At 37.1% G+C, this 72,089-nt stretch overlaps 1 protein-coding gene across 5 annotated transcripts; it reads left to right on the top strand.

The window, feature by feature from the left end:
• Nucleotides 1-21,519: 21,519 nt before the first annotated feature.
• On the top strand, nucleotides 21,520-50,268 carry LOC121411803 (inhibitor of nuclear factor kappa-B kinase subunit epsilon-like). 5 transcript variants are annotated; one of them, XM_041604670.1, is made up of 20 exons: nucleotides 21,520-22,152; nucleotides 35,318-35,452; nucleotides 36,485-36,625; nucleotides 36,744-36,873; nucleotides 37,424-37,605; nucleotides 38,186-38,343; nucleotides 38,835-38,948; nucleotides 39,617-39,796; nucleotides 40,662-40,864; nucleotides 42,244-42,302; nucleotides 42,845-42,936; nucleotides 43,637-43,835; nucleotides 44,414-44,538; nucleotides 44,906-45,022; nucleotides 46,057-46,155; nucleotides 46,500-46,596; nucleotides 46,941-47,027; nucleotides 47,339-47,661; nucleotides 48,136-48,282; nucleotides 48,890-50,268. In XM_041604670.1, the coding sequence occupies exons 2-20, from the start codon at nucleotides 35,321-35,323 to the stop codon at nucleotides 49,131-49,133; spliced, it is 2,829 nt and encodes a 942-aa protein (XP_041460604.1). In that variant the 5' UTR covers nucleotides 21,520-22,152; nucleotides 35,318-35,320; the 3' UTR covers nucleotides 49,134-50,268. The 5 variants fall into 5 exon arrangements, with proteins under 5 accessions (XP_041460604.1, XP_041460602.1, XP_041460603.1 ...); XM_041604668.1 differs by lacking the exon at nucleotides 21,520-22,152 and adding an exon at nucleotides 29,505-29,584; XM_041604669.1 differs by lacking the exon at nucleotides 21,520-22,152 and adding an exon at nucleotides 30,085-30,164.
• The last annotated feature ends 21,821 nt before the right edge of the window (nucleotides 50,269-72,089 follow it).

The following is a 72,089-nucleotide window of genomic DNA, read 5'->3' as shown; positions in this document are numbered from 1 at the left end:
AAAAATTCCCCTCACGAACGTATAATGTACCCCTTTAAATCCGTTTTAGGTGTTACAAAGTGCCCTTTCTCGTATGAGGAGGAGCCGTTTTAGGTTAGGTGGTACCAAATGTCCTTTCTCGTATATAGTGCCAATTTTTAAACAATGCCCCTTCTCGAGCGTGTTCTGTGCCCCTTTCACATGAGAAGGACCCATTTTATGCCGTTAGCAAATGCCCCTCTACCGTCTTATAGGTGACCTTTCTCAGTGACCCTTTATACCTAAGAAATGTTTCCCTCACAAACGTGCTCCGTGACCCTTTCACCTGAGAAGGACCCGTTTCATGCGTTAACGAATGCCCCTTTGATACAAGAAAACAATATTCCCATTTCTATATGTTATACTTATGAAGGATGAAGGGAAAAAATAAGAGTAATCCTAATCTATCACAAAGTTGGATTTTCATTATAAAAGTCTTCTTATGAAGTAATGCGACATATCTAGCCCCATCAACATTTTTTGGCCCTTTACGCCCCAGATTTTTTTTCTTTGCTTTATGGCAGTGCCCTTTTCGAAAGAAAAGTGCCATTTTTTCCTTGCCCCCCCCCACTTCGCTCCGCCATCCCTGAAGAGACATCTGCAGGATTTTTTTGTTTGTTGTCATTTTTGTTAGCTATATTGATGACCCTTGAACATAATGTAAGAACTTCCTGAAGGAAACATACATTCGGTTGGATGAAATATGTTGATGTATGAAGAATGAACAAGAGTGGATTTTGTCCTTTTTGCATGTAAACTCTTATATGGATTAAGAGTTTGAAACGTTATCAATAGTAATCATTATATCATAAGATTAATATCACCGTTCCTATTGATTTTAAGTTGAATTTTGCGTTGATTCTCAAAAGTCCCCAAAAGTACAACAGATGTTCTGAACATTTTCTCACCTTCGGGAATTCGGGGGCCAAATGCGGTCTGCTCTGTTAAAGACTAGCTCCCCATAAAGTAAGTTTCATCTTTTAAAATGGTAATGATTTTTTTTGGGACATATCACAGACTGTCCAATTTCTTCCAGCTCTGTCAAAGAAATCCCAAATGATCTTACTCGGTTGTGAAACTATTCTTGCCAGTTTGGTTTTCTTTAGCTCTGTTAGAGAACTAAACCAGACAATCGAACAGGGACACAGCACAGATTCCATGGATCGCATTCTAATAGAAACGAACAAGGGTTTGACTTCTCATATTACAAAAAAAGCTTCCTAAAGAAATACAGGAATTTGCTGTCCTAAGCATGACTTTGTCTTGTGTTTTCATCCCATTTGAGTTTGTCATCTACCGTTCCAAGATACTTATACTCAGACACCTGTTCAAGACCATCACCATGAACATTTTATAGGCATGACAGGTCGATGTAGATATTCTCCCATACCCTTACGAAAGTCGAAAATCACTTATTTTGTTTTCTTGGTAACGATGTCTGTTCTGTCAAAGTCACAAACTTTCCGATACAGAGTCTATATGATCTCTGACCAATCCTATATAATAATTATGTATCATCTGCATGCAGTGATATGGCAAGATGAGGCTTGTGAGGGAGGCCGGGTAACGAAAACTCTGTGTGCCGTTCAAAATAGTAACGAGAAACGGGGACAACACACACCCTTGCGGAGCCCCTACATTTAATATTTTCTAACCTGACAGGGCTACTGAACAGTTATTGATCTGTTTGTCATAAAAATAATCCATCGAAAGAGATAGATGAGGATTAACATGCAAAATATTATGCATTAGTGGATTTGTGAGATATGTCTGCTCTCCATGAATACGGATCAGTCCTTAAAATGTCCCTTTTTTCTGATGTGAATATCAAAAACTTCAGCTCGCGCTTCGCGCTCGCATCCCTTGATTAGTGAAATACGTATGGTCTTCGTGAATTCCTACAAACAAGCCTTAAAATTCCCCTCTTCAGGTCTGAATTATCTAATTTTTCAGCTGGCGCTTCGCGCTCGCAATGTTTGAATAGTGAGATGCGTATGATATTCATGATTACAATGACTACAAGTGCTTAATGTGTTTAGATGTAATTCTAACAAAATCAGCAAGCGCTTGGCACTCGCATTAGATGACTATGGTTGGATATGTATACTCTTAATGGATTCCTTAAAATAGTCCTTTAGATCTTCTTGTTTTGGGTCAATATATACAAAAATTTCAGCTCGCGCGCGCTCGCATTGTTTAGCGAGACAGGTACGTATCATGATTACAAAAATTTGATTATAATGTCCCTTATTAGGTCTGAATATTAAAATGTTTAGCTCGCGCATTATTTCATTAGATATATATCCGTTTAATGGATTGTCTTTAAAGTGTTTACCTGGCAACTGAGCGCTTTCGCGCGCTCACGAAGTGACTCAGAAAATTTTCTGGTGCCCCCCCCCCATGCCGTGACCCACGGTACGCCACTGCCGGCGACGATTGCTCGGGCTATATTTTGTCTAATTTATCATATAGGATACGTTAAATATAGTTGCAGTAGGGTTTGATGTTAGGTTTAGGATAGGGTATAGTGTTAAATCCAGGGTTGAAGTTGATCGTTCCATTAGAGTGTTGAATTCACAGCGGAGCAATTGTCGATGAAGTTTATTTCTCCGGGTTAAGTTATAGTTTATTTACGTTTACCATTCATTTAAGGAATCCATATTATTTTGAAGCTGATATGAATATCTTGTTGAGACGCACTATGAACAAAAGAGGGGTTATCGTCTGCGTGGTTATATAGTAATACTACAATGTTGAAGAGCTTGAACCGAATAATCTATAAATATCAAGAACAGGAGCGGTCCAAGAACGGACACTTGCGGTATTCCTAACGTAACAGATTGCTCATCTGAGAGAGTGGCTCATACCGAGACTCTTAACGTTCTTTTATTAGATAAGAATTAAAGCACATAAACCATTTATCTGAACGGCCAATGCAACGTAACAATGCTTTGGATCAACGTAAACACACCTATAATTCCCCATGCCTCCCCCCCCATGTATTAACCATACTCTTATCCTTGATGGGCACCAACATGACGCGACTCAGATGTGTGGGTGCCCATTTGATCTTAAAGTTAGGGACGCCCTATTGATTCTCATTCTTTTTTCAAGTTCTAAGGGGTAATATATTAGGGCTGTCATTATTTTGTTTAGTGAGAAATGCAAAGATTCATCATTACCAAAATGTCTCGTTTTCAGATCTTAATCTCCTAAAATTTTCGCTCATGCTAAATGCTCACATAATTTTTGATAAACTTACATACTTATTATCTTCATGATATTCGTATAATTATGTCAAACCGTGTTTAAGGCGGTATTTCTGAAAAAAAATCAGCTTGCGCTTCATGCTCGCCTTATTTATTTAATTTAGTGAGATACGGATCCTATACATGATTGGAAAAGTAATTGAAATGACCAATTTTTAGGTCTTTGTTGAAAAATAATCAACTCGTTCTTTGCACCCGTATTCACTGATTGATGAGATCACACATCCTCTTCATTGCTTCCTACATTTTCTTAATGTCCACATTTCAGGTCTGCATATCCATTTCGCGCTTCGCGCTCGCGTTAATCATTTAGTGAGATCCGCATCCTGTTGATGATTACAGTCAAATCCTAAGAATCTGTCCATCCAGGTATAAATAGATAAAGTATTTAAAAATCAGGTCGTGCTTCACGCCCGCATCATTCCTTACGAAATATCTAATCTTACTGTGAGAATAAAACAAGAACATGCACCTAAACTATAGTCTTTAGGACTACCCCCTCCCCCTCGGGCAGCCGATTGGAGACGATGCTGAATCCTCCCCTAAAACACTATTCATTTATTTCATTGCATGGTTTTATTTCAAGTAAAACAATCATATACATATACTTCAGCTTAAAAATTAAAATGTACACATTTACAAAGGTATAACCGTTTCACAATACATGCAGCATAAAACAATCATGTAATAATGATAAAACTAATGGTAAATCAATAAAAATGCAGTATACAAATATGAAATTATGGTGAAAATATGCAGTTCAGCAGTTATTTAGAAGATTGATAAAATACGGTATTGCACTATGTTAAAACGGGAAGTCCTGCATTTGCATTGCATATTATTTAATGCGTAAAGTCATGCCAATTACATTTCTATCCGGTAACCAGTTTTTACAATGTGGAATTTTGCTAACAGATACTGCAAAATCATAACAATTGTTCACGTCTATCTTTTATCCAGTTTACATCGTTTTAAAGCATCTTCATAATTTGAATAACTTTTGCCTAAGATAATTTTACAAACTCTTTTCAGGATTCTTTCTATTATTTTGTACATGGTCTAAAGTTAAACTTCCGTTAAACACAGGCACACAATATTCTAAGACAGGACGGATATATCCGATTTACAGTATATCTGAATTAAGTCAGAAATTGGTAATTTATATTTTTTCACTAATCTAAATATATAGAGCTTTTTATTGCACTTTTAAAACATTTCATTTATATGAAACTCCCATTTTGAATTATGTTGGATATAAACTCCTAAAGTCTTTAAGTATTAATGTAAGGCAATTCTGATTCGCCAATATGCAAAAACTCGCAAAAGGGTGCATAAATGTTGTGTTCATTGCTAAACACTTACTAGAATTTTGTTTCATAATTATTGTCGGTCTATTTTAATAAATCATCGAATACATATCTTAATATTGATTTTTTTTCCAAGTAAAGTAGGTCATCAACGTATTTAAAATGTTCATTAGTTTTGACAAGCATCGTTGAACATAATAAAAAATAAAATTGGTCCTAATTTCGTACCTTGGGGCACTCCGGCATGGGTGGTTACATATTCTGAAAATTTGTTCAGGTATTTTACACACTTATATCCTATTTAAAAAAAAAACTAATAATCCAATCAATAATAAATGGCATAACTGTAATATTAATCATTTTTTAAATTAAAATATTGTGGTCCAATTTGTCAAACGCGTTGGAAAAATCAATACATAATAATTGTTGCATCAATATATATTGACAAGCAAAACAAAAAGAAGAAATTTAGGTCCGTTGCCCCCCCCCCCCCCAACACCGGATCTTCCCCAGCAGGCCTGTTGATAACACAATTCCAAGATTAAATGGTTGCTGTTATATACGACCGGTGCAGGTTATGCTCTGACTCCTCTCGTCTTGCCGAACTTCCACAAGTGAAGTAGCGCCATCACATGTTTTCATCAAAGCAGATTATCTGTAAGAAACAGGGAAATGGTTAGATAAATTTACCTAAATGAAGCTTATCTACGTTTGAAGAATTATGAATAGTTTACTTCCTTCATCAAGTTTGTTGAGCATATTGATTTGATGCAAAGTCAGATTTTTCATAATCATCTAAGTTATTTTGTCTTCTTCTTGATTTGACTATATCATTCTGTTCCTGATAATAATCCATAAAATCATTTGTATTCCCCCCCAAACATTCAAACTGATCACATTTGGTTGTTTCGTTGAGTTCGTTCTTTTTTTTATTGAGGAAAGTTGATGTGAATAATCCCGTAAACAATTGGAACTCATATTCACATTCATACATGATTGCTGCAACCTGCGCATTGTCATCATTTTATCGGGATAAGCCCGTCAGTCATAAGGACCATAAGTCATAATACTAACTGGTCATAAGGACCGCTAGTCATAACGTGTAAAATCCTATACCCAAAAGCTCGCTAGTCATAATAGGCAAAAGGGGTCGCTAGTCATAAGGTCATAAGGACCATGGGTCATAAGGTCCGATTTCATAATGCAAGATAAGGGTTGCTATTCATAATGGACCATAAGGGTAATTGATCATAAGGATCGCCAGTCATAATCAACAATGAGGGTCGGAATTCATAATACTAGATGAGGGTCGCTAGTCATAAAAAGGAAGAGGCTACATTGATCATAAGGGTCGCCAGTCATAATAGGGGATGAGGGTCGCCAGTCATAATGGTAGAAGGGGTTCGCCAGTCATAATAATGGCTGAGGGTCGCCAGTCATAATAATGGATGAGGGTCGCCAGTCATAATAGGAGAAGGGGTTCGCCAGTCATAATGATAGATGAGGGTCGCCAGTCATAATAGTAGAAGGGGTTCGCTAGTCATAATGGTAGATAAGGGTCGCTATTCATAATAGTAGAAAGGGTTCGCCAGTCATAATGATAGATGAGGGTCGCCAGTCATAATAGTGGATGAGGGTCGCTATTCATAATAGTAGAAGGGGTTCGCCAGTCATAATAATGGATGAGGGTCGCTAGTCATAATAATAGATGAGGTTCGCCAGTCATAATAGTGGATGAGGTTCGCCAGTCATAATAGTAGCAGGGGTTCGCCAGTCATAATGATAGATGAGGGTCGCCAGTCATAATAGTAGAAGGGGTTCGCCAGTCATAATGGTAGATGAGGGTCCCTATTCATAATAGTAGAAAGGGTTCGCCAGTCATAATGATAGATGAGGGTCGCCAGTCATAATAGTAGAAGGGGTTCGCCAGTCATAATAATGGATGAGGGTCGCCAGTCATAATAGTAGATGGGGTTCGCCAGTCATAATACTGGATGAGGGTCGCCAGTCATAATAGTAGAAGGGGTTCGCCAGTCATAATAATGGGTAAGGGTCGCTATTCATAATAATGGATGAGGGTCGCCAGTCATAATAGTGGAAGAGGGTCGCCAGTCATAATAGTAGAAGGGGTTCGCCAGTCATAATAATGGATGAGGGTCGTCAGTCATAATAATGGATGAGGGTCGCCAGTCATAACAATGGATGAGGGTCGCCAGTCATAATGGTAGAAGGGGTTCGCCAGTCATAATAGTGGATGAAGGTCGCTATTCATAATAGAACAAAGGGTTCGCCAGTCATAATAATGGATGAGGGTCGCCAGTCATAATAGTAGAAGGGGTTCGCCAGTCATAATGGTAGATAAGGGTCGCTATTCATAATAGTAGAAAGGGTTCGCCAGTCATAATGATAGATGAGGGTCGCCAGTCATAATAGTGGATGAGGGTCGCTATTCATAATAGTAGAAGGGGTTCGCCAGTCATAATAATGGATGAGGGTCGCTAGTCATAATAATAGATGAGGGTCGCCAGTCATAATAGTAGAAGGGGTTCACCAGTCATAATGGTAGATAAGGGTCGCTATTCATAATAGTAGAAAGGGTTCGCCAGTCATAATGATAGATGAGGGTCGCCAGTCATAATAGCAGAAGGGGTTCGCCAGTCATAATGGTAGATGAGGGTCGCTATTCATAATAGTAGAAAGGGTTCGCCAGTCATAATGATAGATGAGGGTCGCCAGTCATAATAGTGGATGAGGGTCGCCAGTCATAATAGTAGAAGGGGTCGCCAGTCATAATAGTAGAAGGGGTTCACCAGTCATAATGGTAGATAAGGGTCGCTATTCATAATAGTAGAAAGGGTTCGCCAGTCATAATGATAGATGAGGGTCGCCAGTCATAATAGCAGAAGGGGTTCGCCAGTCATAATGGTAGATGAGGGTCGCTATTCATAATAGTAGAAAGGGTTCGCCAGTCATAATGATAGATGAGGGTCGCCAGTCATAATAGTGGATGAGGGTCGCCAGTCATAATAGGAGAAGGGTTCGCCAGTCATAATGATAGATGAGGGTCGCCAGTCATAATAGTAGAAGGGGTTCGCTAGTCATAATGGTAGATAAGGGTCGCCAGTCATAATAGTAGATGGGGTTCGCCAGTCATAATACTGGATGAGGGTCGCCAGTCATAATAGTAGAAGGGGTTCGCCAGTCATAATGATAGATGAGGGTCGCCAGTCATAATAGTAGAAGGGGTTCGCCAGTCATAATAATGGATGAGGGTCGCCAGTCATAATAGTAGATGGGGTTCGCCAGTCATAATACTGGATGAGGGTCGCCAGTCATAATAGTAGAAGGGGTTCGCCAGTCATAACAATGGATGAGGGTCGCCAGTCATAATGGTAGAAGGGGTTCGCCAGTCATAATAGTGGATGAAGGTCGCTATTCATAATAGAACAAAGGGTTCGCCAGTCATAATAATGGATGAGGGTCGCCAGTCATAATAGTAGAAGGGGTTCGCCAGTCATAATGGTAGATAAGGGTCGCTATTCATAATAGTAGAAAGGGTTCGCCAGTCATAATGATAGATGAGGGTCGCCAGTCATAATAGCAGAAGGGGTTCGCCAGTCATAATGGTAGATGAGGGTCGCTATTCATAATAGTAGAAAGGGTTCGCCAGTCATAATGATAGATGAGGGTCGCCAGTCATAATAGTGGATGAGGGTCGCTATTCATAATAGTAGAAGGGGTTCGCCAGTCATAATAATGGATGAGGGTCGCTAGTCATAATAATAGATGAGGTTCGCCAGTCATAATAGTGGATGAGGGTCGCTATTCATAATAGTAGAAAGGGTTCGCCAGTCATAATGATAGATGAGGGTCGCCAGTCATAATAGTGGATGAGGGTCGCTATTCATAATAGTAGAAGGGGTTCGCCAGTCATAATAATGGATGAGGGTCGCTAGTCATAATAATAGATGAGGGTCGCCAGTCATAATAGTAGAAGGGGTTCACCAGTCATAATGGTAGATAAGGGTCGCTATTCATAATAGCAGAAAGGGTTCGCCAGTCATAATGATAGATGAGGGTCGCCAGTCATAATAGCAGAAGGGGTTCGCCAGTCATAATGGTAGATGAGGGTCGCTATTCATAATAGTAGAAAGGGTTCGCCAGTCATAATGATAGATGAGGGTCGCCAGTCATAATAGTGGATGAGGGTCGCTATTCATAATAGTAGAAGGGTTCGCCAGTCATAATGGTAGATAAGGGTCGCTATTCATAATAGTAGAAAGGGTTCGCCAGTCATAATGATAGATGAGGGTCGCCAGTCATAATAGCAGAAGGGGTTCGCCAGTCATAATGGTAGATGAGGGTCGCTATTCATAATACTAGAAATGGTTCGCCAGTCATAATGATAGATGAGGGTCGCCAGTCATAATAGTGGATGAGGGTCGCTATTCATAATAGTAGAAGGGGTTCGCCAGTCATAATAATGGATGAGGGTCGCTAGTCATAATAATAGATGAGGGTCGCCAGTCATAATAGTAGAAGGGGTTCGCCAGTCATAATGGTAGATAAGGGTCGCTATTCATAATAGTAGAAAGGGTTCGCCAGTCATAATGATAGATGAGGGTCGCCAGTCATAATAGCAGAAGGGGTTCGCCAGTCATAATGGTAGATGAGGGTCGCTATTCATAATAGTAGAAAGGGTTCGCCAGTCATAATGATAGATGAGGGTCGCCAGTCATAATAGTGGATGAGGGTCGCTATTCATAATAGTAGAAGGGGTTCGCCAGTCATAATAATGGATGAGGGTCGCTAGTCATAATAATAGATGAGGTTCGCCAGTCATAATAGTGGATGAGGGTCGCTATTCATAATAGTAGCAGGGGTTCGCCAGTCATAATGATAGATGAGGATCGCCAGTCATAATAGTAGAAGGGGTTCGCCAGTCATAATGGTAGATGAGGGTCCCTATTCATAATAGTAGAAAGGGTTCGCCAGTCATAATGATAGATGAGGGTCGCCAGTCATAATAGTAGAAGGGGTTCGCCAGTCATAATAATGGATGAGGGTCGCCAGTCATAATAGTAGAAGGGGTTCGCCAGTCATAATAATGGGTGAGGGTCGCTATTCATAATAATGGATGAGGGTCGCCAGTCATAATAGTGGAAGAGGGTCGCCAGTCATAATAGTAGAAGGGGTTTGCCAGTCATAATAATGGATGAGGGTCGTCAGTCATAATAATGGATGAGGGTCGCCTGTCATAACAATGGATGAGGGTCGCCAGTCATAATGGTAGAAGGGGTTCGCCAGTCATAATAATGGATGAGGGTCGCTAGTCATAATAATAGATGAGGTTCGCCAGTCATAATAGTGGATGAGGGTCGCTATTCATAATAGTAGCAGGGGTTCGCCAGTCATAATGGTAGATAAGGGTCGCTATTCATAATAGTAGAAAGGGTTCGCCAGTCATAATAATAGATGAGGGTTGCAAGTCATAATAATGGATGAGGGTCGCCAGATATAATACGATTTATTTATTGAAACATTTCTTAATAACTTTGGCGCAATCTCAAAATGTATCACTGCAAGGAAAAGACTCCCTGCAGATTATTCAAATCCAAACGTTAACATATATATATCTCAATTAATTATGATATCAAATTATTTGGGATAAGATGAGATAGGCCTATCCAGCCATAATGATTATGCATTCTCCTTTGGCGACTTGCTGTTTTGAAATTGACTGCGGTATGGTTTCGAATTGGGAGGGGGGGGGACTCGGGTTAGGTAAGTTCGAAATGTTTGTTTGTGTGTGTTTGTGGGGGGGGGGTTAACATTGTACTGGTTTATTGAAAAGGACGGCAAGGGGAGGGATTGAGCCTCTCATGGTCCCGGTTTCCTGGGCCAGTCAGAATATCAAGGAAAAGTAATATTACATTTCAAGATATTGAAGGTCAAGTCGCAAGAAAAATGTTGACTTAACGTTAAAAATTTCTTATAGATTTATTTATTTAATCATTTATTAAAACATCTTTATACAGGATAAAATGTTCAAATAAAACACTGTTTTTCAACACGGTCCTGTTATATCAAGAATATAAATAACAATAAAAATGCATACAAACTTAATTAAGTTAAAATACTGAATATGCTTAATTTAAAATAAAAGTTGCAAAAAATAGAGAGAGCAGGAAGAGAAATAGTGTGGTTTAGTATATGGCAGAAGTAGAGAGAGAGAGAGAAAGAGAGAGAGAGAGGGGAAAGAAAGGAGTACAACAGCATAATACAGAATTAACTAGACAGTTAAGTATACAATAAAATATGGATAAAAGGTCAGTCTACTGTTAATTTAAAAATACTTGTTTTTGTACGACCTCTTGAAATGTAGGAGGTTAGAAATATTCTGGAGTTCATTTGACAAGGAGTTCCATGTCTTTATTGCACTAAATTTAAAGGATTGCTTGAAACTTTCATATATTGGCTTATAGGTAATACAGCATTCAGTGAATCAGCATTACGTGTATCCATGTCTATCAGTAAATAGTTCAATATCATTACAGAGTCTAATAGGGGCAAGTCCATATATACATTGGTAGAAGCTAAAATACATAAAAAAAATCCCTCCTTGTATCAAAAGATTGTCACAATTTCAGTTAAATCTGTACAACTAATAGAAAATCATATTCTTTCATTACAATACGTGCCGCTCGCCTTTGCAGTCTATTAAGTTCCCTGTTTTTCAATGAACAATTACCCCAAACGGAACGAGCATGATCTATACATGACTGATTATTTTTTTCAATAAAGTATTATGTAAGTCTGGTTTAAGAGTTTTACTTAAATGTCGTAAAGCATTTAACTTATTGATCTACATAGATGTTTGACATGAACATTTCATATGAGATTATTATTAACTTCAACACCTAAATATCTTACAGAATTAACTTGTTTGAGTTGCCATTAAGCTTTATATAAAATTTTCCTTTGTTTTTTTAATAACGAGTTGAAATAAGCATAATACTTATTCTAGTAACATTGATCTTTAAACAATTGTTTATATACCACTTATCAATTTCATGTAAACATACCTGTAAATCGCATTGAATTGTTATGTAGTATTTTATGTAGTATGTATTTAAGTTCCTGTTATCCTTTCAGTCATTCACATTCACTTGTTTACAAACTCCCCCAATGTCATCTAAGAATCCAAAAACCCCAATGCCATTTAAATCCTAAACCTTGACCATTAATGACCAACCTCCAGTGATGTCAGCTAACTTCAAGGAAGAAGTAGGACTCACACTTCCAGCCCGAGTCACTTGCACAGAGCATCACCACACCCCTTATACCAGAGAAAGTTTGATAGACAGTTACCTATAGACCAATCAGAACAAGTTAACATCCCCCACCTTGAATTGTTACACCCCAAAACTAATGATATAAATAAGACTGCTTGATTATTGAAGAATAGAATACAGAAGAATACTAGACCCACGCTCATCCAGATAGAGAATCGGAAATGTACACAATTACATAATCAGCAAAAATATTACAAACATGCAGCAGCACTGGCGTAAATCCCGGGGGATGGGGATATACCCCCCCCCTTCAAGGAGGGGGAGATGGCCCGAACAACACCCCCCACACGCACACACACATACACACACTTTCTACGAAAGAAATGAAAAAAGTATCACAAGAGATAATTGTTCTATTGGTGAAAATTCTTCCTAAAATACCGCTAAACAAATAAAACAATATTATTTAATCATAAAATGCAAATAAAGAGCCAGTTCACCATTTCCAAACGAAATACTTATGTCATTGAAGAGAAACCCCGGTTTCTTCAAATTCATCAATGTTGGGTCTTTGGGAAGGGATTAAGATGGAATGTCAAAAAAATTGAAACATATAATAAATCCATTAAACCATCATCATGATGGGATAAAAAAAAGATAATATTGGAGGGGGTTGCCGTATGGACACACAGTGGCGTAACTAAGGGGGGCATGGGGGGCAGGCCCCCCCCTCCAATCAGCTGAACAAAAAAACAAACGGGGAAAATGAGAAAAGAGGGAGAATGGAAGAGAAACGTAGCGGTGAAGAGGAAAATATTATTCATTATAATGTTATATTATATGATAATTGTTACATTACATAAGAAACATTGTAATCATACCTTTATGAAACATAATTTGCCCAGGGCCTACGTCTTCATTGTTCCTGGTGCTCGCATTGTCTGTTTCACGAGATATATAATCCTGTTGTACTAAAACATCCCGTTTTCAAGTCAATATAAACCAAATATATTTCCTAGCACTTGAGTTATCACTGTTTTATTTAGTGACATAGCTTCTTTTTCATGACTCAAAAAGTGATTGCCCCATGTTAAGGTCTTCGTATCTATGAAACATTTCCTTCCATTATTACGTTCGTTTAAGTGGATTGGTGAGATATGACAGCTCTTCATGAATTTCTAAAATCTGTCTTTAAAATATCCCTTCTCCTAATCTGAATAACAAAAAAATTCAGCTCTCGCTCGCATGATTTGGTTAATGAAATACGTATATGGTCCTAGTTAATTCCTACAAAGAAACCTTAGAATGCCCCACTATAGGTCTATATTATTTAAATTTTCAGCTCGCGCTTCGCGCTCGCAATATTTGTCAGATGCGTTTGATAATCAAAATTGCAATGACTGCAAAAAGTGTTTCATGTGTTCAGATGTAATTCTAATAAAATCAGCAAGCGCTTAGCACTTGCATAAGATGACTATGGTGAGATATGCATACTCTAAGTGGATTCCTAAAATATATTTCTTAAAATCTCGCTGTTTGTGGTCTAATTGTGGTCAGTATAACCATGATAACTGGCAATCACTCAGTGATTCAAATATTTTGCTGGCGCCCCCCCCCCCCCATGCCGTGACCCACGGTACGCCACTGTGAAAGTTATCAAACCATTGTCCTCATCCACTATTATGACTGGCGACCCTCATCCATTATTATGACTGGCGAACCCTTTCTACTATTATGACTGGCGACCCTCATCCATTATTATGACTGGCGAACCCCTTCTACTATTATGACTGGCGACCCTCATCCATTACTATGAATAGCGACCCTCATCCATTATTATGACTGGCGAACCCCTTCTACTATTATGACTGGCGACCCTCATCCATTATTATGACTGGCGAACCCCTTCTACTATTATGACTGGCGACCCTCATCCACTATTATGACTGGCGATCCCCATCCATTATTATGAATAGCGACCCTCATCCATTATTATGACTGGTGACCCTCATCCATTATTATGAATAGCGACCCTCATCCATTATTATGACTGGCGAACCCCTTCTACTATTATGACTGGCGACCCTCATCCACTATTATGACTGGCGATCCCCATCCATTATTATCCCTCATCCTTATTATAGCGACCCTCATCCGTTATTATGACTGGCGACCCTTATCCATTATTATGAATAGCGACCCTCATCTATTATTATGACTGGCGAACCCCTTCTACTATTATGACTGGCGACCCTCATCCATTATTATGACTGGCGAACCCCTTCTACTATTATGACTGGTGACCCTCATCCACTATTATGACTGGCGAACCCCTTCTACTATTATGACTGGCGACCCTCATCCACTATTATGACTGGCGATCCCCTTCTACTATTATGACTGGCGACCCTCATCCATTATTATGACTGGCGATCCCCATCCATTATTATGAATAGCGACCCTCATCCATTATTATGACTGGCGAACCTTCTACTATTATGACTGGCGACCCTCATCCATTACTATGAATAGCGACCCTCATCCATTATTATGACTGGCGAACCCCTTCTACTATTATGACTGGCGACCCTCATCCATTATTATGACTGGCGAACCCCTTCTACTATTATGACTGGCGACCCTCATCCATTATTATGACTGGCGAACCCCTTCTACTATTATGACTGGCGATCCCCATCCATTATTATGAATAGCGACCCTCATCCATTATTATTACTGGCGACCCTCATCCATTATTATGAATAGCGACCCTCATCCATTATTATGAATAGCGACCCTCATCCATTATTATGACCGGCGAACCCTTTCTACTATTATGACTGGCGACCCTCATCCACTATTATGACTGGCGACCCTCATCCATTATTATGACTGGCGAACCCTTCTACTTTTATGACTGGCGACCCTCATCCATTATTATGACTGGCGAACCCCTTCTACTATTATGACTGGCGACCCTCATCCATTATTATGACTGGCGAACCCCTTCTACTATTATGACTGGCGACCCTCATCCATTATTATGACTGGCGAACCCCTTCTACTATTATGACTGGCGACCCTCATCCATTATTATGACTGGCGAACCCCTTCTACTATTATGACTGGCGACCCTCATCCATTATTATGACTGGCCCCCTTCTACTATTATGACTGGCGACCCTCATCCATTATTATGACTGGCGAACCCCTTCTACTATCATGACTGGCGACCCTCATCCATTATTATGACTGGCGAACCCCTTCTACTATTATGACTGGCGACCCTCATCCACTATTATGACTGGCGATCCCCATCCATTATTATGAATAGCGACCCTCATCCGTTATTATGACTGGCGACCCTTATCCATTATTATGAATAGCGACCCTCATCTATTATTATGACTGGCGAACCCCTTCTACTATTATGACTGGCGACCCTCATCCACTATTATGGCTGACGCCTCCCATCCATTATTATGAATAGCGACCCTCATCCCATTATTATGACTGGCGACCCTCATCCATTATTATGAATAGCGACCCTCATCCATTATTATGACTGGCGAACCCCTTCTACTATTATGACTGGCGACCCTCATCCACTATTATGACTGGCGATCCCCATCCATTATTATGAATAGCGACCCTCATCCATTATTATGACTGGCGACCCTCATCCACTATTATGACTGGCGATCCCCATCCATTATTATGAATAGCGACCCTCATCCATTATTATGACTGGCGACCCTCATCCATTATTATGAATAGCGACCCTCATCCATTATTATGACTGGCGAACCCCTTCTACTAATTATGACTGGCGACCCTCATCCACTATTATGACTGGCGATCCCCATCCATTATTATGAATAGCGACCCTCATCCATTATTATGACTGGCGACCCTCATCCATTATTATGAATAGCGACCCTCATCCATTATTTTGACTGGCGAACCCCTTCTACTATTATGACTGGCGACCCTCATCCACTATTATGACTGGCGATCCCTATCCATTATTATGAATAGCGACCCTCATCCATTATTATGAATAGCAACCCTCATTCATTGTTATGAATAGCGACCCTCATCCATTATTATGACTGGCGAACCCTTTTTACTATTATGACTGGCGACCCTCATCCACTATTATGACTGGCGACCCTCATCCATTATTATGACTGGCGACCCTCATCCACTATTATGACTGGCGACCCTCATCCATTATTATGACTGGCGACCCTCATCCATTATTATGACTGGCGAACCCCTTCTACTATTATGACTGGCGACCCTCATCCATTATTATGACTGGCGAACCCCTTCTACTATTATGACTGGCGACCCTCATCCACTATTATGAATGGCGACCCTTATGATCAACGAACCTTTTTCCTCCTTATGACTGGCGACCCTCTTCCTTTATTATGACTAGCGACCCTCATGTTTGATTATGAATGGCGACCCCATCGTTGATTATGACTAGCGACCTCTATGAACAAAGCCCCTTATGAATAGCGACCCTTATGACTATTATGACTAGCGGTCCTTATAACTAGCGGGTATTATGACCAGTGGTCCTTATGACTGGCGGGTGGACCCCATTTTATCAAATACAAATTGAGATTGCACAGTCAATATTTGCTCTCAAATTATAGCGATGTCACTAAACATGCTAAATAACATATTTGGCATGAATATATGCATTTTATTCATAGATCAATAATAAAATTAACATCTCAGGCTATATTATAAAAAGGATATAAATGAATCCGGTTTAAATGTGATGATCAAATAAAACTGACAAAGACTGATAATGATATATTATACGTATAAAGCATGTGAAATAATGTGTAGGGTAAAATACAGGTGACTGCTAATATAAGCAGAAAGCTGTTAGAAGCAGTAGCATTAATATGTATTCTTTTTAAATCATGAATTAAGATTTAAATCTTAATCACGAGTGCCCGCCGGAGTGCCATAGGTCACTAATCACAATTGGTCAGATTTTGATTTAAATCCATGAAATGAAATTTACAGTCAAAGTACTTTGGCTGTTAAATAAGTCACCAAACTGTTAACTATATTTTTGAAGGAACTTTGCTATTGTCAATTTGCTGCTTGAAGGTGCAAAGAAATGAATCTTACAAAATAGATGAATAAGTGTATTAAGTTAAGCTAAAAAAGTAAACAAGAATTTTTAAAAATGTATATCATGGAATAACCAGCGATTATGGATATGTAAACAAGAAAAATTGACTTGAATACCAAAACTTGTTCTATGAGCCGACATGACCTAAAGAACATAATCATTAAAATGATAATTGGATTATATAACATTTTTCGTAAAAGTGCATGGAAAATGCATGTCACCCTATGAAGAATGCTCTGGAAAGTTTTAAAGTTTTTTTTCTCATGTTTCTTCGTTTTTGAATAATAAAGAGGGAAATTTGGACTTTGGAACCGTCTTTGATAAAAATGTCAGCGTGAACATGCGTCACAATGGAAAGGTTCAATCATTGAATAAATAAAGGTAAATCCATATATATATATAATGCAGTCTAGGGCTAAAAAATGATAAACTCGACGGGTTGATTACCATTTTTCACTTTTGCATTTTGTGAAACAAAGATTGATTAAAAGCCTATATACATTGTCATTTCAATTACATGGACCACATCCAATAGAAGAAGATAAAATCAATTTAAGTAAGTAACGTTATCATATTCTTGAAAGTGAAATGCACACGTCTATCGCTTTCAGTATAACCTAATTACATGTACTTATCTCTGACATGTTTCGATATATCATGGTTTATACACTACATTTTGGCTAACAGGTTACGCAAACCGCAAAAGAGGGTTCACACTGTGTTATATTTATAAAATAAAATCCCCCAAAATAAATATGTCGTATAGAAGTCGAACATAATGTATCGGTGTTCTGCTCGTATTGGGTGTATTTCTTTATGTAATCACCGGCCCCTGATTGGGTAACTGTATGGACATTTAAATTCATTCTGCCACTACAATTTTAATTAGGAATTTCTGAATAACATTATTGTATAAACAAGTAGTGAGAAGGGTTTTTGTTCACATATATACATTTGGGGGGGGGGTGTCGGAGGGGGCACACGCATAAAACTTAATTTGACCTATTTAATTTCCGTTGTTGTTCTTGCTTTTGTGATCCCACTTTTTTTTTACGATTCATGAGGGGTGACGGACCGATACTCGTTGATTTCTCTTTTTTTTAAGAGGTGCCGTGGCCGTGGCCGAGTGGTCTAAGGCGCCTGGTTATACATGGAAAGTCCGGAGTTCGATCCCCGGCCGCGGCTCCTATGCCCGTGAGCGAGGCATTTAATGTACAATGCTCTTTTATCCTGCTTTCAAATAAATGGAAATGCTATTTGCATTATTGGTAACTAGGTGTCCACTTGTTTTTTTGTTTTTTTTAAAGAGATCAGGGGCCCGTAACACACCGCTTAGCAATCGCTGCAGAACATTTTTTAGTTATTGAGGAAAAAGGCAAAAAGGAAAGTGATAAAGGTGAAAATGTGGTATCATTTTCTTAATATTGTGTAAAAATCTATTACACATAGGATTTTTGTAATCAAACTGTCAAATTTTTTGCTCGCTCGCTCCTAACTTTTTAAAAAGATTTTACGCGATGTGCCACTTGGAGCCCCCTCAGCATTTTTTGTATTGGCTCATTACGCCACTGACCCACACCAGAGATATAATTATCCACAAACGCCAACAAAACCGACTCCGGATAGATGAAAACTATTTGATAATATGTCTACAGCGGTCGGTTTGGAGTCGGTTTCGTTGGAATGACGCAACGTAAAGCATAATTACCATGATACACCCACTGTGTTTGGTTTTGATTGTTTATCATTGTGCACACCCACTAACCATGCTAACCTTTTATCAACGATTTTCCAACTGTGATAAAAGCTCAAAGTCAAAGTTGACGTAATAATATACATATAGGTTCACTTCATGATGACGACAGAAGTATATTTTGCACATAGAGATATATACTAATAACTAATTAGTATACATCTCTATTATTTGCATTGCTACTGTGTATTTTATATTATTGTATTGTGTATTATACCCATGATCTGGAATTATAAGTGATTAATTGGACTAAATACTGATCACTGAACATAAGAAAGGGCGTTGTCATGGTCGTTTAGAGCTCAACTCCTTTCAGAAAGGAGGTTCATCTGAATCTGAATGCAGACCCACCCAAGCGACCGAAGCAAAACAAAAATCATCTAGATGAAAAAGGCCTTTCGTGATTTTTGAATAGGTTTTACTAATCGAACTATACAAATATGAATATGAGATATAGGCGGTGCCTTCTTTTCACGAATGGAAATAATGACGATAATTCCTGAAGGAACATGATGTTTTCATTTATCATAAATATCTTGATTAGTGGTTGCTCATAATCATATGACTACATTATAAGAGGTTGTCATGCTTGTGTTCAGTCTCGATTCCTAAAATATATCTTCTATTAACAAATTTTGATTTGATTTGATTTGATTTTCTGTGTACTCCTTCATAAGGTAGGCCATCCTGATCTTTAATTTGATTGCAATTATTTTTTTCATTAGAATAATTATGAGATCATAGCAATGACGGATCTGCACTCTAAAAATCAAGGATTTAAAATAAATCCAGATCTGCTGTGAATAGTGCACATTTTTTTAAATTAACTGTCAAATCTCAAAAGATTTAAATTCAAATCTTTTAGATTTATATTTAAATCTACAAGGTTTGAAAACTAAATCTAATATTCGGCTGGTCACTATTCACAGGGAATTTTACCCCCCCCCCCGCCTTGGGCTTCCTTAGAAAGAGGGAGAAATCAAACTCCATCACAACCCCCCCCCCTCCCCCTCCTACCCTGCTTACGAGGGTCGTGTAAGCAGAATATTGGATGATCTCTGGGAGGGGGGTTAACAGGTGTGGACAAAGAAAATAGCAGAACTCAAAATGTCTACATTCGGAGTGATAACTTTGTTTCCTTTTGCTTGTCAATTTCGGTTCAGGAGACCACAATCCCTTCATTTTTAAGTGATAACCTTTTTAAACCCCTTCTTAGCTGAAAGGCTGGACTCGCCACTGCATCTTTTCATAAAACTTCCATTATCTAATTTTAGGAAACGTCCCTATTTTGATCATGCTGGCATTTGTATACTGTGTATTGTTCAATTTTCAACATGTGCCCCCCCCCCCCTCCCCCCAAATAAAGGAAACCTCGTCGCGACCCGTCGGCGTGCTGAATTATCCGATTGCAAAACCATGAACTCTTTATAATAAAAGTACATACAATTAAAGAACCTCTTTAACCCCCTCCCCCTCCACAAAAAGATGTTGATCAATCCTATACATTGAATCGGTTGAGACATATTTATGTAAAATTAAGTGCAAGGTTGGATTGTGAGAATTTTATGACAGTCCTATAAAATTCATAAAATTGAACGTTTAGATATAGGTTTTCCGGTCCAATTTCATCAAAGTTGGACTTCAATTACTAAATGGGCGTTCAAGCTCGAACGAATTTTGTCAACTCCCTGCACCCAAGGTTCATTTTCATTTATTCAGCATTCAAATAAATTTTATATCGTTCCTGTAAATTTTGTAGAAATTCAATTTAGAGATAACTTCGTTCAAATTAATGAAAATTGTCATTTAATGTCGCGCCATCATGTAGAATGGTCGTTCATTTTCGGCCTCAATACCATTTTCAATTTCATCTACAGGAACATACAAAAATAATATAAAACATGTTTCCGTGTTGATTTTCTATTACCTCATATTACCTGTTTTAAAAAATTATCTATTTTTTGTCTTGTCTATAACTGAATATCATAATTTTTGATAACGTATACAGGATATGGTTATAGATAATTGTTTCAGTATGTTGGTGAAATACGTTGGGTTTTTTTTTTGCTTGCTTGTTTCTTTATCTTCCTTTTTCTTTTTTTTTAATTGATTAGGTTTGATTGGCCACAGTCGTGTATAAGTACTAAATAGTTTTGAAAACGTGGAACAAAAAACAAAAAAAAAACCGAGCTGTTGCTTCGATGATGGTTTGTCAGAGGAAATTCGGTATATGGTAAAGATCAATTTCAGAGCAAATCAAATTTGCATAATTATTTCAAAATAGATGGATGTAAACAACGACATGAACAACAACGAAAAACAGTGCCTATATCCTGTAAACTTTTGCAAGAATTCAAGAATGCGCAAATAGGATGCCGATTCGAATTTGCAAACTCTTCTTCGGCTCTTTTGCACGTTTGTAATCGCATGCCAATAAAATTGAATTGAAAACGTTATTAGACTTGTAAAATGTAAATCTTAAATGTCATTCAAATTCATTCCAAATTGTTTGATTACATTACGAAATCCGAAGCAACATTGGTTTCATGAACAACGAAAAACAATGCCTATATCCTGTAAACTTTTGCAAGAATTCAGGAATGCGCAAAAAGTGTGCCGATTCGAATTTGCAAACACTTCTTCGGCTCTTTTGCACGTTTGTAATCGTATGCCAATAAAATTGAATTGAAAACGTTATTAGACTTGTTAAATGTTCATCTCAAATATCATTCAAATTCGTCCCAAGTTGTTTTATTACATTATTAAATCCGATGAAATTTTGGCGAAGTTGAACGGGAAAACCAATATTTCCAATCAAACACTCAAGTTTTACGTCATCATGAAACCGATGTTGTGGAAGCAGCATTGGTGTCATGAACAACAACGAAAAACAATGCCTTATTCTTTTGCAAAGAATTCAGGAATGCGCAAGTAGGTTTCCGATTCGAATTTGCAAACACTTTCTTCGGCTCTTTTGCATGTTTGTAATGGCATGCCAATAAAATTGAATTGAAAGCATTATTAGACTTGTTAAATGTTGATCTCAAATATCAATCAAATTCGTCCCAAGTTGTTTTATTACATTATTAAATCCGATGAAATTTTGACAAAGTTGGACGGGAAAACAAACAAATATTTAGCATCAAACACTAAAGTTTTACGTCATCATGAAACCAATATTGCGGAAGCAATTGCATCGTGCTTTGTTCCGCTTTAAAGCCTGCTTTGACATGTCGATGGCTGTAACCAAGGCTTCACAACAAACAAACATCCATATGTGTCAAGATATATATGTTCCATTGAAGATGGATATCGCGTCGAATTCTCAGGATTTAGGGGAAAGAAACGGGTATGTCCTTTTCAACTTTCTTTTTTTTTGCTTGTTTGTTTTGGTTTCCAAATTTATGTTCAATATTATTTTCTTTATGAATCATCAGAAAGTTGTCAGAACTTTGAACTTTTCTCTTGGTCTCACGATTTATTATATTGTTGGATTGAGCATCATGACATACATTTCTACGCTTTTAATTTTAACAATTATCTTATTTGCTCTTTATTTTTGTACTGTCATCATATCTTTATTATTATTATCATTATTATTATTAGCATTATTATTAGCATTATTATTGTGTTGAAATGTTTTTGCTATTGATATTTGTTCTTTTATCATAATCACATTTGTTGTTTTTATGCATTATTACTTATTTTATGGTTTGCTTATGAGATTAATAATGCTGTTATTGTTCACATATGTATAATTAAAACGTTGCTAACGTTGTAATAATCTTAGTTCTGATCACTTTCAAAATCGATTCGCATTATTGCTTTTCTTGTATTATCGTTCTTGATATCATACACTAGTATTGTTAACAACGTTCATTTCAAAGAATGCGATCGTCTATTTTGTAAGCAAATACTAGAAATAAGCCACTTACATTTATTATTTTTAGTGAAAATTCACATAACAACTATTGTTATATAATAAATTACTCCCATTTGATGGTTTATCAATTTATTTATTATTACGTCTATTTGAAGTTATGAATATAATGACAGTATAATCAACTATGGGGTTTTCCAAGTGTATAAATAAATAAATATTATGAACGACATTTATTCTCATTGAGTAAATTACATTTGTAAAACCAAACAGAAAAAAAAATCACATTTTGTTATGATTTGTCTTCTCCCTGGAATTTAGTATGGAACTAGGATTATGACAGCGGCATCGTGCTAGATACAAAATTTCTATATGGATCCTTGTTACGAGAAATGCCATTTTATGTTTTTGTTAGATACGTGTGTTCCGGCCGGGCGTGTGTTTAATTATGTGATTATTGCTAGTGGATGAATACACACAATGTTTTTATTGTTAAAGTGGGGGAAATCGGTCGACTATACCGCATCGTATTCGACAAAAAACATTATTATATACCTAAATGTATGTCTTCAAAATACAATCGAACAGTTAGGTTACGTACTTACCATGTTCAATTGCGTATATCCGACAATACATCAAATCCATTTTATAGTCAAACTCAAAATGATCAACTAGATAAATCTAGAATCTGCGCGAGGAAAAAGGGTGTCACATTTCAACACAAAAAATCTTGAGCAGAAACGGACAAGCATTACCGTGCACGTAGCGAGCGCACAAGGAGACTGCGATTCCATGTAGCTAGGCTAGGCCCATTGCCAAGTGCAGTGGGATAAACGTGCACGTACAGTGCAGTTCGATTCGTGGGGAATCCCCTAAAATAGGCTAAGCTCTTCAGACTCGGCAGAACCTTTCGAATAAAATGCGACTGTCGGTTGCATTACCAACTCCTTAATATTGGAATTATGACAAGCATCATTTTTCAAGTTTTACGTAACATATGTGATATAACTGAAGTATAACCAATAATGTTTTCAGGTTGATTTTATGTGATATGAAACCTGTTATATCAGTAGGGTCTGAATAGCTAAACTATGGAAATTCAGATTGACCAATGAGAGTGAGCTTGTTATTGTTTGAAATAAAATGGAATTCAATTTGATAGGAAATTGATGGATTTTAATTTTCGCCGGGAATCATCGAGTATATACTGGTACGGTAATTATGATATTTTTCTCATTGTTACTATTTCAATTTTTAGACAGGCTTTATCTATTTAGGGATATGTTTGAATTTTATTTCATGTCGCTCTACAAAATTCCCTGATCACTTTTGGAATATACCGCTGCACACATGATCAATCTGTGGAGAGACCATAGAGTTATATACACCCTAACGTATATGGGATAGACCATGGATAGGCTAATTACGCACATGCTCAATCGGATGGAAGTTCATCAAATATTTCTAATGTATTTAAAGAAAAGTAAAGGATGATTGAAAACAATATCATCTTTAGCACTAGCGTACAGATGGGGGAGGTAAAAATGATATTTACTGATTATTATGTCAAAATCTATCACAAACTTTGATTTTTTAAAATAAAAATGTAGAAAATTTTGTTTGCTCGCTCCGCTCGCTTGCAGCTTTTTTTATTAAGTTTTATGCGATGTGTCATATCTAACCCCTTATTTTTTTATTTTTGATTTTTTTATTATTATTTTTTTTTTTTGGGGGGGGCTCATCACGTTACTGATCGTTAGTTTCCGAATTTGATACAGCCCTACCATTCCAGGGGCCGCGGAATGGATTTCAAAGAGATTGGGGACGGGCTGGGCCGGGGGCACTTGAAAAAAAAAACACAGATGGTCTTTTTTACCATTCTGTACCCGATTATTAAAAAAAGTGAAGCTGAAGTCCTTTTCAGGGGCGGATCCAGCTTTCGCCAATAGGGGGGGCCGAAAATATTTTCATCAACATTTTTTCTCGATTGGCCGCTATAAGCTGAATTTTTTTTCGGTTTTTCAGGGGGTAGTCCTAATTAACTAAAGACTGAAGTTTTAAGAACATGTTAATGTTTATTGTAAAAAAAAACAAGATAAGGTATCTCATGTGATCTTAATATATAAAGCGAGCGCGAAGCTCGAGCTCAAATTCTTTAATATTTTATGTCCTTAGACCGGAAGATTCTGAGGAAATTTTATAATTATGAAAAAAGATAAGTATCCAACTAAAGAATGCGAGCGCGAAGCGCGAGCCGAAATTTTATTATAGTAATGTGAAAAGGGGCTCAATTAAGACTGTTCTTTGGTGATTAATGAAGAGGATAAAGTATCACCAATTAAATAATGAGAGTGCGAAGCGCGAGCTCAAAATTTTTGATATTCCGACCTGAGAACTGGACAGTCTAAGCGCGTTTTTATTTGAATAAAAAACAAGTTGTGTGTTCACAAACATTTAAACAATTCGAGCGCGAAGCACGAGCTTGATTTTTTATATACTGACATAATAAAGAAGCATTTTGACAAATTTTGGTAAGAATTTCCAAAGAGGATAGGTTACTCACAAATCACACAATGCGAGCGCGCAGCGCGAGCTGAAAATATTGATATATATAAACAATTTGTGTAAATCAAACAAAATAATGAAAGCTTGATGTGCGAGCTAAAATGTTGTGTGCAAATTTATTTCAGAACTGGATATATAAGTGCCATTAATCCTCTTGAATGGAATTCATTACACAGGCAATGTGAGCGCGAAGCGCGAGCGAAAATTTTAATATAAAGTAAAGTCTATTTTCCAATTCTTCCCCTCACCAGTTTTTCTTGTTTCCTTTTGGGGTCGGGCCGGCCGTTACGAGGCTGTAAATTACACATCATGGGTATGATACGTCTCTTTTTTTATTTTTTTATTTTCTTTCTGTTTTTCATAGTTTCTATCAAGTTAAAAAGTATACTTTTTCTGCAGGTTGTCAAAAAATAGGGGGGGCGGGGCCGGCTCGGCCCCCTCCTGGATCCGCGCCTGCTTTTCCCCCGTTCCCATTCTCTGCACTTGGGGATTTTGTTTATTCTTTCCAAAGTGGAAAATGCTTCATGAAAGCTTGAGATAAATGTATCGTGTATGCTCCCCTGATAGCGTTACACATTTAATGATGCATCATAATGTAAGCATATTGATCATAATTATAGATTATCAATTCAAATTCACACCCTCTCTATAAGCTATGTGATTGTCGAAGAGTACCATGAAAAATATCTCCGAGTCCCGAATTAGTGTGTTCCTGGTTGTTGGTTGTATAATGAGCCAGAGATTGACGCGGGCACAACAAAGTTTGGGGTCTGTGACAAAATTTCTTAAAAGCTCCGAGCGAGTGAAGCGAGCGAGTAATTTCTAACTTTTTAAACAGGGTTGTACCCAAAGACTGCATGGCTTCATTGCGCACCTCGTGAAATGAGCGATGGCCGTATATTTATTTGGCCTTGTCTAAATTTTCCGGAGACGATATTTCATCCCGTTTTGGACTGATTTTTTTATCTTTAAAATTTTCAGACTGATTTCTAACCAACAATATCCCCCATATCACATTCAATAATGATGATTGTACAAGTACCATGGGAAATTAAACCTGAATTAATTTTAACACGTAAATTAGCACGAAAAAAAATTATATTATATTTTACAATATAATGAGGTATAAACGACTTTCACTGAGCAGGCTTCAAATTGAAAACCCATTCCTTATACCTTGGTAACACTTGCTCTATGACGGCCGTACGGCGAGTCGAAAACAGCCGTTTTGATTAATTTTAATTCAAACCACCTATATAATATAGTTGGACAAAAAATGTTTAAACGGCTGTTTTCGACTCGCCGTACGGCCGCCGTAGAGCAAATGTGAGCAAGGTATTGATAATGTTTGGTGGTGGGGGGGGGGTCGTGGTTTCGTGGTTACAACTCTCTTCTTTCAGTCAGAGGGACGTGGGTTCGAATCCTAGCCGTGGCGTGTTTTCCTTCAGCAAGAAATTTACCCACATTTTGTTACACTCTTAAAGCATGCAGACAGAGTGAATGGAAAGCCATCATCCTTGAAAAGGAAACCTTTTTTTTGTTTTTTTTTGTATTTATATGTTTTATTGGGTCAACACTGACCAAAAATAAACAAGAATAACAAATCAAACATAATTAAAATATTTACAAGTGATCATAACATCATTAGGGGAAAAAACATATATAATAATAAAAAGAATAAATAAGAAAAAAAAAGGAAACCTGATAATCGGCGCCTCAATATTATTATTATTATTATCGTTTGGTTAAACATGAAATTTATCTTTTTCTTTCAAGGAAACACAAAGGAATTTTATCAAAAATAATATATACGCATATTATTATCATGCCAGGTGGGTGTTTCATAAAGCTGTTCGTTAAGTTAAGAGCGACTTTAAGAATGACTGGTGAACCTTTCTTGTGGTAAATGGTATATTGAATTGGCGATGGTTTAACGCGTGAGAATGGTTCACCAGCCGAGTTAACTTACGAGCAGCTTTATGAAACGGCCCCTGGCATCCTTCTAGCAATGCAAGTTTTCGGGTGGTCAAAAATGACTTTTCTTCAGAAGTTTCACCTATAATATTGAATTTGTTCGTAAATTCATTTAGTCGATTGAGATCTTTTAAATAACTTGTTTTGATTTGAATTTGAGTTTGTGTTCACTTCTGCTTTCAAGCAAAAATGGGATAGGCCTATATCCACACTTTATGAGTATTGTCTTAAGTGGACCCCCCTCCTTTCTATTTCGTTTAATCGGTGAATAGTAAGATGGTTAGGCCTAAAATATTGATATTCAACGCAAGGACTTCATAATAATTATATTTAAAAAAAAAACATGTTTATGGACAAAAGTAGGAACGCTACATCGTGAATAGTCTTATATACGGTTAGCTTCTGAAGCGAATGCATCTGATAGGCTAGTTATGAGCGAATCCCATATAATTATAAATTCTGACGAGCTTTTCAAAATCATTTTGTGTCAGTTTTCATTGTTTATGTCATCCGCAACGTCCATGGTAATGCAATGATGCATGCATGGTTGCGTGAACATTCACGGCTGATATTGCGAAATGCGGATCGGGGAAAACCCATCCTTCTATTCGGAAATGCAATCAATATATAATTGTTAATCAGGAAAAAGTTTCACAACGCAGCAGTATATCAAGAACAACAAAATGACGCAGTGAAAGTCCCTATCCGCCGCCAGCCTTCCAATAAAACGGCATTATTGCAGGCAATAAGGAACCTATAGTATTTTATAACAGGTTTCCGTGATTTAAAATAGCATATTATTATAGTTCACAACTTCCCGATAGATGGCACATCCGTAAAGGCCAAATTTGTGGGAAGACTGTATACATTTTGTATTTTGTATCTGTAAAAGTAGGTCATAGGAACTCAGGAGAGTAAATGACAAGCATATTGTAATACAGGAACTGTACTTAAAAAATCGATAAGTCACTTACGGATATAATGATGGCAATCCTTCGATCGTCTATTTAGCTTTCTCTAAATCCGCCTATTTTGCACCACTGAGTTATCTTTTTAAAAATTGTGAGATGGGGGGACGTCTATAGTCATGACCATGAAAGAAAGACAGACAATGCTCCTATCGCTGTTTTTTTTTTTGACAAATGCGACTCATTCATACACAGAGCTACTCCCATAATTATTTCTCCCACCAATGATAACAAGGTATGGTTACCATATTTGGTCATAGTCTTATTCAATGTGACTGTATTTGGTGCTATGAATTCTAACATTAAGTTGGTTTACCACCCCCCCCCACCCAATCCGTCCTAGATTTATTTCGTAAAGTATAGATTAGAGACAAAAGAGGTGAACGCCCCCCTCCACACACACACGCACACACCTTTCCTGGCCCCTTCAATTCTTGTTTCTCCACGATTTGATATAGACATGAAACATAATACATGTATATTTAAAAAAAACCACATCAGTTTTCATTTAACGTTTCACAATGCCATTATTGTCGTCATGTTATTTATTATTATCGTATTAGGAAAGTTCTTTTAACCCCCTGCCATGACGACCTGACGGCTGACGTCACGAGTCACATCGCCTATTAGCAAATGGAGAACCATTATCGCTCACTGATAAATATCATTAGTAACTTTTTTTTTACGTGTACAGTACGGAATAATCTGTGAATATATTGTACATATAGTGACAGATTTTTGTATAGGACTTTTTGCGTCGGTCACTCACAGAACAGATCAAAGTTGTACGGATCATATATATGGTTTCCGGGATTTTGCACAATATGCTTTATCCGTGGTTATTTCCTAATGATCCATTCACTATCTTATCGGTCATGATTTTCCTTCAAATATTTGGGTGAGTCTTAAAAATTACTCAGAATAATTTGTCAAGTTCAGTGATAAAACAAGGAAATTATTTCCCCGCATGTATGCATATATAGAGTCATAGTTCATTTCTATTATGTATTGTTAATTATTTGTTCTTTGATTTTTTTTCATCATTACTGTCTTTTTTGACAAATAAGCAATAATGTTATATGGTGGTATATGGGCGGCATCCTGGTTCATCAATAATCGGTATCGAGCGATTGGCGCCAAAAATCATGACACCTCTTTAGTCACGATAGAGAATATCCGGAAGAAAAGGAATCGAAACGTCTGAGTATTTCATATTCACGCAATTGTCAGTGTTAAGTCCGACATCAAAGAGGAACTATACGTATTCAAATACAACAAAATCTTATTTCTCTTTCCCCCTTGCACCATTTGAGATTATACATGATGGCATCTCCGTCAGTATGATCAGTTTCGGATATTAAATCATGTTGGATCGCGTGTTCTTTTCATAATGGGTAAGTCATGATCTTTTAAAAATATAAGTAGATATTTTTTTGTCAATATTGGGGGGCATTGTCAAGCACGCGCGGTGAGAATTACGTAATCGTGTTCATCATAGGCACTGACTTTTTAGTAAAGAAAGAAAGAAAGAAAAATAGATAGATAGATAGAAAGAAAGAAAGAAAGCGAAATAGATATTAAAAAAATCATCTTGGCCAACATGTGATCTAAATTACAAAATAATAGGCTTCATAGAAAATATCATGACATTTTCCAAATGTTCTGACATAAGATGCATTATGATCCCCGTAATTATTACATTAGAAGCTTCTTTGACGAAGGGATTACGATGCCTTGTATTTCATGTGCATATCTTTATCAGTGACTGCATGTTTGCATATAGCCGGAAGTTGGTGGGAAAGTACCAAAATAGGCAATACCGGATTCAATGCGGTAATACTTCTAATTTCCCTATACCTATTTTCGGCTTGTTTAATGTGCTGGTATAAGTCTTGAAAGAAGCATTGCTTAAGATGGCCAATCATAAAGTGAATATACTCGATGAAAACGTTCTTCTGCTGTATCAGTTTATAGGTAAGATTTACAAAAACTATAACATTCATGAGAATGTCTATATAGCTTGATTCACATTATATTCATATACTACTACTATTACTACTACTACTACTACTACTACTACTACTACTACTACTACTACTACTACTACTACTATTACTACTAATAATAATAATAATAATAACAATAATAATAATTCTACTTCTATACACTCTACAAAAAGAAGAGCTACAATTAAAGAGCTAATTTAGCTCTCAAAGAGCGTGTATAGTGCACTACACTCTAAAAAATGAAGTGCTAATTTAGCTCTTAAAGAGCGTGTATAGTGACTGCACTACCAGTGCTGATTTTTCTCGTTCAAATTTGAACTAGACAAATCAGCACTCCGAAGTGCATGCAGTCACTATATTCGTTTTTCAGAGTGTACTACTACCACTACACTGCAAAAAAATGAAGTTTTACTTTCACTTACAGTACGTGCTTGTATAGTGACTGCACTTCGAGTGCTGATTTTCTAGTTTAAATTTGAACTAAAAAATGAGTGGACAGATCAGTGCATAGAAGTGGCGCCATCTTTGTCTAAATTAAACTATGGGTACGATATGTTTATACGACCCATCCACCCATCTCTTTTCAACACCTTTCTTCTCTCTTCCTTTGCATTCCGCCCTTATATCTCCTATTTTCTTCAGTTTAATTCAATCACCTTGTAAATTCATGAGGGCGGTCGTCCCCGTGGTGCCCACTATGGGCCACTATGTAAAGAAAACTTGTTGTACATTTAGAACATGATCCATACACTGTAAAAAAAAATGAAGTGCTAATTTAGCACTTACAGAGCTTGTATATAGTGACTGCACTATGAGTGCTGATTTTCTAGTTTGAATTTGAACCAGAAAATCAGCACTCGTAGTGCAGTCACTATATACAAGCACTGTAAGTGCTTAATTAGCACTTCATTTTTTACAGTGTATGTTTAGAATAATCCAGCATGTTCCTCTAAGCATGGAACTAGTAACTCCATGCATAAGCGTGCCAATAGTATAACATACCGGACCTTGACACTTGTTTAGAATAGACAGATCCAGAATGCTCCAGTTTGTGGGTACTATCGGGCGGTTAATCTGGAATATTCTATTGTCGGTATATTACAAAAACAAAATCCGCTGCATATGCACGCAGAGTTTTATCGAGACAGCGAACAGACAAGTTCATAACAATTCGTTAGCCTCCGTGGAATCACCAATTTCTTACTCGATCCGGGGAAAATTATCGCTTATCGTCAACGTCGCCGAGGATCTCATTAATTTTGTGGGAAAGTAATTGTACGTATCTCAATCTTCGATATCGTCTTTGTCGTCATCGATGCCTGCCAGAGCAACATAGTGATTTATATTGGATTTGGAAATAAACTTTTCAAGCATCTCGATCTGGAACCATCTTCCTGTCACCTAATTTCTTTGGAAATAAGTGAAGACTTGTTGTGACAAGTCTCCTTCGGGCTTAATAGCCTCGAAGACATTACACTGCATTAAAGTTGAAGATGAGGTCAGTGGAGGATTTTCACGTGATGGCGGGGGAGGGGGGGGGGGGGGGAGTGTGCAATGAAAAATATAGGTCTTGATTTTTTTGTGGGGAGGGGGGACGCTGCTCGCTGCCCCCATTGCTGCAAACTGCCTTAATCCAGCGCACATAAGTGCGATCCGTTGCGATCCGAAATTCAAAGAATTTGTATCAACATTTGATATGAACATTCCAACCAATGAGAATTAGCGATCATAATTCAGATTAGTGGTAGGACTAACTGAAATCAATATTCACTCAAGTTCGAGCCCCTTTGTATTGGAATAAATGCAAATTCAGTTCCAAATCGTAATGACGTCATCATTGACTGCAACTTAAGTTGAAACCGATTTACACATTACTCCGACCACATGGCTTGCCGCAAAGTAGAATTATGATTTTATTGTTCCTAACGTTGGGCCAAACTTCAACTGAAATAATTTTATACTTCTTTAACTTTCAGAATTATATTTAAGATATGCGATTTACATGTAATAAAATTGCGTCCTATCGGATCGCATAGTGTGCGCTGGGCTTAATTATATGTGTACCATTTCAACCAAGTTTGAAATTCAAATTCTCAATGTCGAGTTGATTTCAATGTTAACAAACATGACACTGAACATTTAATCAAAATCTTTTAAGGAATTTTCATGCATAAAAAATGTGAATGTGTAATTACCATCATAGCGCTCCAATGTTGCTTAATTATTAAGTTTTAACAGAACTTCATTCCGCAATATCTCTCATCAAAATCTCAGTTCTAATCTATGCCTGTTCATTTTCGGTTTAACATTGTAATTCAGTTTTAATTATATTTACTTTATGTTGAGATGTTGAGTACCAAGTTCAAAAGATAACGTTTTTATATGTTGTGTGTGCGGACGTCGCGATCCCCTTTCCTGTTATGCAAACAGCATGATGACAATTTCAAACGATGCATGTTAAATGAATTTATTTCACAACGATATGAAATATTGCTTAATACATACTGTTGCGAAAAGACTTGCAAAGAAACGTCATACCAACGTTCAAGTGAAACTCAAATTTTCCAGTTACCGACGAATTTCTCCCCAGAATTTCTCATCACTAGCACTACGAGCAGTTTTGTTCTGATTCGCGGAGGAAGAACTTCTCTGGAAAGCGATATTAACTACGATAAACACACCAAAAAATGTATGCTATTATGTCGTGGATTGGACGTGTAATGAGCTTAGTTTAGGAATAAATTAATTTACATTTCTACGGAAGGAGCATGATGAGGGCTTTATTGTTGTTCCAACACTTTCCCAAGACGTAAACAAGTCTAGAAAAAAAACAGCTGTTCGGATCCAAGGGGATTTCCCAAATGTTGATTGAACTTAGTCTATTTCCAAGGTTTTGTACTCAATATAGTTGAATTAAAGTATTTGGGTTAAAGATGGTTTCGGTCAAAATTATTTTTGAAATATAATGGAATTTATCACTGATTTTGAAAAGTACACTGATTATCAGTACGGTACATGCATATATTTATGCTAGGCTTGTAAGGGTTTACAGACATACACAGTATTGTTTGCACTAGAAGCTTTCATATATATTACTGAGGACTGCTTGATACATAGGGGAGTGCGACTTTTGGGAAAGCTGCTAAAGCTATGGACAGTATGGTCTTGGTTAGTCTTGAGGACGCAATGATGATGATTTTTTTAGATATGTCATATCTCATATCTAAAAAAATCATCATCATTGCGTCCTCAAGACTAGGTCTTGGTTATGAGTTATCTGTAGAATAAAGCCTTTTCATGTTATTGTGTGACTCTAAAAACTATCCTGTCTGAAGTCTGGTTCTTGTTCAGGTATTCTACCCCTTTCAGGCTCTGGGTCTAAAGTTAGCTTTTGATGTGTGTCTGACCGCAGAAAGGCTAGCGATCTTGGACGCGGACGTCGACGTTGACAACGTCTATCGAAAACCTTTCGTTTTTACCTGCATCGAAATGTATTTTGTATTTTGAAGGTAATGCCCTGTGATATTGTTTCGTTTATCCAAAGTTGCCATACTTTGAACTTGATTGTAAGCTAGCTGAAATTGAAAAGCGAGCTATTTATGACGTCGGTTTGCAATTGCATGTTGTCTTGTTGCATAAAAATGCATGTTCGAACACACACAACATGCGAGGTTAGTAATACTAACGGTTCGAACAAGGAGATAGGTGATATCTCCTTGGTATCCCATAGCGTGGGGACTGCATCACGAGTATACTATACTGTTGAACTGTCCCCACCGCCGTGAAAATCAAACTTGATTTCCCATTGGGTGATTTCAAGTTCAGTGTTGACCTTTTGGTGTTGGTGTTGGGTCAATTTTTACACCATTATAACACCAAACATAACATTAGGATGGTCCCGAAATGTCACTAGTTTTTGATATGTCAATAATGTGATCTGGATCAGTTTCAAAAACTCTGAATAAGTTTTGAAGCTAGGGGAAGCAATCAAAATTCCAACACTATTGAGTGGGGACTGTATCACAAGTATATACATGTAATAGGGAGAGAACCCTAGTGTTTATATACAGTGACAGTGTGTTTCATTTGAGTGTGTTATCATTTTGCCACATAGTTGCGTGAGAGTTGGGGACTGTCACTCTTCCTACGAATGAGTTGTATTGTGGGGGAAGGAAGTGATTTTCATGCGTTCTGGTAGGTGTGATTCTAATCCCACTTTTGGATTTGGGGACTATATCACGATTATGCCAACTTTGCTTGTAAATATTTTTCAAATGACTTTCTAGAATTGATCTTCCGTGTCCGGACATACAACAACTGGGTGTATGATGGGGTGTCCAAACTTAGCTGACTTTTCAAAAATATATTTCAGGCTTAAATTTGTTCACAAAATATTCATAATTTATACAAAAACCGATTCAAGAAATAGTTACCAAATTGACAGCAAGATCGTAAACTATAAAATCATTGATGAAAATGTGAAGTAGGCCAAGGGGTTTCGCCGATATCGCAATCTCAAAATTCTACTCCGATCGACAAATGCGCGCTGTGCTGGAAAACTGTTCTGAAAAAGTGTGGCCTAACTATTTTCGTGGACCAAAGTGTTTGTGGATATTTAAACAAAAACTCAAGCTCAAAAGTGAGATATCTATATCAGATTGACAATGAAATGCTATAGAATCAACCAGTACCACATTGAACTCACATTTTTGATGATATCTGCTTGCAAAATGATATCGTGATGCTTGTTGAGAACATCATATTTCTTCGGAACTGGCGCCAAATGTGAAAAATTTGCTGATCTTTTGTCAATATTTTCAGGAATACTGAACTCGCCCTAAAGAAACTTACGTCAAAGGGTAATTTTAGGTCGCTTTTACATTGATGATGTCAGATTTTAAGGATATTGGCCAGTTTTTTAGATAATGACCGTCCGTGAAGTATGGACACGCAAAGTTTGGACTCACTGCCATACTAGTTCCCCAAAAGACCCAATCCAAGATTTTACCCCAACTACATGTAACAAGATTAACAAAATTCATAGTACTTATTTCTTTTTTTGCAAAGTAGGAAATTAATGGTGAAAATAATGAGCCTCATTAATGATTGTCATTTTGATAGGTTATGGAACATAATCATGGCAGAGCAGCTCGCCAACCGGTGCCAAACATACGAAGTACACCAAGTTTTATTATCTTCTTGGACACACCGCTTGGACAAGGAGCCACAAGCAAAGTATATGGAGGAAGACACAAGGTACATTGGATGGGGTTTGACGTTTGTGATATTCAGACACTTAGGAATTAATAAACAGTCCTCTTTTGCTTTAATTTATATGTCATAAGCATAGGAAGATTTTTCAATAGTTCCTAGTGATGTTGTCCAACACTACTTTAAAACAATCTAAAATCTTGCAAAGTATGTGAAGTTGCCATCTTGTCTAGATTTACAACCTGCCCGACATCTATTGGTAGTGGCAATGCTCGAGACGAGTCGTAATGTGCATCATCGTAAGTGATGCAGTTATATCTCTTCCACGCTTCTAATGTTCAGAAACAAATTTGAGCAGTTTCCAGATGTTGTTGAAGAAAATTTATGGAAAACATCAACTATAATATTTTTTTTAAATGTGGGTATCTGTAATTCCCACCCCCCCCCCAAAAAAAAAAAGAGAGAGTTGATGATTTCCTTAACTATAATATCTTTGGGAGTTAATTTTATAGAAGCCCAATGATTTTATAACAAGTGGAATATTCTAAAAGAAAATATTATTACATATAATGATTTTTTATTATATTCTTGTTTCATTCTTGTTCTATTTCTTCCCCTCTTATGATAATAATGTGTATGATAAAAATGATAGTAATTTGATATTAATAGTAATGATAAAAAATAATAATGAAATCTTAGATTAATTATGATAATGAATTAATAAATGGTTGTAAAAATGATAATATTACAATGGTGATTGATTTCACAATAATGTATGTAATATTTACCTCAGGCATGTGATTATTATTATTTTTCAATGTATTTTGGAAGTTTGTTTTTTATTTCCGTTTTTCATTATGTTGTCGTAATTTTGATGTATATTTGTGTATTTGCTTTTATGTTTGAAAATCTATAATTCGGCCTTTGGGCTGCAAATGATTTTTGTTCAATAAACCATTTCTATTTCTGGATCTGTAGTTAGCCAAGTATAGAAACAAGTAAAGTTAGAAATAGAAATCTAAGTGTTGTTGCCCTATAGTATTAAATACAAATTAAATCACTTCTTTTTTGTTGCAGAAATCTGGAAAACGGGTAGCATGTAAAGTGCCGCACACACCGAACTTCTTCAGAATGGGAACAGATATGGAGAGAGAATCGCAGCTATTGCTTGGACTGCGCGACAAGAACATTGTCTGTCTGGAGGCTATAGAAAAAGATGTAAGTTAAACCCTTTGGCTTTTATATCATAACTGTATTTCTAGGGCACCTCTTCTTTATTTTCTTAATGTGATATTTATTTTTATTCTTAAATTTGCTTCTTCCATGTCATTTTCAGCAAATCTCCAAAGAGAACATACTTATGATGGAACTTTGTACCGGAGGCAGTCTCTACGATGTGCTTGAAAAACCTGAAAATGCCAATGGTCTCGCCGAGAAAGTATTCTTGCAAGTTCTTGCTGACATTAGTAAGTGGCTAGATCCCACTGACAAGTTGGTTGGTGGGAAACCCTCCTTAAATATATTCATGGATATATTTTACCTGTGAAATACATCCATGGATTTATTTAAGGAGTTGAATATATCCATGGATATGTTTAATGAATAAAATATATCCATGGATATATTTTATGACTTATATATCCATGGATATTGATAGTAAACTTATTACTGTATCTGTCATAACTTCATTCGTATTTTACCTATTAAAAATGGGTTCTGACTTTTTTTCTGCAGTATATCCTTATATGACATCCTTCAATTTCACTTCCTTATCTTTCAATAATGGATTCCATGCTTATCTAAAATGACAGCATGGCTTTCTGGTCTGCTGTATGTATGGAGGGGATTGTTTAAATCCCCAGTTTTGACAAAAATGTGTTTGCTCAACAGGACGAAACAAATCTCAGCTCTGGGAAGAGGAACAACACTTCAAGTTTGAATCATTTTCACTTCAGGCTTATTAAATCCGTACTTGGGTTCTACTGATGATGGATGTTTCTTATTTTCTTTCCATAGCTGCTGGCATCAAGTACCTGCGTGACAACGGTGTAGCTCATCGCGATGTGAAGCCCGGGAACATCATGTGCTTCAAGGACGAGCATGGTCAAACCATCTACAAGCTCGCAGACTTTGGTGCTGCACGACAGCTTACGGACGATGAAAACTTCACCAGCCTTCATGGCACCGAAGAATATTTAGTAAGTATATTGTTTATTTGGTAGGGAATTTTGCTTTTTGCACAATTTTATAGATTGACTCTGTATTTGTCTCTCCATGAAAGCAACTCACAAGTTATTTCTTAACCTTCAGTTGCAAGGATTTTGGTAGCTTTTACCATTGTCAGTAAAAATCTCTGACAAATTGCTTCATTAAACCTTTTTCAGAATATTTTTAGGAACAAACCTACATGGATGATGAAGATAATATTTTACAGGTAAATAATGTATTCCTTGGTTTGAGCACTAATATATTGTTATTGAGTTTGTTAATGTTCAGGTGTTCAGTAGTAAACCCTGCCTCATTGTACCTGGAAGGGTCCTGATAATTCATTACTGTGGCAGCGGTGGGATGTAAATTATACTTGTATGATAATCAATTGCGGTGAATCCGCTTTTCTTGCCTTTATTAGCTGGTAGTCTTTATTGACGGTTTTTTTTAATACATGTTTCAATGGGAATTCTATTCAATGGAAACCAAATGTGTGATCTTTAGATAGAAGTGGTTGCTGAGGCAGGCTTGACTAGATTTAAGTATATACCTCTCTTTCTCTGTTGACAGCATCCTAATGTCTTTGAAAGAGCAGTACTGAAGAAACCGGCAGCATCGCCCTTCGATGCTCGGATCGATCTCTGGAGCATAGGGGCCACGCTCTATCACCTGGCTACGGGTCAGTTGCCCTTCAGACCACAAGGAGGACGGAAAAACTCACGCATGATGTAAGTCACGCAAACTCTCTGTATGATGATACAGGACAATCTGATTAGACAGTGGTTAGGAGGGGCGCACTGTTGTGTATTTACAATGGTTTGACTTTCCTTTTCTCTTAATTTTTAATTATCAGTCATTTTTTTTTACAATTAAGACTTTTCTCTGTATTAAAATTTTAAATGGGGCCATGCCAGGAAGGTTTTTTTTTTTGCTGTTGATTGTTTTTTTTAGCTGTGGAATTGTCTGGTTACTATTCTTGATGAATTGGATATAAAGTTTAATTAGTGCTATCGAAGTTGATCTTGGCCCGCCTTGTTATATAAAGAGTTGCAATGTAATTATTTCAATTTGCAGTAATTATGTCTTTCAAAAATGTGGAGCAAATTGCAATGCGATACCAGGAAAATGATTCCCTGTTATGCTTACTCTTCAAATTCATCATATAGTTTTCATGTTTCTCTGCATTCATTTCCACTTTTCTCTTGATCATGACCACCAGGTTTTACCTGACCACCAAGAAAGCCGAAGGGGTCATCAGCGGGGTCCAGACTGGTCCTGGCGACCACGAGATTACCTGGAGTCGGGAACTGCCAGAGACTTGCCGTCTCTCAGGGTAAGTTGATAGCCGGTCACTCACAGGGAGGAGGGGAGCGATTCATGAAGATTGTGTTGGTTATGTACTGACAGCTGTTTTAAGCTACTGATATCCTAGCTTCTGATTGGCTGATTGCAAACTTGCGAGTGAGATCAATAACAAGATGCCGATTGAGATACTCCACAGAGCCCCTCTTCATCAAAATCATTGATGACAAGTTCCAAGCTACTGTTTCGAACCCTGCATGAAATGAATTGAGATATTGTTTATCTGTGAAATGTTGATATCAAATAGCGGGATTTCGTTGTTCATATAAAGTCAAGAAAAAGATGGGTGCTCCATGAATAATTGTGTATACCTCGTGATGTAATAATGACAAATACCTGAAATAGTGGACTTCGTGTAGCACACATGACCTGTCAAACTTGATACTGAGCATGGACTCTAGGACCATTTTAGAAAGTTGTCGGCACAAACAAACTGTTATAACGCTTTCCATGGTAATAGACACCTCTGTGCTTCTCGGCCAATCAAAATCAAAGAAAAGTTTTCAGCTCTGACAACTTTTCAGACAACAAATGTTGACGAAATGCCTCATAGATGCTCTCAAATATTACCCATACATGTTTGTTTACGAAATTTTCTGAATGTCTGTAACATACTTGTACAATATCTTTTTATTTCAGAGGCCTGAGGAAGTTGCTAACACCCCTGCTGGCTGGCCTGCTGGAGTGTAATCCCACCAAGGTATTGTCCTTCCAACGGTTCTTTGAAGAATCTCAGAAGATCACCACCAAGACGGTCATTGACGTATTCTGGGTCTGTAACGCATCCTTCCTGAAGATCTATTGTAGTCCCACTGATGTGTAAGTATGCAGTAATAGAGTAGTTTTTTTTTTGTAAGTTCGAAGGTACCATATTCAAAGAAAATCATCGTGGTAATCATAGTCTGCTTGAATTCTTCTCTAGCACCATTGGTCATAATTTGAGAGAAAAAAGGGTGAATGAAATGTTCTTGCACAATAAATCCAAAATAATAAGCCATTATAATGACTTTTGTATTATCCTTTTGCTGTTTGAACATTTGATACTAGATTGTTGTAGTCCCACTGATGTGTAAGTATGCAGTAATAGAGTAGTTTTTATTATTTTTTGGAAGTTCGAAGGTACCATATTCAAAGTAAATCATCATGGTAATCATAATCTGCTTGAATTCTTCTCTAGCACCAGTGGTCATGAGTTGAGAAAAAAGAGTAAATGAAATGTTCTTGCACAATAATCCAAAATAATAAGCTATTAGAATGACTTATGTATTATTCCTTTACTGTTTTCAGTTTTTTGGTACTAGATTGTTATTGAAAAGTAGGGGTCATATTTGAAAATGAAGTTTTGATATGAAAAAACATCCCCTTCCAAAAAAAAGCCAAACAAAACAAAAAACATAAAGCAGCTCTTGCAAGTTTGACTATCATTCTTAATCACCATTTTATAGATTTCCTTGACCCTGTAATATAACAATTTGTGATTGATCAAATAATTAGTTAATCATTTGCAGTGAAGTGCAAAATATGATTGTATGACAGTTGCCAAGCTTCATGGTACTGAAATCCTGGACTGCTGTCGCAGGAATTACCACGTCACTTGTTACTTACACTTGCTATGTTATTGAAATACAGTTTTAAAATATGTATCAGAAGCTTACTGTCAAACTTGTTGTCGTCCATCATCCAGGTTTGCCGAGTTTCAAGACCACATCGCATCGCAAACCAAGCTCCCAGCCAACAAACAGTCCATCTTGTATAACGGTGATGCCTTCAAACCGGATGGAACGTTCCCCGTCCATCGGTATCCCATCACCTCCGAAGCCAACCCCATCATGCTGTGTAACAAGGAGCAGATCCATATCCCCCATCAGATCACTCCTCCTTTTGTCGGTAAGTAGAGATTTCTTTAGTAGGTTTCACGGTACACCATGCATTTTTCTTGGGCAAGTGTTAAGGACCAACACTTGCCCAAGAAAGATACATTGTGTACCGTGAAACCTACTACATTATTCTTCTTCGCCATAGAAACCTTCAGAAGTGACAGAGATATGTTTGTTTATTATGTTTTTCTTGGGAGGTCATGGCATGACCATAACAATGAGTTTCCTTCACCTCAGTTTATGCATTGTTGTTTACTCTTATTTTGATTTTTTTTCTTCTCTTCATTAATTTATTTGCAAATCAAACTATTCGATGATATCAGAAATCGGTACAACATGATTGTTTTTTTTGGGGGGGGGGCAATATTTAATAGATCTCAGCTTCATTACAATATTGGGCTTTCTTTTCAATAAAATTGTAGCCTTTCAACTAAAATAAAGATTTGTTAGAGTTTGGAGATTGGCCTTCTCATTAATTTCTCATTAAACATACTTACAGTTGTATTAACCCTAAACTGGCCAGGGGGGGGGGTGAATCAACCCCCCCTCAACATTTTCTGCGATCATTCTGCGGCGCGAAATTTTTTGACCGCGCCACTCACAGAGTTTATACTTTTAAGTCTCGCGCATCTTTTGAGACCATATTTACAATGCCCAGGTACGCGGTTCTGAAATTACGCAAGTGTTCCAGTGAGAAATTAGTATTTGTTGATTAGTCATCAAAACGAGCTTGAAATTCTGTCAGGTAGACATGTCATTTTCCAAGCAATAGCAAAAATTTTAATCTGTATCTATGTGAATAGCAACATGTAATTATGATTTATATGCCTTATTGTTAAAACTATTACACACTGCTTTTGTTTGAGTTTAGCTTCAGAATCCTGATATTTTGGTGATCAATGAACATGTGACAAAATAATCTGATAGTATTATAGTCATTTGATCACCTTCAAAATTTTAAGTACTGCATTCATCCGTAGAAGTACGGATAAGGTTTGTATTAGGTGTTTCAAATTACACCATGAAATTGAGAAATGAAGTGTATCGTATGTGACCAAAATAAGCTGGTATGATCATTGGGTACTTTTAATTTCAAACATTTGACCTTGATATGTGGTTTTTCTCTTTCAAAATTGTCTTGATTACATTAGGGGATTATACTGCACATGTCTTAACATGCCTTGGTTGCAGTTATCAGTAAGTAAAGTTCATGAAGGCAATGTTGCAGAACACTTGCGCAATACATTCTTTCTTTCAGTCTTTAGACAAATATTTCATAATTTATATATTGCATTGTTGATTCACCTGTTGAAAAGCAAAGGAACAAAATATTTTTTTTCTGAGAGGAATGATGCAATTAATTTTCATTATTTTTTTTTCATTTTACAGCTACTATGCCTGTTCTTCGACCTAGATTTTCTACACAGCTTGATTACCCAATAGCCAAGGTAAATTTCCATTTCACTTCTATTCCCAACAATTGAAATACATTGTTCTTTATTGTAAATAATGAGATGAATAATTTTAAAGTCTAAACATTTTTTTACTCATTGGTTAAAGATGAATATGATTTAAAAAAAGAACAGTGAAATATATTCTTTCAAAATGGCTTCAATCTTTTCCCGGTATGTATTATACACTTATAAAACAACTTTCAATTTTCCACTTTTGAGAAATAAATGTTAATATGATGTACTGAATCCTTATTTGTTAACCAGGCTTCTGAATGATAATTTGTTTATGTGAATTGCCATTGTAGGTGAGAGTTTTTTTTATAGCTTAATTTATATGATAAATCTATTTTTTGCTATTAGGATGTAGGGAAAACAAAATGAATCCTTGAAGATTACCCTTATTTAAGGGTCTGTTAAGGGTTAGGTTCCAGATTCCTGGTTTAGATTAGGGTCTGTTGACTGTATTCTACAATGGTATTGCAGAGAGATATTATCAGTATTCTCATTTTGAGTGTTGTGTAATTGTTATCTTTCAGGGAGCTTTGGCCACGGGACATATCCTTCAGCTACGACAGAAGCTGATACACAACATGCATCAGCTGTTTGATTGGTACTTTGTAACAATTTGGTAAGTTGTTTTTTTCTTTTTCAAAAGAAAGACTTTATTCAGTTTTCCTCCGCAAATCATATAATCAAATACAAAATGCATGTAATATTTGTTAAGTTGGTCGAGTGAGATCCATCCGGATTTATGTGGCTGATTAATTGTTAGTGGCGATGAAACGCTTTCAAGTTTCAAGGGTATACACAATGGTACAACGGAAACAGTTACCATATGACTGCTTCGCTCAACCCGATTTGCCCCATCGCCGTTAAGGTCATAAATTGTTTTATTTTTTATTTTTACTGCACTGTTCCTGTACTTGGCCCAAACATAGCGTACAATGAATTCATTTGTGTGAAATTATGAATCTTAAACCTACAAACACTATAAAAGGTATGAGTTTTAATGCATTTCTGAATATAGTTATTGATGAAGACTGCTTAATTGTAAGTGGTAAAGATATGATCTATATTGTCAGTTAACTTTCTGTTCTTATACCATGCTACATGTTCTGTTAATGAATAAGAATGTAGGATGTTGTCTTGTAAGTTTTTGAAAACGGTATTTACTCATGTAGAATGACCTTAATGCAGCTTAGACTCTGCTGAATTTATTTCTTATTTTGCAATCATTTCATCTCTCCAAATGTACCTTGTTTCTTTTCGAGCATTCTCATTTCAGAAAAAATTTACTTTGATTTCAAATTCATGCCTGTTCTTTCCAGTACTCGGTTGAAGAGAGACATTCTGAGTTTGCAAGTTCATCACAAGGGCATTCAAGGGAAACTCTCTCTCATGTCAAGGGAGTTACAAGACGGAAGACGGATTGTTCGCCTCATCGGGAATCCTCAGGAAAGCCATACCGTTGACATCACCCACAGGCTTGAACGTAAACTTGAAGAATGCATTCATGAGCACATGCAGGTACAGTATGAACTAAACTGCTTTCAAGCTAGGGGCAATCACTTGCAACCCTAAAAATCATTCGTAACCTGATTTTCAACCAATCAACAGCACGGATTTGGGACTTGCAATTGATTTTTTGACTTGCGTTTAAACGACCCTCGGACTGTCAGTACTTCTGAAAAGAATCAATAGTCATATTGAAGTCCCCAGTTTTATGTGATACAGAAAAAAGAAGAAAAAATCTGAGAATTTTTTAAGAACATGTAATTCATGGAATATCGAAGAGAACACAGTTTTTTTCTCAAAATCTTTGAATGACGACAAGTACAATGAAAATCTTAAAAATCAAAGCAAATTGAAATCAAACAAAACATTGCATCAGTGGGAAATCTGGTGATCCAACCTGTATGTGTATCCCTCGTTACATCCCTAGGTCATATTTTTGGGGGTCTGCATTTGACTCTCTAGACTTGACCAAAGAGTTGTGGAGCAAATAAATAGAGAGCATTGGATGTTGTAATAAACATGTTTATTGCTTTAAATTTGTATCTACATTTGTGAATTGATTTTCCAAAATATTTTTTTCCCATTCTTAGTATGAGCTACAGAGCAAGGAGATTGGTGAAATACTTGATCATCTCCACGTAGAGGTACATTTCAGTGATGATCTCGATGTGAATTGGGACCCCGCCCAGGGATGCAATCTTCAACATGAAAAGTGGTGAGTTGAAAAGCGATCCGAATGGATTTGAAATACATGTACAGTCAAACAAGACTAGAAATGCAGTCAAAATGGAGTTGAAATGCAATTGAAATGTAAAATTGAGTTGAAATGGAAGTCAGAGTGGAGTTGAAATGCAGCCAAAATGGATTTGAAATGCAAACCAAATTAAGTTGATATTGTTAAATCTGTGTGTTGTTATGTAACAACTCCCAAAATCAGACTCCACAGGCAAAGTCCCCAAGACACAAAATGACCGTCACTGTTCCACTCTAATAGCATCTAGTTTCTGCATGATGCATATCACGCAGTATGCTACTTCATACAGGTGTCATAAAAGTTGAATGTTATTTTGTTATTTCCATAGTATTGACGAGCTTTTATATTTGACCAATGAAACTGAAGATATCTACAAGAGATTCAGCAGAGACAAGAAGACTGGAAAGCTCTCCTACAATGAGGAGCAAATTCACAAGATGGAAAAGTAAGCAACTTCTAACCTTCAGGATACACTTTGTAATTTCTCTTTTATGTAGTGCATGCTAGATATTTTTTTATTATGATAATGATTATAGTGTTTAATACCAATGTTTCTGTTAAAAGCACTGCCTGTTATTTGCCCGGCTTTTAACCCTTTGCATCTTGATGTTGCAATCTTGCACTTTCGTACAATCATATTCAATAATCATAAGAACTATTTTTTTCACCCATCTTCAAATTAAATAGCTAATAAAATGCAGTACTTCTTGGATAACATCTCTTTAATAATAATAAGTATCAATGGAGCAATATGGAAATCTTGATTCAACGGAAATAACATGGAAACAATTATTATCCCCCCAAAATTAATTCAGCGTGCAAAGAGTGAACTCTCATGGCTACTGTTATTAGGCTCTCCACTATTCCAAGGAATTTTTCAGTGGGTACCCACTTACTACACCTGGGTGGAGAGAGGCAAATTGTAGATAAATTGCTGAGGTTGGATTTGAATCCAGATCATGTTCAAAAGACCATGCAGAGACTTATCCTCAGATCCTCCACACCTCTATATAGAAAAGGACAATTAATGGGATATTTGGACATTGAACCCTTTGGCCCTATTCTGAAGTCGGGTTTAACGTCAACTCAGGTTTAAAGTTGTGGTTTAAGTATGGACAGCCAATTGTTACATAAATCACTAACAGTAGAGATATAGTATTTCAGCTCATTTAGCTCTCAAATCATTCATAATTGTCTATTAAGTATAAATAGATGATTGTCTTCACCATTGATGAATCAGGAAAGAGCACAGTAAACATAAGAAATGTACAACTTCATGAAAACTCTGACACTTTTGGCTTCCCATAAATTTAGCACAGAGTTAGACCGTGGTCTAAGTTAAGCCTGACTTCAGAATACGGGCCTTTATGTCCTTCCATCAATTTTCATGCTGAATACTTGAAAAGAAAGTATTGTTAGAGAATCACAGAATTGCACAGTCCCTGACACTGTCTTTTATGTCATTTTCTTCTTGTGTAGGTTGAATCTTGGTGAGCTGATGAAGAAGATCATGACTTGTATCGGACAGTGCGAAGAAAGGTGGAGAGCGCAGCACAAAAAACTCATGGTTTGCCACAAGTAAGTACATGTACCACCCACAACAAGCCCAAATAGTTTAATCCTTTGGCTACTAGAACAAACTGATCAACGTGTTAACTGTATATTAATTTATAATGATAAATTTGGGAAAATGGTAATATGGAAAAAAGGCAAGATTTAGTCATTGTTATTGGTTATTAGCCATTTTGTTTAAAACCTTGACAGTCTAACACTGGCTTAATTTTTTTCGTTCTATTTATTTATTTTGATTATCAATTTGAATATCAATTTGGTCTAATTGTGTTATGATTCATGTTATGCAAATGATTATTATTTTCTTGATACTTATGGATATTTTGTATTTCTCCTTTTTTTCTGTACAGCAAAGCCTACAGCCAACGTCAAAAGCTGATGGAGGCAGACAAGTGTTTGGCCCCGCTCGTTCATCAGTGTAATGTCCTAGAACTTACTGTCAGTGATGTAGGTTGATTTTTTTTTGTAGCTGGGATGGGTATGAGGGTGGGTAAAATGGGCTAAAAACCTTGTCACGAATACGATATCCAACTCACTTTTGCTAGTCATTTCTTTCATCTTCCACCCATGTGTATGTTCTATAGAAAGTATTCCAGTATTATCTTACCTGCTAAAGTTGTAAATTCTCCATCCTTCCTATACAGCCTTTTATCCTACCCACGATTTCATTTTGATTGATATTGGCTGCTAATAAAATATGTTTGTTGCTTTTTATTTGTAAATGTATGTTGGTTTTAGTAGCTGTTAACGATATAATTATATGCATGCTTTATTTATTTTGTTTGATGCAGCTTCATGCCCAGTGCTGGCAGATAGTGGAAGCCAAACCGACGATCCGTGATGTAAAGGCCCATCGTGTTTACGAAGCTCCTAAAGAGGTGAGTGCGTCATATTATTACGAAGTTTATATCGTGATGTGAAGATCATACTATGCGTTCCATCTACTGCCAAATGGTCAGCTTTCATGGTATGTTGGATAGCGCAAAATCCTGCTTAATGCCAACCCACACTTGATGATTGACACGCATTGATCCATACTCAGTAGTGTGTGTCCTTGATGCTTTCATACCGCATGTGGCTGGGATTTAATCTTGGCAAAATACCCCCAGTTGCACATCTTGACTTCTCTCAAGGGATTTATCAATATGATTATCCATTTCATCCATCCATGTTCCTTCAATCTCCACAGATTCTTCTCAGTGCCAGCACCCAGACCTCTCTCCCGAAAGAAGAGATACCGTCCCAACGCACCAGTCTGTTGGTCGATCACCACTATGACCAACTGACCAAGGGTGGCAAGCCGCTTGTCATGGGTAGATCTAGCAATGTCATCCAAAAGACACCCTATACAGCCGCAATTGATCGATCATCATTTCAGTACCCAGAGCCTTACCAAACAGCATCCGCTTTATCGGCACCCACTTACGGAACGAGCCACTATCGGTTCGATGCCCCTTCTGGTTCGGCACGATCGTCCCCACCTGTTCTGGTGGCCCGAGGTATTTCAAGAAGGTGAGCCAGGAAATGGAAGATGCTAATTGAAGTTGGAATGAAATCTCTTGATGCATGTTTAGAGAGCAATTTTTGGAGAATGGATGCAGTGGCAGTGTTTGCATCACTTTAGATTGTTGGTGTTGTTAGGGTTATCCCTCATGTTCAATATGAGCTTGGGGGTGCAAAGATTTACTAAAATGTTGCTACTGGTTACTTGATATGAATTTCAAGTGTATAGAATCATATGCTATCTAGAAAATTATACCATACTATACTATTAGGAACTTGCTTATTATACTGCAACACTGTAGCTCTCTGTCCAGTCACCAGTCCTCATTTGTATGTTAAGAGAACTTGACACAGAGCGAGTGTTTGGTCACTCTTTTCCTGTCTCAGTTCAAAGTTGTTGATGAAATTGTATTCCATGTCAAAGTTTACATGAATAAAATGACTCCATGTTTACCAATAATGCTTTGATTTATATTCTTCCAGTGCTCCCGATCCACCGACTGAGTTGTACGCAGGGGATCCATCACGAGGAGCTATGGGAGGAATCCAGGATTTGAGGTATCCTGCAGGAGACCATCGGAGAGCAGGAGAACCCAGGATGATCGAAGTCTCCAAGGAATTGAAGAAGAAGTAAGCCAATATCTAATATTCATTGATTTTTATATTCCATTCATGATGACACCCAAGAATGTATCATTTTCAATGGAAACCTGGGTATATAAATAAAGTTCAGTTGAATGAACTTTTACAGGGCAGAAAACTATTGAAGTAGATTGCATATGGTCCAGCTAGTTGAGGTATAGTCATATATAACATTGCCCCCCCCCGCAAGTACTCGTCTGTTTATCCAGGTCATCTAGTGGAAACGCCGTGGTGTAGTGGTTCTGACTCGTAATCAGAGGGTCGTTTGTTCGAATCCCACCATGACCTTGCTTCCGTTGGTAAGGCGTCAATCCAAACTTTTCCACTGTCACCCAGGTGCAAATTGGGTACCGTTAGGAAACAGCCATCATTGTGGTTGGTTTAGCAAGGGTGCGCCTAACAGGCTGCTAGAAAAGCTATGAATCCAGTAACTGGGTAACAATAATTGTTAAGCGCTTTGAGCAGTCGTAAATTGATCAAGTGCTATATAAGAGCTAATTGTTAGTCATTATTAAGTATAAATATTCTTTTTCCAACGGAACATGTGTCCATGGTCTCATTGGATTTACCTCTTTTATTCTCCTTCTTTAATCAGGGTCAGAGATTACACAAAGGAGTCTAATGATACCGATCGCCTACAGAGGGACCTTGCTCAATTCACTCAGCTAGAACTGGATGATCTGTCCATAGGAGCACCACCTGAGATGCCTCCTCAGTTCACCGAGGATTCCAGTCTTCTAGATACCTTAACAGGAGGAATGGATGAAGGGGATGAAAGCATCTTGGCAGGTTTAGACATCAAACGTCCTCCCGCATCCTATCTGTCGGGCACCGAGTGAGAAACGCTTGCAAATCTGTTCCAGGAGATCTGCACCGCACATCGGCCGTAGTTTAGGATTTGCGAGTGATATCTTTTACTCATGGGGGTAAACTGTGACCGTGTGTTAAAATTGAGAAAATTTAATATCTAGATAATTTCACTCGCACACCACTAGGGGGACATGAAAAATATGCTACGCCCTCTAGATGGGCTTTAAAAAGCCCATGACACCGACGACCAAGGACTGGGCCAAATTGGAAGAGTGTGTTGGGGAAAAGAATACACCTATTTGGTGCTTTTTTTTTGCTATTAGAGTAGATAGACTGGACAGCTTTTCCTGGAAAGGCATCATGCTCCAGAGAAGAAGTGTTTTAAATGAGAGACAACAAGGATGGATGAGCATTGAACTAAAATCGGCCTAATCGGCCTGAATATTCACAAGAGGGTCAAAAGGGATACCAAACCATACACCATGCAGATTTTATGCATACTTCTGCTCCATTTTGCACCCGTAGCAAAAAGTGCACACTTATTTGCCGAGCTTTCTCAATGTATGCACTGAATTATAAATGAAATCTGGATAGTCTATGGTTTCCTGACCCTTTTGGTTCCAAACTTTTGTGAATTCAGGCCGTTGATTTTGTAGATTTGATGTCTCTTGGCTAGTAAACAATATTTTTTTATAAGTTTGTTGTTGTTACTGCTGAATGATACAAGGTTGTTGGCAGGGATTAGTAGTATAGGCAAAACTGAAGCACCAAAATAGTATGTTTGCCCAGTAATGAAGATCTTGGGCAAAAAACCAAAGATCTGTGAAGTCAAATTATGGATCACGGTAATGCACTGTTAACAGGAGCATTACTCTACAAATAAATTTTGGTGTAGCAGCAAATCACTAGATATATACACAAGATGTAGCATATGATAATTCATTATTTGTCAATATACGTTGCCAATTTTTTGGCGATGACAATGTTCGTGAGAGGTCATTCTTGCATGAGGCTTGATGGAAAATCAGATGCATGTCTGTGAAGGTGATTTGATTTGCTGCATTGGGGTGCCTGGCCAACAAGCTCCCCGTTGCTGCACCCTGGATATAAACACTGTTCCATTCTCATCCTAGTGTGTGTATGGTTTTAAGTAAGGTGTAGGTGTTGGTTTTAAATGTTGAAATAATGGATAATATTAAACGCCATCCACCATCTATTGACATTCACATCCAGTATGACCTACACCAAAACTAGCTCTGCTTCAAGTTTTGTGTTGTGACAGGTGTTTAACACCAACACCGACTTTTTACACCAGACTCTACAGGATAGCAATCAGTGAAATCAGCCACATGATCAATTACTTGGCTTTATCGCATGGGGCCCTGAAATGCAATGTTGGTAAAACCTTCAATGTTCATTTGTTGGTAGAAGTTCCAAATTTATCAAATCTTGTTTGTTTTTTCTTTTTAATGAAAAATGCGCATTCTAAAATATGCCTTTAATTCTGAACATGCACAGTTAGAAAGACAATGGTTTTCTTATTCTCATTCTGAATCCAGAGTTGCCAGATTGAGCATGGTTTTGTTTCATTATAATTCACATTTTTCCAATTTAGATTTAATATTGATGTCTACTCTGAGTTATCATGGGCACAAGGTCTATAATGAAGTAGCAAATTTTTGAAATGTTCAAGATTTGAAAACTCCCTGATCATATTTTGAAGCATATTAAGAAAATTTTGCTCATATTATCCCTTAGTTGTACATCCAGAAGTAGACTGCATTTGAGAAATGTTAGTTACCTATCAGTCTGACATGCCTGCGTGTACACACACACAATATATGCACTTCCTCCACTCCCTGGGAGTATACGATGTGCCTTCACCGATTGCTTTGCTGGTAGTTAACCTCACTGTGGATGAGAATGGAACTGTTCGACCCCTGACCTATGGTGTAGGTGAAAGAAAAATCTTCAGAGAACCATAACCTACTCGGGGCAGAAAGAATTTAATTTGCTCACAGGGGTATCTAAAGAATGTTGCCATGAATTTTCAGGATATTGAGGAGGGAAACAGTTTGTGCTAAAGATCTCTTTTCAAACATCCATACAGACCAAATGAAACTTGGCAGCATCACAAATCAAAAGGGCTTCTTGCCTGTTAAAGTTAATGTATAAATATTTTTAGGTTTTTAGATAAAGAGCAAAGAGTAATATACATGTATTCTGCAAATATTTTCCTGTTTCCTACTGGATCTGGACAGTTGCTGTATGAAGCCTATAGTAATTACTGATATCAATAGTCAATGAGTCAATGACACAGTTAAAATTTATAGCCCCCCCCCAAAAAAAAATAGCCCATTAATTATCACAGTCTTTTTCGAGTAAAAACCTGAAAATCCTGACAATTTGTGGCAACATTTTAGAATAACATTTACTTTTTTTAACAACTGAAGGTTGGCCGCATAATCCTCATGAAAAATAAAGCCATCTCGGCGAAGAATTTCAAAGATATGCACGTAATACCACTCTGATATCGGTACCAGAACTCCAATATCTTTCTAAAGGTCTTTTTCATGCAAAATATGATGAGATGAATGCAAGCTAATGATGAATGTTCTTTCTTTTGCATGCAAAGTTCCAACGTATGGACCGCATGTATAATGGAGGAATGGTGGGAATAGCCTCGTTTAATCCGTTCCCTCTTTTTCAAGGGGTGAACAACGCTTTTTCTCATCATCTGATTAACAAATAATAGATGATGAAAATAGCATAACACAATAAGTGCAAATCCGAGAAAAACGTTTTTTTTTTCATGAGGATTATTGAGCATTTGCAAGCATTTGCGAGCATTTGCTTGTAGAATTTTGTTCCTGTTAACTTAGCTGATCTGTGGTGTGAAGTGTTCTTGCTTCTGTTGTATTCATAAATTGATTTTGAACAAAACCTGGGGGTGTAACATAAACAGGTGTGATCGATGTATACAATTGATTGTAACTTATTTGTAAATGGTTTTCCTCAGACTTACAGTTACATATAATTGTAACTTAAACTTTATATTACAGGACCTCAGACACCGTACTTTGTCTTCAAATTAATATTGAGGTCATATTTAACCATACCTTGAATATAATCATGATCATATATCACTGTTTATAAAGTCATATGCAGATGAATATTATATTTTAGTATTCTTTTAAAACCTGATTGTAAAGTACACTATACTGTCATAATTTAATAAAGATTAGAATATATTTTTATATTGTTTAGCTATTATTACATGAGAATACTGTATTTGTTGTTGTATGCATTTATGTATCATATTCAGGAGTTGTAAGATGTGTTGCCTGTTTGATATACACAGTCAAGGAGATCTAGCTTTCTTCTTGTACAATTAGTATTTAGAATGAAAATATGGGCTTCATAATATTGTTATATTTTAACTTTGTTCTGATACCATTCAAACTGATAATTTCACTTTCAAGAGTTCCAAATTGCAGTTTCAAGAGTTTTGAACGCTTTAGAAAATGATGTTGAATTGTTTGAAAGCTTAACTTTTTGTTCCATTTATTTGACATTCATTGATTTTTGAAGAAAAAAAAATATACAAGAAATTAATGTTAACTGTTTCTGTACTTTACTTTTGAATAGAAGTGAATTACACATTTAAAAATTTTGATAGCACATGTAGCACTTTCAAATTTTGTTTCTTTTGGTTTGTATTTGACCAGAAAACCCTTTGTCAAGCCTGTCAGCAAGGGGAATGCTGTAGTGCTACGAACCGCCCCCCCCCCCCAAAAAAATAATAAATAATTATAAAATAAAATAGAATTAGATAAACGAATAAATGAATAAATAATGAAAAAAGACAAAAAAAATTCAATAATGACAAAAAACAAAATGGTAAAAAGAAATATAAAATGAAATGAAAAATTTAAAAAAAAATAAAATGAAAATGCAAAAAAAATGAAAATAAATGGAAAAAACTTGAAAAATGAATAAAAAAAAAACAAGAACATAAGAAATAACAAAAAACTTGAAAAAAAAATGTCATTTCAACTTTATCTTTTTGTCATCATGTGGACATATTCAATGTAGATTTAACATTCATACATTTTTTTTTAAGTGCTTAGTGTAATAAAATATCACTATTTTTTACATTGTTTCAAAAACAAAATTTGTATTCAATTCAACAAGGAGAGATATTTCTGAATCGGATATTTTGATGAATGATCTTTTAATTCACCTTGCATGTCGATATGCTGTAAGTTCTTCTTTAAAAGTCAGAGAATTGACATTCAGTATACATATTTCATTTAGGTATGGAAGATGTATAGATCACTTGTGAATATGGAGGGTTTTTTTCTTTTTATTCATAAATGTGTAGAACATTTTATATAGCACACAGTAGCAGTAGAAATGTAGTTAGACCTAGTCTTATGCCAGGATTATATTCAAATTTTGTTCAAATTGATTTGATTTTCTGTTCTCACTTTGTTCGTACAAAATTCCTATTTGTGTTTTGTGTTAGAGTTTGTGTTAGAGTTTTTTTTGTTAGAGAGTGCATTTTGATCTTTTGTTCTTCTATTGTAGTTTTGATTATTCTTATTATTCATGATACATTTATAAATTCTAGACTAATAGTTGGCAGTAGCTTTAGCAGTAGAAGAGGAAGGAAATAGTAGGAGTTGTTTTGTAATTTCATTGTTGTAGTTGTTTTATTTTACATTTGTTCACCCCTTTTGAAGAAAAGCAATTATTTAGACAAGTCAAAACAGTGGATCATTTCACATTCCGATAAATGGAAAAAAGGCATCCTTTATTTGCTTGTCATCCTTCTGCTGAAATATATAGCATTGCGATGTGAAAAGGCATTATGAAAAACTTATCTGCTGGCCCAGACATTTGATGTGACCCATGTGTGTTCTTTAATGGACTATGATATCATTCCATTTTCTCCAAGGGATTCATGTGGGACTAAAAAGGAGTTGTGCTGGTCACTATAATCTTGTTTGATTTTGTTAAACTGCTGCTGGATGGCTTAAGTACATGTGTAAATGCATCTCCTGTATCAGCTTGATTGCATTTCACATTTGAATGCATGAATGAATTCATATTTAATTTGAATGCATCTTTCCTTGAATGCTTGGATGAATGCATGCCTGAATGCATGTTTGATGCATACGTTTTCTGCTAACAAGCCTAAATTGCAAAGCATTTGAAATGCATGCCTGACTGAGTTTGAGTCATACTTTAGAATGCAGATGAATGCATTCTGTATTGCATACATGATATGATTGCATAAAAGAGTTCTTACTTGAATGCATGTCTGAATACATGCATGATATGATTGCATAAAAGATTTGCATGTCTGAATGCATGCAATCCAAACGTACGTCAGTATTAGCCAGTGGCACTCTTCCTGTTCAACCTGTAATCAAATTTGTGCTGGTCACTTCGCATACACAGGTAGAAATGACATCATTCTATCTCTTGTCTTGCCTAAAAATGTGTTCTTGATCACATGACAAATACCCACTTTTGTATATTATGTTACAAGTTCTGATGACATTCTTTTTTTAGATTCAAGTTCGGTTGATGATATCTCGTATGGGATATTCTTTGTTTGTTAATTTGTATGTTGTTTGTCTTTAACAAAAATAAAGTATTTTAAAAAATATCTAAAACCTGTATTGTTTCATTATTATCACTGAAAGACTGTTTAATCCCCTTGAAGATTGTGGCACCTTTGTTACAAGATACAAAGAATACAGAATGTTCAAGGGGACTGGTACACAAAACTTAAGTGATTGATTGCACTGTTGATTTGTACGCTTGACTGCAGATAATCAATGCAATCAAGCGTAAATGCAGCCCTTTGATCAATCACAACGCTTGGTTTGACAGGGCCATGGTAAAGGGGTTGTGTTCAAGATGAAGAATAATTGTAAAATGTTGGAAGAATCTACTGATAGACATGATAGGGTCTGTATTCTGAAGTCGGGTTTTATTAAAACTTTTGTCCAAAGTTGAGTTCAACTTTTATCTATGGATAGCCAATTGTGACATAAATCTCTGGGAGTAGAGGTTTAAAGAATAAACTTGTTTGATTCTCAAAGCAGTCTTAACTGACTGGGAAAGACAAATAAGGTTCTTTTCTTCACCATTGAAGAAATAGGAAAGAGCACAGTAAAGTTAACAAACATACCATGAAAACAAAATTTTGATGCTGTTGGCTTCCCATACTTTGATCACAGAGTTAGACCATATGGACCATGGTCTAATAAGTTAAACCCGATTTAAGTGTACAGGCGTAGGAGAGGTAAACACTAAGTTAAACCCTAGCCATACACACTGGTAAATTGTACACAAAGGAATACTTTCCCCTTGGTTACAATCTCACAATGGTCTAATCCTGATTCATCTATATATAACTGTTCATTTTATTAAATTCCATTCAGGTGTTATCCATTTTGTCTATATTCTACTTGTTCTAATACCTCTTCAAGTATATCATTAGATGAACTGTTAATGGACCAAAATTTCAGTTAACAGAGAGCAAAAAATTACATTTTTGATGGAGTACATTTTGATGGAGTGGAAATTAGACCGTTTGGGTATTAGACTTAATGGCCCGTATTTTGAAGTTAGGTTTAACTTAATCTCAGGTTTAAAGTATGGGAAGCCAAAATTTAAATTTTTTTATTAATTTGTATGTTTCTTACATTTCCTGCCTCTTTCCTGATTCATCGATGGTGAAGACAATCATCTCTTTATAGTAGACAATCATGAATGATTTGATAGCCAAATGAGCTGCAGTTTGATATCTCTTAGTGATTTATGTAACAATTGGCTATCCATACCACAACTTTAAATCCGACTTCAGAATACGGGCCGATTAGAGCCAAAAGGAGTAATAAACTAAGTAATGGTTAGCCCAAGAGAGATAGATAGATACTAGTAGATAGATAGAAAGATAGATAGATTAGATAGATAGATTACATAAACAGATAGATGGATGGATAGATGGATGGATAGATGGATAGTAGATCGATAGAAAGATAAATAGGTAGGTAGGTAGATAGATAGATAGATAAATAGGTAGATATATAGATTACTTATGACATTTTAAAGTTTCGTTTGATGATGTCACTCATTTATTTATTTTTTCAAAGCTTTTGAGCTTTTGACTGATTCGCAGTAAACTGAGCTACAATGTTTTAATGAAGAATCAAACCTGATTCTACAATTATTGGAGAACAATTGAATATTTGTATGCATACATAACAAATTTTAAACAAATTAATAATTAAGCGTGACATCATTAATTGTATACTTATAGAATAATTATTTGCATATCGCTATTTTGTGCAAATCTAATTAGCGCAACTTTAATATGTCATAACTTTCTATGAAATTCCCAGTGTTCTGTTAGCTTTCTACATTTTTCTGTCTTCAATTCAACTTTTTTGTCGGCATATGGACTTAGCCTTTGATATTGAAATGAAAAGACGCACACAAATAGTTCGTTTCAATATTTCATATGCTATTACGTGCAGAGCAAAATAAATTATACACATTTTCAAAAATAAAATAACAATACGGTTCTTACAGTGCATGAGCATATACCTTACACAATACATAGTGAAATTGAATCAACACGTGTCTTTTGAAAATGTAAACCGATTCGTCTTGCAAGCTGTCTTTGCGTAAAAGAAGATAATTTATGCACTGACGTATCAGCGCTCTCTAGTGTTTGCATTATCTATTGAAAATACTTTTTTCTTCTTTGGTAACCCCACACAAGTATATTGCAGCGCACTGAAATAAGATTCATCTATAATATACCGGACTCTAATTGCTGAGAGCATTCACTCGACTTTAAGCAGAGGGTAATCATAATAATTTAAAAATAAATCAAACTGTCGCGTTGTATCAAGACACGACATCAAACAATCATTTGACCACTCACGTCATCAATCCCACGCCTTCAATCAAACAGCGAGCGTGGACTTTACGAAATGTGTTTTTCAATTGAAGCGTGTGTGTGTCTCACTCAGCCAGTTTGACCAAAATAAATCACAGTTTGCTTTCCTTCATGATAAACGGGTCTTTCTCATCTTCGCCCCCAGTTCTGTCAATTTCATCTTCTCATCAATCACCAGTCTTCTCAGTCTTTTATTGTCGATTTGCATGATATGTGTCTCTCAAATATGATTGCTCTTTTATTACAGACGGTGTATAATAAACAGGGGGGACGATCTATCACGCCTGTCGACTATTTCTTACAAGAATGCTTAAATAAAATAAAATCTGCATTATTACTAAAAAGTTTCGGCGATAAGCATCAAACGCAATTCTTCCTTCAATCTAATAAAATACCTCTTAAAATTATACTTTGTGTGATTGAGCATAGTCGCCTCATTAAGCATGGGCATTGTGCACTTTGCAAGCTGGACGTGAAATCATTACATCCAGTCTTTATTAATCTTACTCTCTTTCAAAATCAAGAAAACAACTCATATGGTTGATGACGCAAACCACTGCATGGACATTAAACAAAATGTGAGAGGCTTTCTATTATTTGATTTCAATAGACGTTTTTTTTTTATACATATACATGTATATAATCATTAATGTCCGAGTGATCACAAATAATGATGACCAATATTATTGTTACTTTTTTGCACGTTCACTCACAACTACTTTGAGAGTTTATAAGAGCGCCTTTGTTTCCTTGAAGCATTTTGAAACAAATTTATGGTTTAGAATAGAACCTCGATATATTTATGGTTTTAGCATCTTATGAAGAAAACTAAAAAAAAATTATTATTACAACTCATTTCCCATTCTTCCGAAGCACAATGAAAGTCAATAAAATCAAGTAAAGCCTAGATCGTATTTTCACTTCTAAATTCACTTTTAAATTAATCAAAGGTATTATCAAACCGAATCCTTTTTAGATGAATATTACTTGAAGTTAATTCATTCACACTGTATTGATCGTATTTCAACCATAATGGGATTATTAATGATCTTAATCAGAGAAACAAAATTATTTCGTGCACTGAAAAAAAATATATAAATCCATTTATTCAGTCACCTTCTGAAAGATATGTCTGCAGATTTCAAGGTAATTCACCTGTACACTCTTAAAACAAATCAGTCAAATTGACTAGACCAGTAGTCAGCTGGGAGCAACTGATATTGCAATCACTGATATTCACATTTCTGACATACATGTATATTCTAGTCAGAAATAACTCTTTTCTAGTACAATATGACTACATAGTAGAAAATAGTCAAATATGACTAGAATATTAGTTGCACCCAGCTGACCCTATTAACTAGTCATTTTTGACTGATTTGTTTTCAGAGTGTATATAAGGGGTTTCTTGGCTTTACTCAAATCTAATATAGATTAAGAATATTTCATAGCCAAGAAAAAGAACAAACTTCCTCTACATTTCAAAAGATGGAGATTTGATTTCAATGATTGAAATACCTTTGTTCTCTCTTTGTAAATCTTTAATGCTGCTTTGTGTAATCGTGTAAATACATTATAATTATTGTTTTGATATTTGTAATTATGTTTTATTTGATCAATAAAAATTAAAAAAAAAATTCCAAGCTGTTCTTCATTTGTACACACTGATTGCATGAGCTCATAATTATATACTTTATGCCCACACATTATTCATATAATTCTACTAATCATAGAATATTTAAAAAAATCGACTATTTACTAAAATCTTAAGACAAAGCGGGTGTAAACAATAAGCAATTTATCATAAAGAAGAAAATGAATAGTTCTAATTCGATTGAATACAGTAAAGCCGTGAAGGGGAGAAGCCTGGCAGTAGGCCCACATGACAGAGCCTGGCTGGTCACGAAAGCCACTTCGAAGATTCTTACTGTGGTAGCGCGTCGAGGGGCACGAGATCGACCCTTCCTGTCTCAAAATGCAGGCGCAGTTCTAGGTGGGGGAGCTTTGGGGACTCTACAACTTTTCGATTAAAAAGGACATCCTATAGGCCTATGCCTATGTGCGTATATATATGTATTGAGTAATGTACCGGTAATATTTCATTCAAATGTCGTCAAGATCCTTAACATTTAAGCTTTTACTATTCAGTGTCGAACATTTTCTCGCTCGGTCGCTACACTCTGCCTCGCAAATATCATCTATAAAGTTTAGAATACATTAATCTTATCTTAAAGTGCGAAAATAGCAAACCAATGAGCCCCTGCGATACATTAAAACGCCTTGCAACTTTATTTTTTTTAATTGCCTCCCTACTTCACCCAACACGATCACTAACGCTATATAAAATGTACGTTTGTTTATTTTGTGAAAAAAAAGCACGATTATTTTGTTTTTCATTCTTTAGGATCAATATCAATATTTTTAAAGAAAGTGGTTCGGTAACCATGGTAACTAAATTCTTCCTGACCGGGATATACATACAGTTATTGACAAATACAGTTTAGAGTCAGGGATGTCGATTTATGTTTCGGATGGGGGAGGGGGAATGAAAAAATATCCTAAATTTGAAGTGCGTTCAAAACTTTACAATTTTGAATGCATGATGGGTGTTAAACATGTAGATGAAATGGTTATGATAAAGATTCTCAGCAAATTTGAATATGTGTTCTTGTTTTGTTTTATCAAGCCTCCATACAGAAGCCCTAAAAGTGTTTAGTCTAGAACAATGACTGCAAAAAGGGATGAGAGAACTCGGAGAAGAAAAATAGGATGAAGACAAAGGGTGGAGGGAAAATATCAATTAAAAAAAGTTGATGTTGTCCCCCCTCCCCCGATGCGTACGGCCATGATTAAAGGCAAACGACGTGATCATTCATCTAGATGTGCTAAATTCGCGACTAAGCCTTACGACTTTAGCTTTGTCTAGTTACAGACACGTTGTCAGATCTGACAACTTTCTTGATTCTGATTGATTGAGACATACTGTTGCTATGGTATCTGTCGAATGAAACATCCGACAAGTCCTTTGATGAAACAATCCCCAGAAATCCTATAATGAGACGCTGTGGAGACGCCTAAAGACCACCGCACACCTAACGACTGTTCGCGATCCGATTTTGGAACAAAGCGCACTTTGCTCATTTTCTGAAAATTTGAATGGAACATGTCATTTTATTTGAGATTGAAATTAATTGAAATAATACTAATATAACCATTTTGAAAGATTGCAAACCTCCATTTTGGAGTAAAGGCCAAATTACTTTCAAATCGTAGCCAATCGTACGACTACTATGACGTCATTTTGACTAGATATTAGATTCGCTTTTATTCTAAGAAGGATATTGCATAGTCACAGATTTGAATATATAGCTATTCGTACGATGATTTCGAACATTACGCAGTAAGATATTCCAAGTCTCAATATTAGCTTCAAATTCTACAACATTTTATTCTGACATCGGGTCGCAGACCAATCGCAAGGTGTGCGGTCGCCTTTAGCGACATTCGATGACAGCGACGTTTCCAGCTGTTATTTCAGCCTAACCACGGAGATCGACGTTTCTTCGACGTCCCAGACGCGGTGAAAGGCCCTCTGACGGTCCGACAGTCACGGATGCTGTTGTAAAGTCTTAACGTAGTCTCTGCCACGTCTTGGAATCATCTCTGAGACGTAGCTGAAACAACTTGGAGACTTTGTAGCAATTACCGATACTGTCAGGTGAAGTGCTTGTCACCTTTGTCTGGATACTTCATAGAAATGTTTCCTTGATTAGACCGAAGAACCTTATATGTTTGAGACGTCTACGCGACTGTAGTTTCTGAGACATCACAGGATCTTCTGTTTTGGCGCGATTAGGCCTTTATGCCTATTTCGAAAACTCATGTACTTTGTATAGAACCAGTCTGAGGAGTGACACTCTCCAAATTCATAACCCTTGGAACTATAGTGTCCTGACCCCTTTCTGAAACCTTCGGTAATGAAAAGTGTAAATAAAAGGATTACAGCATGTATCAAAAAACAACTAGTAATAGTGTAGAACATTCCTGAGAAATCAACACGGCCTCCTAACATATAGACCGGGTAGATGACTTGATTCGGGGTCCAACAGACAGCAAAAGTGATGGTAACCGTAAAAAGGCTCCTGATTAAATTCTTTCGTGCGCGGACCATGTAAATTGGTATTGGCACCGCCTGTCGATCGACTCCGATTGCTCGCCTGTCCGTCAGTTTGTTTTTCTTCGGACGATCTGACTCGTCTTCGACTCTGTTCTTCAAGGCTGCAGCGATCTGACTAAGAAACGCGATCACGTGATGGCAAGTCTTTCAGATGCCGAGAACACCATTTGACAAGTCGCGCCCACGATACGAGTTGTAAACCAAGTATAGATCTGGTATCCGTATCCAATTACCGAGGATAGACTCCCGGGGATCTGCACTCCCCTCTTTGTGGTGATATTTAGCTTGTATTTAATGGGATGCAAGACTGCATAGTACACAGCGAAAAAAATTGTGGTGTTAACCGGTGTACATAGAGGACCACACCAGTGATTTTACACCGGTGTTAAATTGGTGGTGTTAATTTTACACCTATAGGTGTTATTACAACACCTTTGGTTGTTACATTTACACTCTTTGGTGTTATGTTCAATCTCTAGGGTGTAATTTTAACACCTCAGGGTGTGGTCCTCTATCAACACCAATTGATGTCAGTTTTAACACCACAGTTTTTACAGTGTACCGCTCAAGATTAATCAACACCAGATTGAAGGTCGCGGGACTACTGACCCCAAGAAGACGTACCTGTGTTTTTTTTAATCACACAGATGATGAGGCTGCATGTTTTCACTCATGGGTAGTGGAGGTACCCACGAATGGAACACAAGAATATGAAAGCAAGTCGATCAGGGACTGATTTGCCATGAGAAGATTGTTGATACCCCGAAGTTCGTTGACACTCCCTATGACAATAACGAATAAGTTTCCGACTACACCTATACTGCAGCCAAGATGACTCACACCACGTCTAAGATAAATGACATTCTCTCATCCGCAGCGATGGGCGATGGCGTCGGAGACACCTGGTTGTACCACAAAGAGCCTGGAATTCACTGTTTGATGAGTATCTTACCAATTCAGAGAAGTACCATTGAAGAAATATTTTATAATAAGAGGTGTTTTTACAACAATGGTGTAAAGGATTGTTAATAGATAGATTCTCTTAACTTAGATTTATCTGTGAAAGAAGTCACAATCGGCAACGGTCTTAATTAATTGATTGACAATGCAATGGAAACGACCCCTCTTAATATTTTAGTGTCCTGTCTTTTTACATGTTATATGTCGGTTCAGCTACATCGCAGCTCCTTGCTGGGGGTGATGCCAAGTATTAAAGCGCAGTATATAATATTTGCATAAAGTCGCAGCTGTATGATATATGTATGATAGTCATAAAAGCCAATGGTGGCTTTCGTGAAGGATCGAACATATGGCGCAACTGTTTGATTTGCATAAGCACGAAGTCCTTAACGATCCTCTCTTTCCAATCACCCAGGTTGTATATTCCTTTCACTTTCATTGAGGATTACTGATCAAAATGCGTCGATTATGTTCACCGAGTCTTGGAAACTTAAATGCTCTGTGCATTGTCTTGATTTCATCAGCCATCGCTTCCTCCGCTTTGTTGAAAAGACTTAATGAATGTTACGTATACACGTGACTAATGTGATTTCTATCTTCTAAAGGTATATTGTGTACCGATGGGGGGGGGACAAAAGGCAAATGTACTTCTAATACCTATAGTTCTAACCGTCACGATTTCCGGCACAATTCAAACGGCGCGCTAACTCGTGGAGTTATCTTATCAGATCGTATCAGATCAGTCGTGACAGATGGTATATTGATCGTAGAAAAAAAATAATGGCTCAAAACTAAATTCACGATCAGTCATAAAAGCCAATGGTGGCTTTCGTGAAGGATCGAACATATCATGTAATGAATATATCTTTAAAGACAAGCCTTATTTTGGCAAAAGGGAGCAAGTTACAAAAATATCATTTGTTGTAAATGAGCAATGAGTGTTCGTCATTTATATAGGCGTCAATGCAATTTAACAGCATATTTTCTTCAATATCTTTCCATAGAACGGTATTTTCTTCCCCAAATTTTGCCCGAATGTGCAACATACAAAGGGTGTTTCAGAAACAACAATAACTGAAATGTAACTGATGTGTCACTTGCTTCCTTTTGCCAAAGTTGGGTAGAATTTTATATATCATAATATTGGGCTCACGCATTTTGGTCACACGTGTGTACAGCAATATATTTGACTGCCCCCCCCCCCGGTTGCCTTCCACATCTGAAAACTTTAACCAAGTATGCCAACGTACTACGTAGATTATTCGATGGGAAGTCGTTATCCTCATCTTGTTTCTTGATGTCAAGGATAGTTTATTTTTAACAGCTTAGACGATTCTTCACATAAAAAAATAATTTCTTGGTAACCATGGTAACAAAATGCAGTTCTTGCCGGGAGTTCTTGGTATAACGAAATAAGATGCTTGATATCGAGAAATGTTGTTCATTAAGGAGAAAGTGGCTGATCAAACGTACAGCTTTGTCGGTGCTGAAAGGTCCAGTAAGAGCCCCTTCAGAGTAGTTTGACAAATGATTACTGAAATACTCGCCAGTAACTAATGTGTAGGTGAATCGATTTCCGACCCAGCCCCCTCCCAGATAATTATGAAGTCCAAAATCAACCAAGATTCTTATACATTTGAACCTATAAATGGGCAGGTTTCTTCATTATCTTTTGTCAGACTAATGTTCACCTAATATTGATCATCCTTTTTTTAAAGAGCGTGTTTATCAATCAGGTATCAATGTGTGCATTTTCATATATTCGGTTGTATGCCTCTATACGTAGGCTTACAATGAAAGTCACACTTATGTCATGGTCATTGCAAAAGCCCTTTCAATCTAAGGTTCGAGTCTATCATTAGACTTTTCTTGCTTTCCAGAGGATAATTGTCATACTAATAAATATTGTGAATCAAATTAAGAAGAACGAAAGTCCAACAGATGAAAAGTTTAATCTAACCATATAGACATTAAAACAGTTATACTAATGGCAATTCGATCTTTCATCAGTGAAAATATGCCAACGTTTAGATGATGTAACCACGATGGATTACGATCTAACCATTTCAGATTATCTGGGGCTAATTCATGAGAAGCTCAATTACTTTGGGTAGAACCTGTCTGATCGTTAAAACTCACGAGATCTATACCTTTTGAAATCAGTGCCCTAACTCCTTTCTGAAATTTGCGATACTGGAAAGTGTAAATGAGAGGATTACAGCACATATTAAAAAATGCCATGGCAATAGTGATATTGTAGAACACTCCATAGATATCAACATGGCCTCTTAAGTTGGAGACCAGGTAGAGGATTTGATTTGGGGTCCAACAGACAGCAAAGGTAATGGTAACCGTCAAAAGGCTCTTGATGATGTTCTTTCTTGCGCGGTCCCTGTAACTTGGTACTGGCACCGCCTGTTCGACTTCATTGCTCGCCTGTCCTTCTCTTTGGTTTTCTTGAGGACGTTCCACCATATCTCCGATCCTGGTTCCCATGGCTGCGGCAATTCGAGCATGGACGAACAGCATGAGTATCAGGGGAAAGAGATACTGACTAATAAATACAATCACTCCAAGTGCAAGTTCTCCGGATCTCGAAACCACCCTTTCACACGTCGTGCCCTCGATACGATATATGAACCAAGTATATATCTGGAATCCGAATCCAATCACCCAGGGTAGAATAGCTATCTGCACTCCTCTCTTTGTGGTGATATTGATCTTGTATTTAATGGGATGCAAGACTGCATAGTACCGCTCGAGATTGATGAACACCAGATTGAACGTCGACGCAAGTATTGACCCCCAGAAGAAGTACCTGTGTTCGAAAATCATGCAGATGAGCTTGGAACGGATTGATCTGTCCTCGCTTAAGGGTAGTGAAGGTACCCACCAAAGGAACACAAGAAGAGATGACAGCAGGTCGATGAGAGACTGATTTGCGATGAGAAGATTGGTGACACCCCGAAGTTCTTTGACACTCCCTATGACAACAATGACGAATAAGTTTCCGACCACACCCAGTGCCCCCAAGATGGCCCACACCACATCTAAGATAAATGCCCTCTCTCAGCAGCGAAGGTCGATGGCGTAGGAGGAACCCGGTCGTACCACAAAGAGGAATTCATTGTCCGATGAATGTGTAACCAATTTAGAAAAGAACAATTTTAGGAAATACCTAAGATAATTGACTAGATGAATTCTCATGAAAGAATCTATCAGAGTAAGAACTTTCATTCGGCAACGTTTAAGATTGATGGATGGATTTATCAAAATGCAATGAAGATCAATGTGCAACAGTTCGATTTATATACACCCAAAGACAAAGCACTAGTTTCTTAATTCTTTCACTTTCGTTGAGGATTATTGATCAAAATGCGTCATCAGTTTATACACCCAGAATGTAACAACCTGTACATCCTTTAACGTTCACAGCATAAGTCATACAAAACCCTCACTACATCCGTAGCAACCATCGAGTACACACCAAAAAAAACAAAGAACACATTATTTGGGGATTAAGCTGCCAAGCTACTAGTACAATTTGGCTTTCGAGGTCTTTATTCAATGTCGAATATTCAATAATATATTTGAAACCACATTGTCATACAAATAAAACGTTTCACAAACATAAATAACTTTATCAGTACTTTTAAGATCATCTTCATCTGCTACATTTGCTTGACTTGGCATCCCGACTTTGCCATATGAACAAATTTACCCGCTCTTATCCGCAACGCTGGAAAATAAATACAATAGAGGCAAAGGTTTCAATACATCTTGAGAACTTGCTTTTGAAATGGGCTGTATTATTCGTCCGCCGTCGCTTTACATTGATTCTTTAAAACCATGAATTAGTGTTTTATATAAACCTTTTACTTTTGTGAATTTCATCTACTTATTTTTAATCTTCATGTTGTAAATATTAATGGGTATGGACAAAGGTATTCCTGAGTCAAAGGAAACTCTTTAATACGTTTATTCTACAGAATGATTACTAAAACGATGTTATTAAAAGGCAAATTGTACACAGCATCCTCTCTTCCATCTTATATGTTTGTCGTTTTGCCTCCGAAGAAGGTTCTGCTAGGATCGAAAGCTTAGGCCCCTTTTGACTCTCTTAGCATCCTCTCTTGTAAGACGATGGAATTCTTAAGTAACAAAACAATATTCATTCAATATTTGAGTATTAATAAAGACTTCGCACAGGAGGCTTCTTATGAGAAACATCTAGACCTAAGTTTTGATATAGAATACTGTAATAACATTTTCGTGCATTTGATTTGTTACATTGTAATTCATGAATTTTTGTAAATTGACCTTTTCAGCTGCTGGTCTTTTTTATGTGCATATATATACACGAATAAATAAATAAACAAATCAATAAATAACTAAAGTCACTCCAAAGGTGAAGTACTTCAAAGGTCATTCGTTTTAAAGTTTGTACTGATTCATTTAGGCCCTATTCAATTACTTTGGTTTAAATTTCCCCAAAAAAAATAAATTAGAAGTGTCTGACCATGGACCTTTGGTCTGACCCTCGCCTTGTAATCAGAATCTCATTACGGCACCATGTTACGGCATATTTTGGTAAATGTGCCGTCACACCAGGGCCCCGTCTGACAAAAAGTTACAATTGATCCAATCAATCGTAGCTCTATGGAAATCCATCAGTGTCATAAGTTTTTCTATAGGAGATTGGTACAAAGTCCTTTGTTAACAAAGAGAAGCACAGCGAATATTCAAGAAAACAATGAATGCAGGAATATACATCATAGTTAAAAATATTTTTAACAACCATGCATAAAAGATGTTGACGTTGCTGGCCGTCCATAGTTACGATTGATCGGATCAATCGTAACTCTTTGTAAGTCAGGGTCTAGTGTAATCTTCACTATGTACTATCTCCCACGGCGGCAGTCGAGAACATGAAATCCCTGGGATGTCGATGTCGTTGGCTTATAAACTGCCTTGGGGACTCGATTATTGCTGGAATATTCGACGAGGTGCAGAATATAGATACGGGCAGGTCCATGATAAGGGCAAGCCAGAATCTGACGTTCGGAGTAATATCTGTATAAAAGCTCATAGAGACATCATTACACCGTGTTAATTGATATTAAAGAAACGGGATATATACTATTGCAGCCCTCCACTGGCTTTCTGATAGTTGTAAAATATAACAAGTGTTGTTAGTGCGTTCAAACTTGATTAAGAGTCATTCCTTTTCTGAAATCAATGTGAGTAGAGAGATGCACCACCACCCCTCTGAAAATAGCTATCACATGAAAATGGCAGGGTCCTTATTTGAAGGTGTGCGACCCATGGGCAGTGGACGAGTACGGGTACACAGGCGTCCCTCATCGATTCTACTGCTGCCTTGCGACCAGCGGACATATTCCTATTGTCAACCAAAGACTGCAGCCCAATCACAAATTGGACATAACCAATGCGTGACGGCTTCGTGATATTTTTTGTCCGTCGGGGGGGGGGCAAGACCACACTCTTCCATATATATTTACACAATGGTCAGAGAACCTACTCGAACAAACGCAGGGAAGCAGGAGCTGTATATGTCATATATTATCTTCTTCGTCTAGAGTTCTTAAGTCCCTCCTGTACGGTATATTAAAGGGTTAAGATCTTACGATTTTGAAATATTTTGTATAGCTCCGCACTAAACAAAGCCTAGTGGTCAAATCCTACGATCATCGCAATAATACATTAACAAGATGTAATCACCCTATACGGGCATTATAAGATGGCCATAGACTTAGGGGGCATTAGTGCTCTTTTCAATGTTCAATTAGAATTGATAGAACTCGTCTGCCCGTTCACACTCACCAAATCCATACCCCTTGAAACCAGGGTCCTGACTCCTTTCTGAAACTTGCGATACTGGAACGTGTATATAAAAGGATTACAGCACATATTACAAGTCGCCATGGCAACAGTAATATTGTAGAACACTCCTAAGAAATCAACACGGCCTCCTAAGTTGTAGACCAGGTAGGTGATTTGATTCGGGGTCCAACAGACAGCAAATATGACGGTAACAGTAAAGAGGCTCTTGATGATGTTCTTCCGTGCTCGGTCCCTGTAATTTGGTGCTGGTGCCTGTCGTTCAACTTCCATCCTCACGTTCTGATCCCTTTGGATGTCTTGAGTCTGTTCTTGCCCGTCTCCAACCCTGTTCTTCATGGCTGCAGCGATTCGAGCATGGACGTACAACATGAGTACCAGAGGAAAGAGATACTGACTAAGAAACACGATCACGCCTAGGACCATTCTTCCAGATCTTTGAAACCTCCTTTGGCAATCCATGCCCACTAGGCGAGTGCTGAAAAATGAATATATCTGAAATCCGTACCCCATCACCCAGGGTAGAATTGCTATCTGTACCCCCCTCTTTGTGGTGATATTGATCTTGTATTTAATGGGATGCAAGACTGCATAGTACCGCTCGAGATTGATGAACACCAGATTGAAGGTCGACGCGACTACTGACCCCCAGAAGAGGTACCTGTTTTTAAAAAACACGCAGATGAGTTTGGAACGGATAAAGTAATCTTCGCTGATTGGTAGTGGAGGTACCCACGATAGGAACACTAGGAGAGATGACAGCAAGTCGATCAGGGACTGATTTGCGATGAGAAGATTGGTGACACCCCGAAGTTCTTTGACACTCCCTATGATAACCAAGACAAATAAGTTTCCGACCACACCTACAACTGCCAAGACGGTCCACACCACATCCAAGATGTATCTTTTGTCAGCCAGAGATGGTGTCGAAGGCATCGGGTCGTACATTGGCGTAGAATTCATTTTCAGTTTGAGTCTGAGGAGTTACAGAAACAGAATCATCTATTTCGAACCAAATAGGTTCTGGGAAGAGAATGGCCAGATTAATTTCAGTCGACGTTTTTCGCGCACGGACGATGACCATGATGATCATATAGACGCTCTTCTACAATATTGATTTTTCTTTCTCCTCCCATTTCCTTCCCTCTCTCCTTCTCTCTATCTCATTCTCTATATATGTCACTATCTCTCTCCCATCTAATTATATATATCCCTCTCTCTCCATCTACCTCACCCTATAGTATTTTGTATTTCTCTTTATTAGTCTCCTTAACAGTAAACAATATTTCGAAAGGTAATCGCGTCATCGTTTTCATCGGTTTCTTTACAAAAAACGAACCTCGCATAGCGTGGTAGACCTAATAAAGCAAATATATTAACCATTGTGTTTTTATTTCTTATATCTCATTTATTCTTCGCGATACCTTTATACGAAGTGCCAGGCGGTTCTTCGATTTCATTAGCTCCATTGTTCATTCATGATTATTCACATTGCTACAATGAAACTGAGTTTGCTCTCTAATTTTTAGAATTAACAAAAAGCAACTGCAATTATTTGAAAATGAAACCCATGAGCAAATAGCTTTCACCGCAGAAATTGTATGAATCAAGTAAAAGTATAATAATTTCGAAAAATCGTTGCGTCTATTGCACCCAAGCGTGTTGCTACAGGGGCGGGGTATGACCCCCTTTCACTTTTTATTTTAAATAAAGGAGAAAAGGGTAAACTAAGAGAAGAGGGTGTAGGGAAAATCGAAGCAAAAAGAGCATGAAAGGAGAGATTGTAACCCTACGATAACAAAAAGGGCATCATCTTCTTTATCAATATACCCTGGCACTGCCCCTTATTGCATCTTTGAAACCTTGCCGTATAATACACATATACTTTACAGCATTTTCGATATTAAAATTCGAACTAATATGTCAGATAAAAATTATTTTTATTTTAATATTTATGATTACTATATCAACAGTAGCGTGCCTAGGATTTTCCACGGGGGGGGGCAAAATCGTCCGCAAAAAAATTGACAAAAAAAAGGTCTTCAACCACAAATAGAGGATTTCGTGCCAGAAAAACAAATTGACAAGCGAAAAAAAAAGTCTTCAACTTCTCGTCGGGGGGGGGGGGGGGCAGGGATAGGTGCCTTGCATGGGTTGTGACTCGTCAGTGAGGCAATCTGCCTCCCTCCCTGCCCCCCCCGTAGGTACGCTAGTGTATATCAATAAAATAAAAATAAATCCAGGTATGTGCATTTATTTGAATTTTACTTGCACGTTTCTGAAATCACTCAATGACCGCAGTAACGTCTATCAGTAAATCTTTTAAATGAATGTTCCTGAAAGATTTGAAGCAAATTAGGATTTTATTTCACCCGGGGGATTCAATGAACAAAAATTAAAGTATTATGGAATTATAATTCCGATGTTTTATACGTCAAGAGGAGCTTTTTTCTCTCTTCTTATTTTTTCTTAGATGAAGCGGAGTTGAAACTTGATGTATCACCCATTATTTACAGCGAATTATCGTCAATTTCATTATACTTGTTGTGTTCAACGCTCTCTGTAAACAAGGTAAAGAGCTTATAATACTTCATTTACCTTCATTTTGGGGTTGTACTTTTTATATACATCTCATTGGCGGTGCGAGAAAATTGAAATTTGCTGGCTACACTGATAGACTTCATGTATTCCCTACAACTACTGGCGCTTATCTAAATTTATGACATAAACTCAGAGAGGAGTCGCATTTCCATGTCCACCTCTTGAACAGTTCTTTAAACCCCTTCTGAAATCTACGATATTTAAAAGAGTAAATGAAAGGGTTGACACACATATTGCAGAATGCCATGGTCACAGAACAGTAGTACAACGACCCTTGAAGTTCCACTGGACCGCCGAGATTAAAGATCAAGAACACTATTTGATTGGGGGTCCAACAGATGAAGAAGGTTAGTGATACGATCAAGAGCGTATTGATGATGTTTTTTCGCGCTCTATTTCTGTAAGACGGGAGGGCATTCTCATTATTGTTCCTTTGCTGAGTCTTCTGACGTCCAAATTTCAAAGCTCTGTGGAGTGTGTTCCCGGAAGATTCGTTACTTGCAACAGTACCAGTTGACGTGGTTGGACCGGAAGTCGTCACATTATTAGACTCCATCGTAGAATGCGCTTGTCCTGATGACTGCAAGGTAGTATCTTCTGTCCGCTGCTGGTTGACTCCATTTGGCAAAGGCACATCTCCAACACGAGTACGTAGCGATATACAGATACGTACGTAGGCAAAGATGATGCAAACCAGAGGAATGACATACTGTATCAAGAACGACACGGTCCCGACAATAGCATACTCTCGGGCGCTGTAGATGGATTTACAAGTACCGTCCTCAACCTTGAAGGAGAAAATTAGATATACGTGGTTCGCAAACCCGAGGATCCAGGGGACAATTGCAACAAGAACTGACTTTTGGATGGTCGCGCTCTTTCGGTAGTGAAGAGGATAGATAATGGCGTAATAACGCTCGAATGTGATCAAGACCAAATTGAAGGTTGATGAAACGATCGTTGACCAGAAGAGAACTTTGCTGTCGAAGAAGATGCAGATAAAAGCGCCTCGTATAGGTTGATTTTCATGGACAGGCATCTGCGGAACAACGCGGAATATCAGCAGCATGACCGAGGCCATGAGATCGATCAAGGATTGGTTGGCAATCAGCAGATTGGTGATGCCGCGAAGGTCTTTGACGCATCCGATAACGGCCAACACCAGGGCATTGCCTATGACACCAACAATGCCCACAGTGCTGAAGACTACACGAGGAACCAGGATATCTACAAGACTGGTACCCTGTGGTTGGGAATAGTTCCTTCCAAAATCGAGAGTTGTATTCATCGTGGAAAATTGTACGCTCACTCCTTGAGTGATAATACTAATTTCTAGGGTTGTGGTGATTTCACTAAAGACATGGAAAGACAATGCATCTCCAAACAATCTATCCTCAGTCG

This window comes from Lytechinus variegatus, chromosome 3 (genome assembly GCF_018143015.1).
Source record: "Lytechinus variegatus isolate NC3 chromosome 3, Lvar_3.0, whole genome shotgun sequence".
Lineage (NCBI taxonomy): Eukaryota > Metazoa > Echinodermata > Echinoidea > Temnopleuroida > Toxopneustidae > Lytechinus > Lytechinus variegatus.
The sequence above is the reverse complement of the archived record's forward strand: the minus strand, read 5'-3'. Positions and strand labels throughout refer to the sequence as shown.

Excerpts from the sequence above, each read along its gene's own strand:
- LOC121411803 (XM_041604670.1), top strand. The coding sequence starts at position 35,321 with ATGGAACATAATCATGGCAGAGCAGCTCGCCAACCGGTGCCAAACATA. Across the intron at positions 38,344-38,834 it reads CGGAAAAACTCACGCATGAT|GTTTTACCTGACCACCAAGA; the intron begins GTAAGTCACGCA and ends CATGACCACCAG. Across the intron at positions 38,949-39,616 it reads GAGACTTGCCGTCTCTCAGG|AGGCCTGAGGAAGTTGCTAA; the intron begins GTAAGTTGATAG and ends TTTTTATTTCAG.